At 43.1% G+C, this 52,860-nt stretch overlaps 1 protein-coding gene, 1 long non-coding RNA gene and 5 other non-coding genes across 7 annotated transcripts; 1 reads left to right on the top strand and 6 right to left on the bottom strand.

The window, feature by feature from the left end:
- Positions 1 to 21,223: 21,223 nt before the first annotated feature.
- LOC104663295 (activator of basal transcription 1) lies at positions 21,224 to 25,022 on the bottom strand. The gene is made up of 3 exons (XM_010364427.2): positions 24,748 to 25,022; positions 23,864 to 24,060; positions 21,224 to 23,709 (listed from the first exon to the last, which is right to left on the bottom strand). The coding sequence occupies exons 1-3, from the start codon at positions 24,986 to 24,988 to the stop codon at positions 23,329 to 23,331; spliced, it is 819 nt and encodes a 272-aa protein (XP_010362729.1). The 5' UTR covers positions 24,989 to 25,022; the 3' UTR covers positions 21,224 to 23,328.
- A 1,675-nt stretch (positions 25,023 to 26,697) lies between these two features.
- TRNAY-GUA lies at positions 26,698 to 26,786 on the bottom strand. Its single transcript is given in 2 exon segments — positions 26,698 to 26,733; positions 26,750 to 26,786. It is a non-coding gene; the product is annotated as a tRNA-Tyr (tRNA).
- An 8,910-nt stretch (positions 26,787 to 35,696) lies between these two features.
- TRNAY-GUA lies at positions 35,697 to 35,790 on the bottom strand. The gene is made up of 2 exons: positions 35,754 to 35,790; positions 35,697 to 35,732 (listed from the first exon to the last, which is right to left on the bottom strand). It is a non-coding gene; the product is annotated as a tRNA-Tyr (tRNA).
- Positions 35,791 to 37,177: 1,387 nt separating this feature from the next.
- Positions 37,178 to 37,270, bottom strand: TRNAY-GUA. Its single transcript has 2 exons — positions 37,234 to 37,270; positions 37,178 to 37,213 (listed from the first exon to the last, which is right to left on the bottom strand). It is a non-coding gene; the product is annotated as a tRNA-Tyr (tRNA).
- An 891-nt stretch (positions 37,271 to 38,161) lies between these two features.
- On the bottom strand, positions 38,162 to 43,565 carry LOC104663300. Its single transcript, XR_748122.2, has 2 exons — positions 43,359 to 43,565; positions 38,162 to 40,824 (listed from the first exon to the last, which is right to left on the bottom strand). It is a non-coding gene; the product is annotated as an uncharacterized LOC104663300 (long non-coding RNA).
- Positions 40,917 to 40,989, top strand: TRNAA-AGC. The gene has a single exon. It is a non-coding gene; the product is annotated as a tRNA-Ala (tRNA).
- Positions 43,566 to 43,945: 380 nt separating the features above from the next.
- On the bottom strand, positions 43,946 to 44,036 carry TRNAY-GUA. The gene is given in 2 exon segments: positions 43,946 to 43,981; positions 44,000 to 44,036. It is a non-coding gene; the product is annotated as a tRNA-Tyr (tRNA).
- Between the last annotated feature and the right edge of the window lie 8,824 nt (positions 44,037 to 52,860).

Here is a 52,860-nt window from a genome sequence, read left to right as displayed (position 1 = left end):
TATACATTTATTAAAACCCCTATAATGTACAACACAAAGACTGAACCCTAATGGGAACTATGGGCTTCAGTTAAATAATAATGTATCAATCTTGGCGCATCAGTTGTAATAAATGTATCACACTAATGTAATATATTAATAGAAGAAACTGTGGGGGTGGTGTGGGGGTATATAGAATCTCTCTGTACTTTCTGCACAAGTTTTCTATAAACCTAAAAGTACTTTAAAGAAATTAAGTCTATTGGCAAGGAGTGGTGGCTCACTCCTGTAATCCCAGCATTTTGGGAGGCTGAGGCGGGCAGATCACCTGAGGTTGGGAGTTTGAGACCAACCTGACCAACATGGAGAAACCCCGTCTCTACTGAAAATACAAAATTAGCTGGACGTGGTGGCACATGCCTGTGATCCCAGCTACTGGGGAGGCTGAGGCAGGAGAATCGCTTGAACCCTGGAGGCGGAGGTTGTGTTGAGCCGCGATCACACCATTGCACTCCAGCCTGGTCAACAAGAGCGAAATACCATCTCAAATAAAAAAAATTTAAAAAAAGGGGAAAAATAAAGTCTATTAATTAACATTTTTAAATTTTATTTAAAAAATGAAGTCAAAGTATAATATTTTAATGGTTGCTGAAACAGTTGTGTCCTTAAAAATACTGATTTTCAGATATAAAGAATGATACAATAACTGTCAACAAATTGATTGCAAAAAAGATTTTGTCTCTGGCCTTAAACACCTTCATCATTAAGTGGTATTCATATTATACTCTATGAGAAAAATTAAAGGCTCTGAAGATGTTATGCTTTTCCTATCTGTTTCATCTTTACATATCCACTATTCATCTTTATAATACCCTTAATCTAGTAACACTTCCCCTTATCTGATTTTCCCTTCCTTCCTTCCTTCCTTCTTCCCTTCCCCTTCTTTTCTTTCTTTCCTTCCTTCCTTCTTTCCTTCTTTTCTTTCCTTCCTTCCTTCTTTCCTTCTTTTCTTTCCTTCCTTCCTTCCTTCCCTCCCTCCTTCCTTTCTTCCTTCCTTCTTTCCTTGCCTTCCTTCCTTGCCTGCCTGCCTGCCTGCCTGCCTGCCTCCTGCCTGCCTTCCTTCCTTCCTTCCTTCCTTCCTTCCTTCCTTCCTTCCTTCCTTCCCTCCTTCCTTCCTTCCTTTCTTTCCTCGTTTCTTTTTTATTAAACAAATTCCCTGTCTTTTGCCCAGACTGCAGTGCAGTGGTGCGAATATGGCTCACCATAGCCTCTGCCTCCAGGGTTCAAGTGATCCTCAGCCTCCTGAGTAGCTGGGCCTACAGGCATGCGCCACCACATCTGGCTCAATTTTTTTTTTTTTTTAATTTTTTGTAGAGATGGGGTTTCGCCATGTTGCGCAGACTGGTCTCGAACTCCTAGGCTCAAGCCATCCACCTGCTTCAGCCTCCCAAAGTGCTGGGATTACCGACATGAGGCACTGCTCCAGGCCCACACAATATTTTAACTTATGTTTGTGAACTACCCATTCCCCTTATAGTTCTCTTGGAAACTCCTTTGGGTAACCCTGATTTAATTTTATTTGTTCAAGGTTCATACCTGAAAATAAAAGCTAAAACTATCAAGCAAGCTAAGCCAAAACTGACATATTCATTGGTATTTGAACCTCTTCCAGAAGCTAAATCAGCAAACAGCTAAATCAATGTTTTCAACTGGAGGTGAAGACAGCCAGTACTGGCCAAACCCTATTTTTCTAAAAAAATGAACTTCCCATCTCTTCCTTACTGATTTCTGCAGGTTCCTCTGGGGTGCATTCTGGTTTACCACAGGAAGCTAAATAAACCTAATTTTGTTTAACTGTAAGTGTGCTCCCTGCTGGCCTTTGGTTGGTGAGGTTTTGAATTAAGTGTAATATTCTTTAAGTAAAATTATTAAACTTGTGGAAAAAAAAAACGAAACAGAAGAAAAACATTGAGATCTAGTGCTAAACTAAGAGTTCTTAGACTTGACACCAAAAGTACAATCCATAAAAGTAACAATTGGTAAATTTGCCAGACCTCTTGGTGTAATGATTAGTACTCTGGACTTTGAATCCAGGATCCACTGGGACCTGATCATCTTCATTCCTACAGTTTTGAGGAATGAAGATGATCAGGTCCCAGTGGATCCTGGATTCAGGGCATCAAAACTAAAAATATGTGTATGAGAAACTGGCATAGCCAAGAGGAGCCTAAGGAGATATGACAACTAAATGTGGTACCTTGGATCGGATCCTGGAACATAAAAAGGACATTAGGTAAATAAGGCAATATGAATGCTACATATATTAGTTAATAATAATGTGATAACTAATAATGTAATAGTTCATCGATTGTAACAAATGATTATACTAATATAATATGTTAATAATAGAAGAAATAAGAAGAAGAAACAAAAGGCATCCAAATTGGAAAGGAAAAGGTAAAAAACTATCTCTATTCACAGATAACAGAATCCTCTATGAAGAAAATCTCAAAAAATCCACAAAAGGCTACTCAAGCTACTAAACTAATTTAGCAAAGTTTCAGTTTTCAAGATCAACACACACAAATCAGTTGTGTTAATACAGAACAGCTGTGAATAATCAGAAAGGAGAAATTAACAACCAAGTCCATTTATAATAACATCTAAAATAATTAACTGCTTAGGAATAAATCTAACCAAGAAGCTGAAGGACAAGTATACCGAAAACTACAAAACGTTGCTGAAAAAAATTAAAAACCTAAATAAATGGAAAGACATCCCACATTCATGGATAGGAATACTTAATATTCCACTACTAATACTACCCAAACTGATCTACAGATTTAATGCAATCTCTACTAAATATCCAACAGCCCTTTTCACCTAAATGGAAAAGCAAATTCTCAAGTGCATGTGGAATTGCAAGGAGCCATTAATAGCCAAACCAAGCTTGAAAAATAAGAATAAAATTAGAGGATTCAAACTTCCTGACCTGACTGAAACTTAGTATGCCACTCCAGTAATTAAAACTGGATAATACTGGCATATGAAGATAATAGGTCCATGGAATAGAATAGTGTCCAGAAATAAATCCTCAGATACATGACTCATTTTTGATAGGGTGGCAAGACAATTCAGTGGGGAAAGGAGAGCCTTTTCCGAAATGATGCTAGAGACCCACATATTGTGAACAAAAGTTCTCTGAAAAGAAATTTACAGGAAAATGACTTTTGTCCAGTGAAAAGTTTGCAAACGGGGAGAAGCCTTCAAAAACAAAGGTGTGTTCCAGAGGACAAAGAGAGGGTTTTACAGCAGACGTTCCCGCCGAGGTTCCCAATTAGTCCCTTTATGCAAATTAAAGATTGAAATTTGCTTTAGTTCCCATGGGTTGATGCAGCTGAGTTCTGATTCATCAATACAGCTGAGCTCTGATTGGTTGGTACCGGTGAGCTCTGATTGTTGACTCAGATGAGCTCTGAAAGTTCCTAAGTTAAACAGAGATAGCGTTTTCAAGGAATCTCAGCGTACTGGTGTGATCTCTAGTCAATAAAAGGCCACTTGGCTCTATTTTAAATCTAGGCCCAATTAGCCACTTAAGGTCCATCTTAAAGGTTGGCTCTTTCAGGTTCACATTTGTTCACAATGTGAAAGATTCAGGTTAGACCCTTACTTTGTATCATACACAAAAATTAAACTCAAGAGCTAAAACTATAAAACTTTTAGAAAAAGAATTGGGGGAAATCTTTATGACTTTGGATTTGACAATGATTTCATAAATATGACAGACACCAAAAGTACAGGTAACAAATAAATAAATTGGACTTCACCAAAATTAATAACTTTTGTGTATCACAGTACACTATCATAGAAAGTAAAAGACAACCTACAGAATGGTAGAAGAAATTTGCGAATCATATCTCTGATAAGAGATTAATATCCAAAATGTATAAAGAACTCCTACAACTCAGTAGCAAAAACAACTAATTTTAAAATGGGCAATAGACTTGAATAAACATTCCTCCAAAGAAATGTTAGGCCAGTCTTAGTATCTAATATCTAAGAAGTCTTTGCCTAATGTCAGGTCACAAAATTCTTCTCATGCTTTCTTCTAAAAGTTTTATTTTTTATTTTTTATTTTTATTTTTGTTGAGACGGAGTCTTGCTCTGTCGCCGGGGCTGGAGTGCAGTGGCCGGATCTCAGCTCACTGCAAGCTCCGCCTCCCAGGTTTACGCCATTCTCCTGCCTCAGCCTCCGGAGTAGCTGGGACTACAGGCGCCCGCCACCTCGCCCTGCTAGTTTTTTGTATTTTTAGTAGAGACGGGGTTTCACCGGGTTAGCCAGGATGGTCTCGATCTCCTGACCTCGTGATCCGCCCGTCTCAGCCTCCCAAAGTGCTGGGATTATAGGCTTGAGCCACCGCGCCCGGCTTCTTCTAAAAGTTTTAATAGCTAATTTAGATTTTACATTTAGGTCTATGATCCATATTAAGTGAAATTTTGTATACAGCATGAAATTTTGGTGGAGGCTTCTTGTTTTTACATACGGATGCTGAATTCTTTCAACAGCACTTGTTAAAAATACTTTATGTGAGGTGCAGTGGTTCATGCCTGTGATCCCAACACTTTGGGAGACAAAGGCAGGAGGGTGCTTGAGCTCAGGAGTTTGAAACTAGCCTGGACAACATAATGAGACCCCATCTTTACAAAAAGTAAAAATTAGCCCGGCATGGTGGTGCACATCTGTAAGTCCCAGCTACTTGGGAGGCTGAGGTGGGAGGATCATTTGAGCCCAGGATATGGAGGCTGCAGTGAGTCATGATCATGCCACTGCACTCCAGGCTGAGTGACAGAATGTGACCCTGTCTCAAAAAAACAAACAACAACAACAAAATACTTTATTTTTTCTCTATTGAATTTCCTTTGCACCTTTATCAAAAATCAATTGCCCACATTGACATAACAGTGTATGTTCAAAAAGACCCTTTCAAATTTCACTGAAGATGCTACATTCAGAGTTTCATCCCTGAACTGTTTGTGATCTGTACTGTTTTCCAGTGTCATCTGTTTACCCACTGCTACCTCTTTCACTGTAAACAGCCTGTGATTCAGTTAGTATGTTTTAAAAAAAAAGTAATCTTCAATAAAAATGCATATCTGAATCAGGAATTATGGCTGTAGATTCTGCTAAAAGACAAAGCTGCTAATGAGCAAGTGTCTTCTGAATCTGTGACTTTGTATTTCTTTGCTTGTTGTCTTTTCTATGGCAAAAAGTTATACTTTATTGTTTTTTGGTCCATTTTCTTTTTAAAGAATAGAAAATTCCAGAACCTTTTTGTTGTTGTTTTTTGTTTTGTTTTGTTTGTGGCACTTCACAAGAAACCTATCAAGGATCACGATTCCTTGAAAACCAGGAGAAATAAGGCCAGGTACATGGTCTCTGTTGTTCATCTTTGAACTGAGCATTAAACATCTGCACAACGTGTATAATTTTGAAAGCATCCTTTTTTTTTTTTTTTTTTTTTTTTTTTTTTTGAAACAGTCTTGCTCTGTCACCCAGGCTGTAATGCAGTGGCACAATCATGGCTCACTGCAACCTCCACCTCCCAGGTTCAAGTGATCCTTCTGCCTCAGTCTCTGGAGTAGCTGAGACTACAGGCGCACGCCACCACACCCAGCTAATTTTTGCATTTTTAGTAGAGACAGGGTGTTACCATATTGGCCAGGCTGGTTTCGAACTCCTGACCTCGTGATCCGCCCGCTTTGGGATCCAAAGTGCTGGAATCCCAGCACTTTGGGAGGGCAAGACGGGTGGATCACCTGAGGTTGGGAGTTCGAGACCAGCCTGACCAACATGGAGAAACCCCTGTCTCTACTAAAAATACAAAATTAGCTAGACATGGTGGCACATGCCTGTAATCCCAGCTACTCAGGAGGCTGAGCAGGAGAATCGCTTGAACCTGGGAGGCAGAGGTTGTGGTGAGCCGAGATCACACCATTGCACTCCAGCCTGGGCAACAAGAGTAAAACTCTGTCCCAAAAATAACTGAATAAAAAAATAAATAAAATTATAATTATGTTCACTGTTTTGTTACTGGAAACATATAATACAAGTAGAAAATTCGAAACAATATACCACTATAACATTGCCATTCCTGCCAATCCAGTCCCACACCAGAGTTAATCACTTTATTACAGTTCAGTCTATATCCTTTCAATTGATTTTTATGCCTTTGTAAACACATCTCTCTATATATATCAATAGCTAATTCAAAATATAAATAGATGTATGATTTACATAATATACTGTGTATCAGGAACAAGATACACAACACTCACACACACAGTCTATCTTGTCTGTTTTCCCATCACATGTCTTTATCTGAATTAATTAGACAGTCCAATTTTTTTGGATATTTCCATTGCTTCCATTTTCCACTCTCCACTTTAATAAAGAAGCCCACTGTGAACACACCCCAGATCTGTGCTGAGGTCTTGGTGCCTCATTCAGACGTCCAGCACTGAGGTGTCTTCTGCCAGACCTCCATCAAGCCCGGTGTTGATGGCCTGCTGCTAGATCCTTCCTCACCCCCTGCTGCTCCCTGAGGCCTGTGAGTTGGGAATATCCCTATTAGCTTTAGTGAGAACTCATTTTGTACCCAAAGGTTGAGGAGCCCTTGAGAAAACAATTTTTTATCCTTGGGCAGTATAAAGGTAGGTTTGATGTCCCGTGTAGGATGAGTTGGAGTTTGGAGAGGCTGGAGATGCAGATCCTATGGGAGGTCATTGCCAGAAGCAAGAGCAAAAGCAGTTCCACACCTGATTCTTGAGAAGCACAGGACCAAGATCCCATGATTTGTCTTCAGAATCACCACCTCCCCAGTGAATTCTAAATATAATCTTGTCCTTTCCTGATAACTTCCCTCCCATCCTTGGTGCACAATCTGAAGTTGTCGTAGGTGAGAGAGAGGTGAAGAAAGAGGGACCCCGGAAGATTCACCCACTGAAAAATCTCTAAAGACCTGTGGGTCAAAAACCCTGGAAACTTGAAATTTCCTGAGAGAGAGTTTGCCATTTGGCCCTTTCCTCCCGAGATCGCCAGAGATGGGCAGTTAGCAGGAAAAACCAGAGCCCCCAGAGACTTAGAATGAAGGTGGCACCTTCCGCACCATCTGCCTGCTGTGTCCCAGGCTCCCTGCGACCCTCAGTCCCTGAGGTCTCAAGCTCCAGGAGAGGGGCCGCCGCAGGAACTCAGGGAATGAGAGGGACCGAGGGCGTCTCCCCGCCGGTCCCTTCCTCTCCCGAGGGGCAGTTCCCTGGAAGGCCGCTACCACTCCGCTGTCTGGCGCTCACAGTCAGAATTTCTCGGGTAGTCTCGGAAGGGCCGCGCCCAGCATTTGACCTGAAGAGGGGCGCTCGGAATTCGGGAAAGGGAAGTAGCGCCGCCCGCGAAGTCAGAGAAAGAGTAATGGGAGGCGGTCAGCGCTCCTATGCTTCTTCCCGATCCCTCCCAGCAAATTCTCGGCCTGTGGCCTTCGACCCGCACCAGGGCCCGGAGTGGGTGGAAAGATAAACAGACTCTTCAAGCGGCCTCTTCAAGCCGGGATCAGACAACGCGAGCCCCCTGGACCCAAACTCTGCCTGCCCCAAGGGACCACTGCCCCACAGTTCCGAGACGGCGCGGCGCTCCTGGGCTGGCGCGCTGCGATTCCCGAAGAGCCAATGTCTGTCTCCCGCAGCTGCAGGAAGAGGGACTAGAGCCCTGTCGCCGGGTCCTCAAACTAGAGAGTAAAAACTAAGCACCGATTAAACACACCGCCCGGGGTCACGAAAACACGTCAGGCAGTCTGGATCCTGGCAACACACTGGAAGGGTGAGGTCCCGCGGTCCTCCGCTGGCGAATTAGAAGATTCTTGGACTGGGAACCCGGCTACCCGGAGGCCCGCTGTTCGTTAAGGAACCTTCCCCGGGAACTTGCCTTTAGGGTCCGGACAGAGCGGAGGGAGGGGTCCCGTGTGCCCGGGAACCCAAAGCTGAGATATCCAGCAGTTAAGCAGTAGCGGGAGATGAGGCAGCCGGGTGGGCCTATCAGTCCTGATGCCCGGGCTCATTCCAGAGTTTATTTTCCTTTGGTGTCTCCCAAGCCCTCGCTAAGGCAAGTGATAAATGAGGTGGCTGGACGAGAAACTGGAGGGGTCGGCGGTGGCAGAACTGGGGCTGGGGAAGCTCTCTGGGGCTGTCGCTATACCTCGGTGGTCCCTAGTGCCCATGTGCTGGGCGCTGGCTCGCCAGGTTAGGGAATCAGCTGTCTAGAAGGGCTCCAGGGCCCCGGACGACCCGTGCACATCATTCGCCCCCGACGGCCACCTGTCACCAGAACCCTGCGCTTTGCACGGGGTCTCATTGGCAGCCAACTAAACTCCTTGGAGGCAGTACCCAGCTCGAAAGCCCAGGTCCAGCCACATCACTCACCAAAGGTAGTTATACGCGGAAAAGCCTGATCCCTCGCCGCCACCTTCCTAGGGGACCAGGAGCTTTTGGAGAAGCCCTCCAGACGCCAGCTCTCTCAGACCCTGCAGTGTTCAATACATTGATGTGTTTCGCCCCACTCCTTTCCACAGATTAGCCAGCAGGTCACCCTGAAAGAGTCTGGTGACCATCAAGATTGCTTCCCCTGACCTCATCCAAGTGAGCCAGTTTCCAGTACCAAAGCCCACTTTGAGCTAAGCACCCTTAAAGCTTCCACACCCTTGTGGCACAGAGATCAAACCGAGGCCCTCGGAGAATACAAAAAAATGAAAGTGGAAGACCCAATATTCCCTGAGCCAGGACAGGAAAACAAATCTCCAGGAGACTAGATATTTGGTGTTCAACCGTGATGGCCAATGGAGTCTCCATTTATTTGGTGCCTGAGTCCCTTGAAGACAAACCTGCATTCCCAGAGTTCAGATGACCACTGCAATAAGAAGTCTCATCATCCCTCCAAGAACGCTTTGACCAGTATATTCACAAGTGGTCCCCTCAGCTCCAACAGAAATGACATTGGCAGTTCCTACAGCTCTACTGGAAATTTCAAAGGCAGGGAAGAGAGGAGGTCCCAGTTTGCCATCCCTCCTGATCTGCTCCTGATGTCTACAGTACTCAGTATCTTCTTCCCCTAAAAAAGGCATAGAAGAGCTTGAACACAGGAGGCTGAGGTTGCAGTGAGACGATATCGTGCCACTGTACTCCAGACTGGCGTCAGAGCAAGACTCCCTCTGAAAGAAAAAAAAAAAGGCACAGAAAAACAGGTGTCCACATTTTGCTGTATGGGGATTAAACAATGAGGTTCAGGCTGAAGACACTCCCTCACAGAAGAAAACAAAACAAAACTCAAGGAATACATCAACCACATCTGTTAGTTCTGGGCCCCATGAAGGCAAAACTTTGCTACTGCCTTCTAAGCCATAGGGTGAGCTTATCCTGTCCTCAACTCCCCAACTTCGTTATGCAGTCACTGCAGAAAACTTGGGCAAGAAAGCTGCACTCTGGTAGATCAACAAAGTCATAAAGGAGCAGACTGAGGCCACCAATGACTGTCATTGAGATTGTGCCTGCCACTCAACCCAGTCCTTTCTATCACCCTACCTGCTGCTGGGACTGCTCCATTTCCAACTACCCCTCCATTTGTGAGCACTAATCCAAGCTGGAGAGCTTGAAAGTGATGCAGAATACCCCAGGCCCACTGGCCTTCTTATAATCCACTGGAGGGATAACCTGTGTGGCTGCTTTGCCTCAGGAAACATCCAACTTGCTGACCTCTTTGGTGTCCTGGAACTCAGAGACACTTCCAGGCATCTCTTTAGACTTGAGGCCAACAGTCACTTACTCCTGGTTGACTCCTGCTTCTACCACATTACCCATCACTGACCCCACCAAGCCACCTCTGACCCCTCAGGTTGACAGGTCTGCCAAGCCCCCAACCATACCTGCTCTAAACCAATTCCTGTAAGCATCCCAACCCTTAGTTCTCCTACACATACAGATCCTTTTGGATCTTCTGATCCACCTATATTTAGGCTAGTATAGAAGCCCAATCTAAAAGAAAGAAAGAAGGCCACTTGGGACCTGCCACACAGTCACCTGACAGTGAGGCCAGTGGCTCAGCATTTGGTAGCACAGTCCCATGAGCCTTCCTTTTGGAGAAATGGCAATCCTAAGGCACTGGTGCTCTAGGATAGTTCTGTCTAGCTCAGTCAGGAATTCCATTTCTGAAACATTCATCTTTGAAGCAGGCCCTAGTAGGACCACTGGTGCCGTCAGCCCTTTGGGGTATATTTGGTCCTGAACACCCAGGATCCTTTATTCAGGGCACATGATTTCCCTTCAAAGGAGACAGCACCACAGAGTAAGCCTGGGTTTCAAAACCTCTTCACTTCCACCAAGCGCGGTGGCTCACGCCTGTTAGGAGGCTGAGGCGGGTGGATTACGAGGTCAGGAGATCGAGACCATCCTGGCTAACACAGTGAAACCCCGTCTCTACTAAAGAATACAAAAAATTAGCCGGGCATAGTGGCGAGCACCTATAGTCTCAGCTACTCAGGCGGCTGAGGCAGGAGAATGGCGTGAACCCAGGAGGCGGAGGTTGCAGTGAGCCGAGATTGTGCCACTGCACTCCAGCCTGGGCGACAGAGCAAGACTCCGTCTCAAAAAACAAAAACAAACAAAAAACAAAACAAAACAAAACCTCTTAACTGCTGCCTCAGAGTGTCCTGCTTAGAGTGGGCCTGTTAAACAGCAGAAGTGCCCCTAGGGAGCCAATGCTCCCTGACTAGGGTTCAGTGGGAGAAGAACCCGTCAGAGCATCAGCACCTTCGTTTTCCATCAGTTTGGGATATAAGACAAGAGCTCAGCAACTGCAAGCCCAGAAGCAACAACCTTTGGAAAATTTCCACTTTTCTGCCCATGCTATTGACATTTCTCTTTTTATTTTATTTTTTATCTTTATTTATTTTTATTTTTTGAGACAGCATCCCTCTGCCACTCAGGTTGGAGTGCAGTGGTGCAATCTCAGCTCACTGCAGCCTCTGCCTCCCAGGTTCAAGTGATTCTCCTGCCTCAGTCTCCCAAATAGCTGGGATTACAAGCACCCACCACCACACCCGGCTAATTTTGTATTTTTAGTAGAGAGGAATTTCACCATGTTTGCCAGGCTGGTCTCAACCTCCTGACCTCAAGTGATCCACCCAGCTCAGCTTCCCAAAGTGCTGGGATTACAGGCATGAGCCACCGCACCCGGCCAACATTTCTCTTTTCAATATGTGAGCTCAGATAGGAGTCTTACCTTTCTGCTTTTCCCTGGGAATATGCTTGCCTGAAAAATAAGGAAGATAGTCTTTCTTCATTTGCATCTTGGGGATGGGAAACTGCATTTGCCTTTAATATTTCCCTTCCTTGGTCTGGCTGTAAAGTGTGGTTTTCTTCCTCTGGCTTTTTTTGATGGGGTTTTGCCAGATTGGCCAGGCTGGTCTCAAACTCCTGGCCTCCAGTGATCCGCCCACCTTGGCCTCCCAAAGTGCAGGGATTACAAGTGTGAGCCACCAGGCATGGCCCTCTCTTGCTTCATAGGGAGCCTGTTTGTCCACTTTTCATTAGTTGTTCATACACAGTCCTTGGAGGAGCTCTTTCTAAGAAAATCTTGAATCTAGCTTATCCTTGGGAAACACTGATCATCCCCTGAGAGACACTGTGGATGCTGCTCCTGCTGAATCACTTCCTCCCACCAAGTCTGCACTGTCCCTTAGAAAGATGATGCTCAGGCTGAGCGCGGTGGTTCACCCTGTAATCCCAACACTTTGGGAGGCTGAGGTGGGTGGATCACCTGAGGTCAGGAGTTTGAGACCAGCCTCACCAACATGGAGAAACCCTGTCTCTACTAAAAATGCAAAATTAGCTGGACGTGGTGGCACAAGCCTGTAATCCCAGCTACCCAGGAGGCCAAGGCAGGAGAATCGCTTGAACCCGGGATGTGGAGAGTGAGCCGAGATCGCGCCATTGCACTCCAGCCTGGGCAACAAGAGAGAGACTCCATATCAAAAAATAAAAGAAAAGAAAAGAAAAGAAAAGAAAAATGATGTTCCATCCCCATCCTCTCTCTGCCCATTAAGCCCTAAACACCTAGAGGTTTAAGACTGTTAGCCTGGAAAACATCAGTCAGATTCCTTGCTCCTTGAGAAAGAACCTCTTAGGCAGTTTTCCTACAATGTTGGAGTGGGCTGAATGCCCATTGCTGCTTACAGCTGTCATCTCCCCTTCCTTCCCAATTTGTTTTACTAGGCTAATCTTTGTCTCCCCTGGTTTGCTTATGAAAAGCCTTTCTCTTGTGATTTTGTCTGACATTTGTGTGTATTTGCTCTTTGAGTTGGAGGAGGAATTGACTTGCATGAAAGATGATAAATTAGTTTTACTCTGCCTCCATAATAAATCATCTCAAGCTTGGCAGCTTAAAACATCACCCATTTCTTATTTCATGATACTTTGAGCCAGGAGTCTGGGCACAGAGTGTTCCAACTGCTCAGGACCTCATGAGACCAAAGTCAAGGTGTTGGCTGGGCTGTACTCTTATTTGGAGGCTAGTAAAAAAATTTTGCTTCCAAGATCATTCAGATTGCTTGCATTTTTCAGTTTCTAGTGTTCTTAGAACTAAGGTCCTTGACTCATGGACTCCTTTATCTTAAAGCCAGCAATGGCTTGTCAAGTCTTTTTCTTATTTCAAATATCTGGTTTCTCTTCCTTCTGCATCTTTCTGAATTCAGAGAAAGTTCTCTGCTTATAAGGGTTCATGTGATTAGGCCCACCCAGAAATCCAAGATGATCTTCCTATTATAAGATTCACAACATTAGTTACATTTGCAATGTCTATTTTGCCATGAAATGCAGCATATTCACACGTTACAGGGATTAAGATTTAGATATCTTTGAGGGGGTCATTCTGTCTACCAAAGATGGTATGTTGGTAAGAACTGAACTTTACTGCTTAACATATTCTGGGGCCAAGTTTTCAGGATAAAGAAAGCAGCACCATTTTACGTCTTCAAATACTAATTTCTGAACTGTCAAACCACGCATTGATTTTCATCAGTGAGGACTTAGGAAACAGAGGAAACAGGGAAGGAATAGGGGCATGGCTGACCCTTGCTTCTTTCTTCTCTTGGTTCTTGTCCATCTTTTTGACCTCAGTACAGCCTATGTCACCCCTAGTGTGTGTTAAGAATTCTGAATTAATGAACATGCTTTGGAATAATTGTCTTTTGTTTTGTTTTGTTTTCAGATAGAGTCTTGATTGCCCAGGCTGGAGTGCAGTGGCGCAATCTCGGCTCACTCTGCCTCTAAGGTTCAAGTGATTCTCCTGCCTCAGTCTCCCAAGTAGCTGGGATTACAGGCACGTGCCATCATGCCTGGCTATTTTTTATTGTTTTTTTTTTTTTTTTTTTTTTTTGTAGAGATGGGGTTTCACCATGTTGGCCAGGCTGGTTTTGAACTCCTGACCTCAAGTGATCTGTCTGCCTTGGCCTCCCAAAGTGCTGGGATTACAGGTGTTTGCCACCATGATCGGCCTAATTGTATTTTTAACGCTTAAAGACCTTTCTCCTAACTTAGAATTATCTCCCATGCCCATACTCTCCCAAATAGGACAGGCTTGTTAGCTAGGTGGCAGCTTCCTGGATCATCTCAGCTCTGTAACCAATAAGAATTCTAAGTTTGAATGGGGCATATTTATTTTCACTTTTACCATTTTGATTTTCCAAAAAAACACGAAAAACATCCCAAGAACATTGAGGTTTGTTCTCTGTCCCTGAAGAGCATATATGCTAGTTAATAACAAAATACCATGTCTTCAATATGACTGTAAAAACCTAGAAGTCTGTAATAAAGCATGAATACTAAAATAACTACCCAGAGGTCTATAACTGAGGTGTGCATGATATAATGTAGTCATTTGGAGGACCTGGAGATTCATCCAGTCTGCAAAGAGAAAAACCTATGGGGAAAGACTTGGGCCTGAAAGGGTGGGCAAGATTCGGATAGACATCAAGGAGAAATAAATTAGTCAGCAATTCAAAAACCACGTGAGGCATTTCACCTTGAAGTTCATATAGGGAATTGTTTGCTCAGGTTTTAGAAATCTAAAACACAAAAAGGTAACACAGAGTTGAAAACTGCAGCAAACAGCTCCCACCCACTATGGTGGGGAATAAAGGAAAGGAGTTGGTATCAGAAACTGGAAAGTGAGAAGAGAGATCCCGGCATGGGGGCTTAGCGCTCTGAAGAGAAAGTGCATCCTGGCTGCTGTCAGTACCTCAGGAGCTCCTAGGACTGGGGTCTTGTGGAGCTGAGACTCAGTATCTGAGAAGGAGACACTTCCTAGATGACGCTGGCATCGCTGAAGGTGCAATGAGCCTGGGTCTGCAGGCACTTTTCAAAATCTGGAAAGTGGAACAAACTGTTCTATCACTGCCAGGGTGAAGGGCTGTTGCCCTGTAATAAAGTAACAGAGAACCAACAGGCTCCTGGGGCCCTCTAGTGTCAGAATCTAGCAGGGAACCGCAAGCAAAAGAGAAAATGTTTTGCAGAGCCCAAGCCCCGCATCTCAAAGCCTGGAGTACTTGAGGGTGAATTCAGGGCTGGGACACAATCATGTGATAACTGGCACATATGATAACTGGCATCATTTTTATATTGAATTTGTGTGTTTATGTGAGTTTTTGTACTACAAGTTACCCCACTGCAAGAAGTTTTAAGTGTTATTATTTCCAGACCTATTGCAGAGGTAAAATTATACCTTTACATGTTTGTTGCAAAGTAAATTGAATAGAACTTAGCAAATGATTTAAAATTTCTTATAAAATTCCTTTTTCCCTGTGCTTAAGATCCAAATCTGAACGTCAGAAAACCTGGACTCTAGATCTGCCTCAGTTACTGGAATATGTAGTGCTCATGTGAATATATACTTCTCATTCCCTCACACAGCCCTAAAACCAGCAACACATTGCTTTACCCCATGGTCCTCAATGTTTCTTCCCGTATCCCAAATTATCATGCCAATTTTGACAATATACAGATAATTTTTTTAAAAAAATTAAATTGTATTAGTAAACAAGTTATTTTAACATTTGTCTAAGAATTATAATAAACACAATTTATGACATAGAAAAATGACCTTTGCACTTCCAAATTTCTCCAAATGCTAAACTGCTCATGTCAGACTTCCACTGAAGTTTTTGTTATAGAAGACTAGGTAATAACAATTACTATACGTATACTATCTCTTCTAGGATATAGTGGAAGCACTAAGATTTAAAATTCTAGAGGCTTCCATTTGATCCAATTTTATAACTACTTAACTAAGATTATTTGCATTAAATAACAGATAATTCAGAATTAGTTGACACAAGGGACTGAAGAATTCCTTACTATGGTTTCAGATCTTTGGATTGAGTTTTATTTGAAAGCTCAACTAACCCTAAGTGCGGGTCACATCTACCTTCAGGGTTTTCAAATGGGAGTGGAGGGGAGGAATACAGCAATTAGGAGAGAATAACTTGGCATTGTAAATGGAGAGTGTGTTAGGTCCTGGAAATCACTTAAGAGAACAAGCACTTGGGGAACATCCGTATATACTCTCCAAAGAAGGGCGAGCAAATGGAAGTCTTTGGAATGTGAAATGCCCCTGGAGTTCATGAGAATGTTTGGGACTCTGACTGTGAGATGGCAGAACTATGCTTGAGCCAGCTGTTCTACTTTCAGGTGGTGGAGACAAGTCACTTGTTCTCATCAGATACATCTTTGTAGTATTTCCATTGGACTTCATTTCCATTTAAGGTGTACTGAAACTTCTGAAGTCTTCAGATTCAGCAAGTCTATCAAAGTCAAAAGGCTTTTTGGAGCAAGATCTGGATCAGAATGGAATTGTTCTAGGGAAATCATTTGTCTTTTATCCTAAGTTTCTTCAGGTCCTCACAGGACAACTATGGATCCTAGATTTCTGAGCCCATCTAGCTTAACCTTCCTTTGTGATCTGATATTCCAGGGAAATCTATTGTCCTGGGCCTTTCCAAAGTGGCCCTGTTAGAACAGGAGCATGTGGATCCTCTTCCCAAAAGCCGCATATGATCTTGGCTTCAATATACTTTGTTTGCTGTATGCATTTTATTTTCCTTTATATATAAAATATAAAATAAATATAAAACGCATACAACAAATTTTTCATTTATCTTAAAAAATAGAGATGAGGTCTCACTATGTTGGCCAGGATGGTTCTGAACTCCGGCTTCAAGCAATCCTCCCACCTTAGCCTCCCCAAGTCCTGGGATTACAGGCATGAGCCACCGTGCCTGGCTCATTTTATTTTCTTACGTAGCTAAGTTTTTCTCAGCAAGCAGAGTCGATGACCTCCAGTTATCATAATTTTTCCTCATGGGAACTCATCTGGCTTTGTGAAGAACAAACAGCACTTTCAGGATTTTCTGTAAGATGTTTGGCCCATTTTCTGTAGAAATGCAACTTTCATGTGCATGGCTCAGATCATCATCTATGTTGGGAAGTTTTTCTTCTCCATATTAAGTGGAGCCAACATTGTCCAGATTTTCATTTCATTCTGTTGTCATGCCTCTAACTTGGCTGAAGACTTTAAAAGTCACTTCAAATTGGGTGTTTTCTGTGTGCATAGATTATTTCCAGTTTGTATATATTAATATAATCTGAAAGTGCTTCTTCTATATTTTTTCAGCCAATTCAGCATATTTAATTTCTTTTTCCTTCAACAGGTTTTCAAGAAACACTTAAGGTAGCATGATAAATCAGTTCTTTAATGATTCTTTTGATGAATCATGAAAGAGTGTCCATTTCCTAAAAAAAAAAAAAAAAAAAAAAAGGAAAAAAAGACTGTCCATATTCTAACTTATTATATACAATTCTAATTTACACCATCCATATTATCCTCTCCAAGTATAGCAGCGAGATTTCTCAGCTTTAGCCACTCTTGAGAAACTTGATCTAACATTACTTATCGTAGCATTTCTTGCACATGCACCATTGAATCCTTAGCCAAGAGACCCATTGGTATGGAATATAATGATCCATAGAAAAGGGCATTCTACATTGAGCCTCCTACCCAAATCTCTGAAAATGGCCAACACATAATTCATGGTTGTAAAATAGATTAGGAGGTTTGTCTGTTCCTAAATAATAGGCATTTACATCCTTCCTAACTGGTATCTTCATCCAATCCCAGGGAGCACCTCCTCTCAAAACTCCTCATAATTGTTGTTGAAAGATCTATCCAGTCTCTTTTGTCTGTTTCAGCCTAGATTCTCAGAGAGACATCTTTTAAAGACAAAGATGGACGTATCAAAACTCTAACAAGCCATTCCAAAACATCATAAACAAAGAGGCCACCCTAACTTGCCTGTTTAATATTGCAAACCACATACCTCCCACTCCCTGGTCCCCTTACCCTGCTTGACTTTTTCTTTGCTCCATAGAACTTATTATCTTCAAATATATACAATTTACTTTTTTGTGTTTATTATGTGTTTCTCCCCAGCTTGAAAAATCCACCCTAGTCTCTGCTGCATACTGTTGATGTATTCAAATGCCTAGAACTGTGCCTAGCTTTTAGCAGACACTCAACAACTATTAGTTGGGAGACTAAATGAATAGAGGACATCCAAGAATCAACAGTTCCAAGTTGAGGAAATCATCCTAATGTAATCTGACTCCTGGGCTTAAATGTCACTGAAAGGACTAGAAAGACAAATAGGGTAGTGAATATCACCACATTCACCCATCCCCTACCCATCATCACACTTCCAAGGTCAACCCACATATGCTTAAGAAAATGAGAAAAACAGGCACAAATTTAGAAAATCACAATATTCAGAATAAAACCCAGAAGAAAATTATTAGAAGGTATACATATTGGAGAATTAGAGGAAGGCAGAAAGAAAAAGAGGAAGCAGGAAGACAGGCAGAAAAGAAATGAAACGAAATCTGTCACCAACTTACTCTTTAAAAAACAAATACAAGGTATGATCGCAATTGCAGGCTCACAGTTTGTGTGGCCAAGCACTAATGTACAGCAGTTTCTGGTTTCGTGTCCTGGGGTTTGGCCCCTTAAATTACTGTCCTGTCCCTTAATATTTGTATCAGATTTTCCATTAAATGGTTTTCCCCTTTGATCTTGCTGGTGTCTTTCTCATTTAATATATTTTCTTCCATGCAACAGTCTTCCAGTGGCTTCTCTCTCAACTGAACTATCAGTGAAAACTTCCTTATTGAACCGAAAATAAATTGAGTCTGATGTCTTTCCTTTGATTCTACTCATACTTATTTTGAAAAACGCACCTGTCCAGCGTCCTGCTCTCCACCCAATTAACACTTTGATGTTCCTCTCTAAGAATAAGATCTGTATTATTACAAACCTCTGTGTTTTGTTGTTGCTGTTGTTGTTTTCTGAGATGGAGTCTTGCTCTGTCACCCAGGCTGGAGTACAGTGGTGTGATCTCAGCTCACTGCAACCTCTGCTTCCCGGGTTCAAGCAATTCGCCTGCCTCAGCCTCCCGAGTAGCTGGGGTTACAGGTGCCCACCACCATGCCCGGCTAATTTTTGCATTTTTAGTAGAGACAGGTTTCACCATGTTGGCCAGGCTGGTCTGGAATTCCTGACCTCATGATCCACCCGCCTCAGACTCCCACAGTGCTGGGATTACAGCGTGAGCCACCGCGCCAAGCCTATAAACCTCTGTTTTTAAAATACATTAACATGAGAACAATGAAAGTCAAAAAATGGGAAAACATTTTTCCAATACACGGAGAAGAAGCCTCGATTCTAATGTATTGTTTACACTGAAAAAAAGTAAAATAACCTTGTTGGAATGGAGATCTTCTACCACATTCATTTCTGTGGCACAATTGGTTAGCGCGTTCAGCTGTTAACTGTAGGGTTGGTGGTTTGAACCTCTGGTGCTGGAATTTCGTGAGAAATAGCATTTTCTTACTTCAGGGATTGTGTCTGGCAAATTAAATGAAAATCCAACCATTATTCTTCCCCTGGTGTTCCTTGGGTATCTTCATTTCCTTGCTTCTTGATTAAATTTACCAAGCTCCTTCTAAATGCCAGTAGATATGAAAGAAATCCCATTGTTCTGAACCACTTATTTTGTTTCCAAACTCCATCTCTCTCAATGTGCTAGTCCATCCAGTAGAGTCCCCACAGCAAAAAGCAGCAGAAGTCACTTGGCCAAGGTCTTGCAGAGCTCGCCCTCTACACTGAGCTGGTGTTGCCTCTACCTGAATCAGTTCCTTGGGTCAGGCTTTGGACGTCACAATAGACCACGAATGAAAGGGGTGGAGACCTCTAGCTAGGATATCTACAGGTTTCCTGTGACTGATATTTTCATAAATTACCAGACTCTCTGTTTTTTTCTTGCTAACAAAATGAATACCAAAGATGGTCTCTCTTAGACTCCGCAATTTTGCTTCTGACAATTTTTACACAATAGCTATATTTGTACAACTAAAATTGACTCATGTCAGCATTATTCTTTTAAACACTTAAAAGAAAAAAATATTAGAAGAAGCTGCACATCCATCCATAAAGTCCTGATTAAATAATCAATGATAATTGACACAATGGAATTGGAGGCAAAGGTGAAAAACAAAAAGAAGTTCTCTGAATTCATTTACAGCCACTGTGCTGGGGGACCTCATTGGAGTGTGCTAACCCTGATAGCCCAGGTCAGCCACAGACTGGCCACTACAATAATTGCTGAAGGTGGCTGGACACACACCACGCAGCTACAAAAGACATTGCCAGGTTTCCGATGGTCTCTCCCCTCAGCCCGCCTTCGTGTCTCCAGTTAACAAGGGGTGCGAAAAAAGTGTGGTTTCAATGGCCCTGGTGACAGAAGATTGATTTTTAATCTCGACTCACTGAAACCTCTGCTTCCCGGGTTCAAGCAGCGATTCTCCTGCCTTAGCCTCCCATGCAGCTGGGATTACAGGCGCCCACCATTACACCCGGCTAATTTTTGTATTTTTAATAGAGACAGCATTTCACCATGTTGCCCACGCTGGTCTCGAACTCCTGACCTCAAGTGATCCACCCGGCTCGGCCTTCCAAAGTGTTGGGATTACAGGCGTGAGCCACTACACCCAGTCAATTTTCATTTTCCTTAATATTCTGTCAGGTATTGATTTCAAGATGGGCGCTGAGCGCTGTGGCTGTAATCTCAGCACTTTGGGAGGCCAAGGTGGGTGGATCACTTGAGAACAGGAGTTCGAGAGTAGCCTGGGCAACACAGTGAGACCTCATCTCTAGAAAAAATATTTAAAAATTAGCTGGGCATGATGGTGCATGCCTGTGGTCCCAGCTACTCAGGAAACTGAGGTGGGAGGATCGCTTGAGCCCAGAAGATGGAGGCTGCAGAGCCAGGATCGTGCCACTACACTCCAACCTGGGTGACAAAGTGAGACCTTGTCTCAAAAAATAAAAGGGGGGTGGGTGGGGAACAGCAGATCTAATATTGGATCTTAAGCAATTCGCTAAAATTCATATAAAGCCTCCTGGGGAGCTGAGCGTGTCCCTAGACTTCCACCAAAGGATTTTCCCCCTCATAATTCTACTGGGAGATAACAAGACAAATTTCAGGGAGAAAGGTTTTATGAGGAATCACAAGAAAAGTAATTTGAGAGTAGCTCTAAGTATGACTTTTGAACGTTTTTAGGGGAGGGCATGGTGGCTTATGCCTGTAATCCCAGCACTTTGGGAGGCCGAGGAGGGAGGATCGCTTGAGCCCAGGAGCTCAAGAGCAGCCTGAGCAACATAGAGAGACCCTGCTTCTGAAAAAAAGAAAAAAAAAAAAAAAAAAGGCAGTTTTTAGGCACCCAGACATACCCTATTAAAGCCCTCTTATTCTACCAGAAGTCCCACCTCAACTTATTTGGAAAGAAATCAGCCCACTCCATTGCCGACAGGAGTGAAACTAAGTTGAATCAGAGTATACACTGCAACCACAGAATCATGACTGAGAATTATTACTCAGTTTGCTACTCTTGGTCTTAGATAAAATAAGTCCACTCATATTTGCAGGTACACTTCATTCTCTAGTTTATGACGTGCATTTCTCATGAGTTTCATGTAATAACCATTCACCATATGCACACTGGGAAAAGGTGGGGAACAAAGGATAAAATATTAAGAGGCAAATTGAGTCATATCTCTGAGTTCAGTTTTAATGGGGGATAATATATATAGTTGTGGATTAAATGAGTTACTTCATATAAAAAACAAAGTGCTGTTTAAAAAGAAAGAAAATTGTGGATGTAAAAAAATTATTTTCCTACCCTCAATAGGCTTAAAGTCAAGGTGAAAGTCCCTAGGATATTTTATTCAACCCACTTATTCTCATTCCTCACTCCACCTGTGACTTAATCAGCTTGCCTGGCCGCAGGTGTGAGCTCTTTGTACCGAACTATTTTGGAGATGAAGCCTGAAATACCAACCCTTGAACATACTGTTATCTAATGCTGTCTGTCCACCCTGGGAATGCAATTTCTTTCTTCATTCAAGAAAGTCTTAAATAAAACCCCAGTATGTCTACTGTACTTTCTAAGCTGTTAGCAACTGGAAGGAAAGTTTCTTCTTCACCTTGGTATCTCTTTATCTAGCAGAAGTAGCAATGGGCACTTGGAATTCTGAATAAATGAATATGCCAGCCTGTCAAATTCGGATTCTGGATTTTTCTGTTTCACTTGAAGACATCAATGACCTGAGGAAACAATTCACATGAAACAAACCCACAAGAAATAAAAACAGAAATAAGATGAAAGTTTCTAAGTGGAAACGTAGTTTGTGTGCCAAGTATAAGAGGTATGTGGGTTGTGAGAAATGTTATACCAAGCTTTACTGTATGGTCCTTTTTACTGTACCCAGTAAAGTGCACCTATCAGGATCATAATGTGGTTAGGATATTTTATAGCCAAAGTAGACAAATCCACTCTACCCCATAAAACACAGATCATCACATTGACGGACAAAAAACAAAAACAAACAGCACAAGGAAAATACTAATTATAATCATCTACCACTTCCTGAAACAGCCTGGAAAATGATCAGAATTTTTGTCTACATGAGACTGTGTAGACTGTTTATTGTGACACCTAGGTTTTCAGTTCCTTTTAGTAGCTTACACTGATTCTTTGAAGCCTACAGGGCTGCTTTGCCGCAGCCCCACCATATATAAGTGCACCTGAGGTGCACTGGTTCTCTCCTAGGCTTTGCCCACCTTTACAATGGTTCCAACTCAACACTCCACCCAGGAAGCATTGTTTGCAATTGTGGGAGCACTCCAGACTCTTTCAAACTTCTCCTTTATTATTCTTACAGTTATTTTGTAGGAGTGACCTGGAAAACTTGGTGAGGGCTGACTCACCACTGAAGACTGTGATCATCAATCAGGTACCCCTTGAGAGGGCTCCATGACATGCCATAGGCCCCATTCCACCCCATATATGCAGCTACCACGATGCCTATTCTTACACTAGTGGCCTGTAAAACTCTTTATACTAAGATGTGTTATTACCTATTGTCACTGTTTCCTCAAACAATGGCTTAGAAAATGCTGACTTAAGATAACTAATTGATAAACTGGGCTAAGATATTAGACATAAATTAAATAGAAAAAAAATCCAGGTTAAACAGTAAGGTGGGTGGCGGGGGCGGGGGGGGGGCTCTAAGATCAGGAGATGAAGGTGAACACAAGATGAAAGCTGGAACTTGTCCAATGACCCTCCCCAACAAAAATAAAAAGGCACATAAAAATATTTTTATTTTCTATAAATACATAAGGAAATGTATTTCTTCCCAACTCAGTCCACGTCATTAACTGTCAATTTTTTCTACATAAAAAAGATGCTAATACCACCCTCACCTGTGACTGCTAAATAGAGAAAGATTGCTGGGACTAGGCATTATCCCCCTAGTTGGAAATAAAGGCCCTTCCTGGGGGAAGGAAGTGGGATTTTTAGGGGACTCTATAGACGTAGGCAGCCAAGAGTCAAACAAAACAAGTATATGCAATAGTCATAATCATGCTAGTATGACAGTATGAATTAGGTGACTCAGCCAGGCATACACAGGAGTTCAGAGTGGGGATAGTGGAAGCCCTCAAAACTTGCACATTTGGGCCCTTAACAGAGACACTTGGTCTGAGAAACACAGTAAAATGTTTGCCTGGATAGTCAGGATCATTCTAGTATGAGGTAGACAGGAAGCAGAGCAGGGCCAGGAGCTGGAAGGGGCCACCCTGGCCCTCAGGAGTCCCTGACAAGGGAAGGTCCCTCCATGCTCTCTGAGGGTGGCGGGGCTCCAAAGATCCTGGCCAGGAGCCCTTTGTTGGAGCGGGCCTTGTCCTGGGCAGTCGCCAGGCGAGCCCGTTCACGGCCCCCTGGCCGTGCTGCTTTCCGGGCCCTCAGTTCCTGCTCAGTAGAACGTTGGGCAAATGTCCAGGAGCCATCTGGGCGAGCAGGATCCCCATCGGCCGCAAGAAAGCGTTGTCCCCGTTCCACACTTTGAAGATAGAAGTCGGTCTCACGCTTGGCCTGAGCAATCTCCGCTCTCAGGCGCTGCCTGCGCACCTGGCGCTCAAAGGCAAGGTGCTCGCTCAGGTGGGACCAGGTGAAACGGTGCAAGTACTGTGGGGAGAAAATAAGAAAAGATCAGGATAGTGCAGATTAGGGAGAAAGATGAGAGAGGGGGACAAGACCAATGAGAAGCCATGGGTATACTTGGGCCAGAGCCGGGGAGAAGGGAGGGTGAGAGGTGTGGCAGAAAGATCTATCTCCTCACCTTGAGGTTCCAAAGATCATAACGGAAGGGGCTGCGCCTGCGGGCACCCATAGGCGTGTTGTGTAGACTGGCCGCCACGCGCTTGGCTATGCGCTTGTCACGGAACTCCACCCATCCCTCGGTGTAGTCCTTGCTATAGGACCGCTTTTTTCCTCCCGCAGCTGCTGCTGCTTTCTTCTTACGTCTCACGAACTGGTCTGAGCGCCAAAGACAAAAAGACCCGTCCGGGACTATGCAGCACTCACTCAAAACCACTTCCCACTGCCCGCATCGTTCTTCACATCTGCCAGCGGGAGTCCCACCTGAGAGTTTTTGCCCAGGAGGGAGAGAACTGTAAATTGCACCCTTTCCTCCAGCTAACTCAATTCTTTCCTTAATTGTCCACTCCCTAATCTAGCCGGCTCTGAACGCTATTTAAAACCCGCGCAAGTCCCAAACCTCGATGTAAAATTGAGGGTGGAAAGAGGAAGGGCGGTTGATCAAACAGTTTCTTGACCTAGGCAGCGATGCTAAAGGGGTATGTTCAGCTTTGTAGAAAAGCTAACGAGGCTTTTACTCAGTTGTACTCATGTAACAAACCAGTAAACAGATCCGGAAAGAGAGGTGAGCAGGGCCGGGATAAGAACACGAATAGTAACAATCCGAGAACTAAAGAACCACCAGACGCCCTGCGCTACCCACTCTCCCCAAATCCCCTCCGCCCACCCACCCCAGCATCCTCACAGACTGATTCACCAGCCAGGAGCCGAGCACCGCACTCCTCACCCCCCAAATCCAACAACTCGTGCCTCAGTCTCGCGCAGCGAAGCAACAGGACATCCATGCTTGCACCCCGCCAGCGAGCGACAACCTCCTCCTTTCACCGTCAGGGTCTGCATACTTACCTTCAGCCTGAAAGAAGACGCGTCCGACCTCGCCATAGGCGCTGAGAAGGTTACGGACGTGCAGGGGACGGAAGCGCGGCGGGATATGGCCCAGGTACACAATACCTGGTACTACCCGCTTATTGCCGCCACAGGCCGCTTCTTCGGATTTCTCCTGCTCCTCCTCCGCGTCTACTGTCTGTTCTGTCTCTTCCAGCGGCTCGTGCTCCATTGCGGCCTTCTCCGATTCCTCTGCCTCCATGTCGACTGACACGAGTGGCGCGACGGCCGTAAAGTGCCTTGCCTACTGACGCAAAACGTGTGCGACGGCCTGAGAGGGGGCAGGGCCAAGGCGGTGATGACAAATGAAAGGATATGATTGGCGATGCAGTCGGGTCCGCGTAAGGCCGAGAGGAGAGGGCGGAAGTGGGGTGTCAGGTCGAAAGCCAGATTCAGAGCGTGGAAGCAGGATGGGAAGCTTGGGTTAGGTTCACAGATTCCCTGTCACATCTCCAACTCAGGACACGCAGAACCAGAAAAGGCAGACCCCCAGATATAACCTACCCTATAGAACGCCGCTAAAGGCGGGTTGATGCCGGGTTTTTAGGGAATTTTGCAGAGCAGTTTTAGGGAAGTTTCTCTGTGTTCTAGCGATCAAAATAGCATTTTATTCAAGGGCCCTGGGTGCGATTCCAGCAGAGGAATGACTCACCTTTTAAAGGTTATAAATTTCATTTAAAAGATTTGAGTTTTGAAGTTTTAATTATTTCTGGAAATTTACCTTGGAATTTTGAATATTTTAAAATTTAATTTTGAAAACAGTTTAATTTTGGAAATTTAATTAGATTTAATTTTTGAAAATTTGAATTGCGAACTTTCAGTTTAATATTTTACATTTGATTTTGTGAATGTCTGAAAATTTAAATATGTGACAATTATTTGAATAATTTGTTTGGCATCTATTACACATGTGTATTGATACATTATCCATATGCATACTTATGTTGCAAATACTTGTCAGAGGCGCACACGCCTCCAATTCTGGCGACCCCCCCGGCGGCGCGCTTAGTTCTGCCCTCCCTGGGTCTGTCCTCACAGATTCCCCATCAGATCACAAACCAGTTTTCCTTCTATGACCTACGTAACCACAGAACGGACAGGGCCCCGGCGGTGCTGCTCCTACCAGGCGACCTGCGAACCATCCCTAAGCCAAGCCCATAGCCGTTTTCCCCGCACGGGCTCGAGTCCTCAAGTCTCTTACCGTCGCCCGAGGGCGCGACCAGCAGGGGGCGCCGTCCACATCCTTAAGGCGTTTCAGTTCTTGAGATCCGCGCCAGCGACAAGCTGACTGCAAAGGATATTGCCGGGAACCGAGTACAAATAATCCGATTAGCTTTCTGGAAGCAGCCCGGGGCGAGTTTGAGGACCATCAATATAAATCCGCCCTTGCTGCGGCCTGACAAAATTTCCCATCTCGCTCCAAGAGCGCAGAGTAGCCCAGCGAATGGAAGCAGGGAGTAAATGTGTCCACTATTAAAATCAGAGATGACAGTTTTTGCCAGTCCCCAAGTATATTTCTAAAGTAACAGGGCCAGCACTCTTTCATGGAGTGTCTAAAAGTCTAATAATAGATTCTTCGAATTCAAACACGCCTGTGTTCATTAATTTTATTGAAGAGAACTTTCTGTCAAGTGTACACTAAGAGAACTTTCTGTCAAGTGTACACTGTCCCTTTTTTGAAGAGGAGCGGGATATCAAAATCCCATTCCCCACATTCCTCATGATCCCTCCTCAACTTGGTGAAAATTGAGTCTCACTCGACTGTCCGTGAAGCAACCTTTGTTAGCAATTTTCAAGGTGGATTATTTTCCTTCTCTGAGCGTCTTACAAATTCATGTATAAGCAAGCTGCACACTGCGTTCTCCAAGTTTCTTTATTTCAGGCCCAGAAGAGACCCTTTTAAAAGGGAACTCCTCCGAGCCGGACTCGAACCAGCGACCTAAGGATGACTATATTCAAACCCCTACAGTCCTCTGCACTACCAGCTGAGCTATCGAAGGATGTTGTTGCATATTATTCGGATACTTCAGAATTTACCTATTGCTTTTGACTGTCCTGTATTCTTGTTCATTTTGAAAATATAGGGAAACGTGAGGAAAGTTTCGAGGATATTAGAAATGTTCCAAAATGTTCTAAAATGTTCTCATCTGAGTAGGGATAGTGACTATACAAGTGTATGAACAATTCCCTTGAACATTTAAAATTTCACATAGGTCCAAAAAAAAACAGAAAAAAAAAAAAAAAACAACCCATGAATATTCCGTGTACTGCTCTCTTAGATAGAGTAGATAGGACCATTGCCCTTATTGCATGTGTTGTCCAGCCGTCCTGTCCGCTTAGCACCTCCTCTCTTAGGAAGTGAATAATAAAGACAAGTTTATCTTAGACAACTGGGTTGAAGAGGGGGGACCTACCACCTTGAAGCGGAGTTACTGCACAGCTCATTTTGGAAACATTGAGATTCTCCTTTCTGAAGGGCAAGGAAAATTGCAGAATTTGTATAATTTGTAATTTGTGTTCAAGACACAAAACATGAGATGAGGATTGCGTTGTGTGTGTACCTATGTTTAGGAATTGAGTGGCTCATATGATATTGCACAATTGTAATGGGACAATGGGACAAACAAATGAAACACAACGCTTCTCCCTCCCCCCACAATTTAAACAAGAAATATAACATTCTATTTACAGGTGTCAACCTAAATAACAAAGAGAAGCTCTCTGAAAGAAAATGATGTTTATTTGGGAATAGAGCATTGCAATGAAAATACGAGTGCCATAGGAAACTATGTATATTCAGGGAGGTAAAGGAAGAAAAAGGTGTTTTTGAGTTGGAGTCTGGCTCTGTCGCCCAGGCTGGAGTGCAATGATCTTGGCTCACTGCAACCTCTGCCTTCCGGGTTCAAGCAATTCTCCTGCTTCAATCTCCCGAGTACCTAGAATTACAGATGCCCGCCACCACACCCGGCTAATTTTTGTATTTTTAGTAGAGACGGGATTTCACCATGTTGGCCAGGCTGGTCTCAAACTCCTGACCTCATGATCCACCCACCTTGGCCTCCCAAAGTGCTGGGATTACAGGCGTGAGCCACCGAGCCCAGCGACAAAGATTTTTAAGGGAAAAAATGAGAGGGATTATATAACTGTGTTGAAGTAATTATCGTGTGCTACAAAGATGGATAGTAGAGAGGAAGCTAGTCCAAGGTTGGACAGGCAGTTGTGAGGCAGATGTCCTTATAGAGGTATTTTTTGTGTAGGATTGTGATGGCCTGTGCAAGGTTATGGTTTTTGCAGTCTTTTGTGATAGTTTTTGTTATCAAGCATGGCCTTTTCCAGCTCTATTAATCAGCGTTTTTAGTTTGTTTGTGTGTTTGTGCATTTTAACAATAGTGACTCCATCTTGATTCTGACAGTTTTCACACAGGTATGCTGTCATGCTTAGCTAATAAATGCCTATAATGGTATTCAGCTTCCCGGTGCCTAAGACAGAAATGAACACCAATGGGAAAAATGGGAAGGCATCTGGAGAGACTTTTCTTTTTTATAAAATTATTAAAAGTATATGGAAATTATAAATTGTGAAATTTATGGAAAGGAGTTCTGGTGAATTTATCTATAAAAGATCCTCACTTATTAAAGTTCTCCATAATTGTAATCTTGACAAAAATATGCTTTTTTTTCCAAAAGATCCTCTCCAGCATTTCCCATGGGAAATATCTGCAGCAACATAACTAATATGTAATTCAGTTATTCAATTCATTGCCATGAGAAACTAAGAATATACAGTCTGGTAAATTCCTTTTCAATAATGTAGCCTAGCAGGGGAAAATACGAGAAGCCAGAGAAGAGAAATGAGCAGATTCTGTATGAGATGGTCTCTGCCCATATGAAGTGTACTTACCTGAGCCTTGGACACCAGATGTAAAAGCAGTTGACCAACCCTGCCATTTCACCACCAAACCCCAGGATCTCAGTTCACGTGCTTTCTTGAATAAAAGCTTCACTAATTTTCACAGGGGGCAGCAAACATACTGAAAAAAATGCTCAGTATGTTTCTCATCAGTTACTGCTATGCTCACAAGCTCCCAGAGCCTCATGCCTGCCAGTGACATGGTACTATAGAGTTGATTTTGATCGGGAAGAACTCCAATTGCTAATCTCATCAATTATTTTCTTTACCTATAAACTAATCCTAGCATGAGAATCTCACCTCAGGGCTGTTAAAGTTGGAATTTCATTTGCCTGAAATGCTCTTTCCCCTGATAATCCCCAAGATTTGCCTCCTGGGAATACAAGTACAAGTAATTAGGACCTTTCCACACTAGATATCTGTATCACTTTGTAGGAAGACTTCCTTCTTCCTCTTCTTACAGAATCTGGTGTCAGAACGACCATTCTATTCCCTCTTGCAGACACAAGTTCAAAATGGGTTTATGGATAAATCTAACTCTCTGAAATAATTCTTGGAGATGTATCATCATCAATTGATTACAGTCTCACCCTGTACCTTCTCTATTGTTTTAGTACCTTTTCAACTTATGAATTGAGTCCTACCTAGATGGTTTTAACTTCTCTTGAAGCTTACAGACCACTATAATATTCCTATGGAATAAAAAGGAACAAACTATTGGTAAATGTAATAACAGGGATGAAAGTCATCTGCATTATGCTGAATTTAAAAGGCCAGATACAAAAGGCTACATACTATGGTATTCCTATGAACTTCTTGCAAGTGCAAAACTATAGGGACAGAAAATATCCATAGTTGCTGCTGGGGTAGAAGATAGGGGAAGAAATTAAGTATAAAAGAAACATGGTGATTCAGTAAGGCCAAAATAGAAAAAGAAGAAGAGGAAGAAGGAGAAGGAGGAGGAGGGGAGAGGAGGAGAAGGAGAAGGAGGAGGAGAGGAGAAGGACAAAAGAGAAGGAGGAGGAAGAGGAGGAGGAGGAGAAGAAAGAAGGAAGAAAGAAGAAGAAGAAACAACATGGGAGGCTAGGTCTGGTGTCATGCCTATAATGGCTTGAACCCAGGAGTTCCAACCTGCAGTAAGCTATGATGGAAGAACTGCACTCCAGCCTAGGCAACAGAGCATGACCCTGTCTAGAGAGAAACTTACATGATTATGATTAATTGATTTTTGACAGAAGTGCCAAGGTAATTCTATAAGAAAAAGATAATCTTTGCAAAATGATTCTGCAAAAACTGAATATCCATATGCAAATAAATGAACTTAGACCCTTATATCACACAATGTACAAACATTAATTCAAAATTAATCAAAGACTTAAATGCAGGGACTAGAACACAAAACCTCTAGAAGAAAATGTAGAAGAAACTCTTTGTGACTTTAGGTTAAGCAAAAAGATTTTAAATGGGACACAAAAGCATAAACCGTAAAGGAAAAAATAAGTTGAATTTCATCACAGTTTAACAAAAAATCTGCTCCTTAAAATATACTGTTAAGAAAAGACAGTCAGGCCAGGCATGGTAGCTCATGCCTGTAATCCCAGCCCTCGGGAAGGCTGAGGCCGGCGGATCACTTGAGTCCAGGAGTTCAAGATCAGCCTGGGCAACACAGTGAAATCCCGTATCTACCAAAAGAGAAAAAAAAAAAAAAGTCAAGTCACAGATTAGAAAAAGATACTTGGAAAACACTTCCCTGATGAAGGACTTGTAACCAGAACATATAACATACTCTTGCAACTCAATAATAAGACCAGACAATACATTTTTTTAAATGGACAAATCATTTGGACAGATATTTTACAAAAGAAGCTGTACTGATGGCCAATAAGCATAAAAAGATATTCAACATCACTATTCATTAGGGGGATGCAAATTAAAGCCACAATGAGATACTTTACACACCTAAGAGAATGGCTAAAGTTAAAAAAAAAAAAAAAAAAAGGTGAGAAATTAACAGTGCCAAGTGCTGATGATGATGTGAAATAACTGAAATTCTCATATATTGCTGGTGGGAGGAAAAACTGTTCCACCTTGAAAAACACTGTCAGTTTTTAAAAATGAAATTATACATATATTTGCCATAACACTATATGAATATTTATAGTAGCTTTATGCATAACCGCCAAAACTGTCTGGGCTGGAGATATAATAATGTGAGTTATCCGCACAGAAACAGGTTTAAGTTCATGACCCTGGAGGAGACTCTCAAAGAATTGGGTGTAAATAGATAACAGAAGAGGACTAAAAACTAAAGCCTGGGGAGAAAAACAATGTTAAGGAGTCAGGGAGAAGAGGAAGAACCAGTAAAGAAGACTAGGAAGAAGCTATCAATGAGGAAGGAGTAACTCAAAGAGAGTGTGATGCCCCAGAAGCCAAATGAAGAAAATATACCAAGAAGAATTGAGCATCCCAATCTAATGCTGCTACTGATGAACCATGTAAGAGAAGGCAGAGAATTGATCATTAGATTAGCAACAGTGAGGTCCACGGGAACTTTGAAAAGAGCCATTTATGTAGAGATGAGAGACAAATTGGAGTAAGTTTAACACAGAGGACAGGATGGATGCAGTGGCTCAAGCCTGTAATCCCAGCACTTTGGGAGGCCAAGTCGGGAGGTTCGCTTGAGACCAGGAGTTGGAGACCAGCCTGGGCAAAATGGAGAGACCCCATCTCTACAAAAATTAGCCACAGGTGTGGTGGCACGCACCTGTAGTCCTGGCTACTCGGGAGGTTGAAGTGGGAGAACAGCTTAAGCTGAGGAGGTTGAGGCTGCAGTGAGCCTGTATCATGCCACTGCAGTGCAGCCTGAGTAACAGAGCCAGACCCTGTCTCAAAAAAAAAAAAAAAAAAAAAAAACAGGAAAAAAATAAAGAAAAGAAAAGACTGAGTGCAAAGATAAGAAAGACCGAGGACCATTCTTTCAAGATGTGTGAAGCAGTAGCTGCCAGAGGATAAACAATAAAGAAAGGTTTTTTTTTTATTTTTATTTATTTATTTTTTATTATTGTACTTTAAGTTCTAGGGTACATGTGCATAACTTGCAGGTTTGTTACGAACAATAGATATTGGGGCCTATTTAAGGGTGGAGGGTGGGAGGAGGGTGAGCATTGAAAAATTACCTGTGGATATTATCATGCTGATTACCTGGGTGACAAAATTACCTGTGACATGCAGTTTACTTGTGTAACAAATGTGCACTTGTACCCCTTGAACCTAAAAATAAAAGTTGGAAAGAAAAAAAAAAAGAAAGGTTTGTTTCCAGATCAGGGAGGCCGGGCGCGGTGGCTCACACCTGTAATCCCAGCACTTTGGGAGGCCAAGGCGGGTAGCTCACAAGATCAGGAGATCGAGACCATCCTGGCTAACACGGTGAAACCCCGTCTCTATCAAAAAATACAAAAAAATAGCCGGGCGTGGAGGTGGGCGCCTGTACTGTAGTCCCAGCTCCTCGGGAGCCTGAGGCAGGAGAATGGCGTGAAGCGGGGAGATGGGGCTTGCAGTGAGCGGATATTGCGCCGCTGCACTCCAGCCTGGGCGACAGAGCGAGACTCCGCCTCAAAAAAAAAAAAAAAAAAAAAAAAAAAAAAGGAAAAGATCAGGGAGAAGTTTATTTCACTATCAACCGATAGAGTCAAGAAACGTTAATTTCAAGATCAGTTAATTTCGGCCAGTTGCGGTGTAATTCCAGTACTTTGCGACGCTGAAGCAGGCAGATCACCAGAGGTCAGGAGTACAAGGCCAGCCTGTCCAACATGGTGAAACGCAGTGTCCACTAAAAATACAAACTAAATTTAGCCAGGTGTGGCTAAAGAGTCAAGAAAGGTTAATTTCAACATCAGTTAATTTCGGCCATTCACAGTGTAATTCCAACATTTTGGAACGCTGAGGCAGGCAGATCACCAGAGGTCAGAAGTTCAAGACCAGCCTGTCCAATATGATGAAACCCAGTATCTACTAAAAATACAAAAAAAAAAAAAAAAAAAAAAAAAAAAAAAGCCAGGTGTGGTGGCAGGTGCCTGTAATCCCAGCTCCTCTGGAGGCTGAGGCAGGAGAATTGCCTGAACCTAGGAGGCAGAGGTTGCAGTGAGCTGAGATGGCACCACTGCACTCCAGCCTGGGTGACAAAGCGAGACTCCATCTCTAAATAAATAAATAAAATAAAATCATATGAAATAAAAGAGTCCAAATAGCCAAAGCAATACTAAGCAAAAAGAACAAAGCCAGAGGAATCACACTACTCATCTTCAAACTATACTGCAAAGCTACAGGTAACCAAAACAGCATCGTACTGGTACAAAAACAGACACATAAACCTATGGAACAGGATAGAGAACCCAGACATAAAGTCACACAACTATAACCATCTGATCTTTGACAAAGCTGACAAAATAACAAGCAATGGAGAATGGACTGTGTTCAATAAATGGTGCTGGAATAACTGGCTAACCATGTGCAGAAGATTGAAACTGGACCCATACCTTTCACCATATACAAAAATTAACTCAAGATTTAAATGTAAGACCTCAAACTATAAAAATCCTAGAAGAAAACCTATGAAATACCATTCTGGACATCAGCCTTGGCAAGTAATTTATGACTAAGTCTCCAAAAGCATTTGCAACAAAAACCAAAATTGTTAAGGGGAATGTAATTGAACTTCTGCCCAACAAAAGAAACTATCAAGGGGCCTGGTTCACTCGCTCATACCTGTAATCCCAACACTTTGGGAAGTGGAAGCGTGTGGATTACTTGAGGCTAGGAGTTGGAAACCAGCCTGGCCAGTATGGCGAAATCCCATCTCTACTAAAAATACAAAAATCAGCCAGGCATGGTGGCATACACCTGTAGTCCCAGCTACTCAGGAGGCAGAGGCATGAGAATCACTTGAACCTGGAAGGCCAAAATTGTGGTGTGCCGAGATCGCACCACTGCACTCCAGCCTGGGCTACAGAGTGAGACTCTTGTGTCAAAACAAACAAAACAAAACAAACAAACAAAAAAACCGTCAACAGAGTAAATAGACATTCTACAGAATGAAGAAAATATTCACAAATTATGCATCCGACATAGCTCTAATGCTAAGGATTCATATGGAACTTAAATAATTCCATGAGCAAAAAACAAATAACTCCAATAAAAAATGGGGAAGAGACATGAACAGACACTTTTCAAAAGAAGACATACATGCAGCCAACAAATATATGAAAAATGTTCAACATCACTAATTAGAGAAACAGAAATCAAACCTCAATGAGATACCATTTCACATCAGTCAGAATGGCTGTTATTAAAACATCAAAAATAATGGATGTATGGCAAGGTGGCAGAGAAAAGGGAATGCTTACATTTCCACTGTTAGTGGGAATGTAAATTAATTCAGCTACTGGGCAAAGCAGTTTGGAAATTTCCCAAATAACTTAGAACTACCATTTGACTCATCAATTCTACTACTGAGTATATACACAAAGGAAAATAAATCATTCTACCAAAAAGACACATGCATAAGTATGTCTGTTGCAGCACTATTCACAATAGCAAAGACATGGAATCAACCTACATACCCACTAAGGGTGGAATAAAGAAAACGTGATACATATACACCATGGAATACTACACAGCCATGAAAAAGTACAAAATCACGTCCTTTGCAGCAACATGGGTGCAGCTGGAGGCCACTATTGTAAGTGGATTAACTCAGGAACAGAAAACCAAATACCTCACGTTCTCTCATAAGTAGGGAGCTAAACACTGAGTACACATGGACACAAAGGTGAGAACAATAGACCCTGGGAACTACTAGAGGCAGGAGGATGGAAGGAGGATGAGGGTTGAAAAACTATCGGGTACTATGATTACTACCTTGGTGATGGGGACGTTCGTACACCAAAACCGAGCGACACGCAATTTAGTCACGTAACAAATCTGCCTATGTAGCCCCTGAACCGAACATTTAAAAATAAAAAAGTTCTCAAATTTTTTTCTTCATTTTTCTGTGCCTAAAGAATAAAAAAGTATTGGCCAGGCGCAGTGGCTCATTCCTGTAATCCCAGCACTGTGGGAGGCCGAGGCGGACGGATCGCTTGAATCCAGCAGTTCGAGACTAGTTTGGCCGGCAAAGCGAGACTCTCCCACCACACCCCTCGTCTCTCCAAAAATAGCTGAGGGTGGTGACTCGAGCCTGTAGTCCCAGCTACTCGGGAGTCTGAGGTGGGAGGATCATTTGAGCCCAGGAAGTCCAGTGAGCCCTTCAGCCTGGGCGACAGAGCGAGATTGTCTAAAACAACAACAACAACAACGACAACAACAACAACAACCCCCACACACAGAGAAAAAGAAAGAGAGAAGAAGAAAAGTAACAAGATAGCGGAGGACCCCAAAAGTCTTCGTATATTCTAACCTCCAGTAAAAAGTGAAATGAAAACCTTGGGGCCAGGGTGCTCCTGGCATTCCCCACACCTCCCACGCGCCTTCTTAACTGAACTCCATTGCGGGCGTTGGCTGTGGTTTGCTGGTGGAACGTCAACTCGGGTCGGGGATGGGGAGGGGAATAAAAACTGCATTTGATGATCAGTAGCGGGAAATAAGAATGGCATCAAGAAACCAAGAGCCAGGAGGAGACTCAGGGAGGGAGTGGAGGTGAAGAGTGTTGCGAGGTACAAATTTCACAAGGAAAAAGTGAAGCCTCAGACTTTCTGGAAACACTGCTTTTCATCTACGCAGGCGCCCTTCGGTGAAGCTACCACGTTTCTGGTTTATTCCTAAAAGATTTTACGCATGTAACCAAAAATTGTCTACTCGCGCATGGTTGAGCCTAAGGGGCCGTCTGATTCATTTTTTTTTCTAGATCTTTGTTTTCGTAAAACATTTTTTTTTCTAGATCTTTATTTATTTTCGTAAAGATCATATATGTCTGGAATCATTCATCCGTAGGTCAAAACTACCGTCCTTCGAGCCGGATTCGAACCAGCGACCTAAGGATATCTTGGTTTAAGGAACCTACCTACAGTCCTCCGCTCTACCAACTGAGCTATCGAAGGACACATAACTTATTGTTCTCTAGACACGTAGTTCTGCGCTCTCTAAAAGCCCCAAAATAATGTGCATCCTGGAAGTTTCTAGGTTTTCAAGTCTAGGAGACTTGGTTTTAATTATATTAATATTAATTTTTTAAACTTCCATCGGCTTTAAAGCAGTATTCTCAGTCACCGGAATTATTCTGTGTAATGATCTAGGTAATTGGCTTCATGGTTATAAATATGTAAAAGGCATTGGGTTTTATATTGAAAACATTAGGATATTTATGTATAGCTCAAACCAAAACCCTTACTGGAATTCCCCGTCCTCCTCCCCTAGATATACACAATCTCCCAGATTACGCCCTCTGTTCTGCTGTTTTGTCTGATTAACTCCTCCTTTCTCTCTTAAAAGTGTCTGGATTTGCTTGATAAATGCTATGGTTGCCCTAAATACAGACAACTGGGTTGATGAGGATCCCAGGGTTGTGAACAAAGCATTCCGGTATCCTTGCAGTTCTCCTTTCTGAAAGTCGAATGATAGATTGTGTATATTCATAACTGTAGTGTTGAAACGTTGAAGTGTCGTCTGTGCGTGTTTGTGTAAATTTGAGTGTATATTACATAATCATGGCGGAGCAGTTAAAATGAAGCAAAAACTCTTGAAAACTTTACGTGGAAATATAAATATTCCTTTTTCAAAGCAAATTGTCCAACATAGAGAGAGGTTCTGTGTAGATTGTTGTCTGCTCAGCTTCCTTATACCTAAGGCAGAAATGGGGAATATGTTAAAACTATCTCGCAAGAAAAGGCTTTAAAAGGAAAAATCCCAAGTTTTTTTTCAAATGGCAACTGCCAGTGCCTCTTGTCAGACATATTAATAGCATACAGTTGATATTGAACTCCGTAATTAAGTCCCTTGCATGAGTAACTAAGAAAATAGTAGATGCTAACTTTCAATGTTTCTAACCTAATAGAGAGCTAGCAGCTAGAGAGGAGTGATCCTAGGATGTGGACAGTCTCTCTTGACATTATTGTGTATCCTATCTGTACCTTGGACACCACGTGGAAAAGCTACAGAGATGCCAATAAGAAGTGAAATTTCGAGACGGGGCTGCTACAAAGTTGTTGTCTCTGTTGGGGTTACTGGGGTGACACCTAGAGAAACAGGAAGGCCCCAGAAAGAAAACAAGTTCACTTTCTCACCTCCAGCCTTGGAGTCTGTAGCCTCCCTTTTGGCAAGGCTTATCCATAGGGTCAAGTGGTAAAACTGCAATGTGATTAAGAGTCTTACTTCCTGTATCACAAAGGGGATTAAAGAAAGGATTAAAAGAGCAGCTATAATACGTTTTCCCGTCTAGAGTCTTACTTTCGTTAAGTTCGTTAGTTAGCCCGTAGTTCAAAACTGACGTCCTCCGAGCCGGATTCGAACCAGCGACCTAAGGATCCCTCGATGTTTAAGTGAGCCTACAGTCCTCCGCTCTACCAACTGAGCTATCGAAGGACACGTAGCTTTTTGTTTTCTAGAATTCCTAAATACGTGTCCTGAAAGTTTCTGGGTCTTCAAGTCTTGTTGCATTAAGGAGACTCAGTTTTAATTATATTGATACTCATTTTTTAAACTACAATCGGTTTTAACGCAGTTTTTTCAGAACACTGGAAGTATTCGGTATAATGAATCCATTTGTTCTGCGTATCAAAATACCTGAGACTGGGTAATTTATAAAGAGTAGAGGCCAGGTGCTCTGGTTCGCAACTGTAATCCTAGCACTTTAGGAGGCCATGGTGGGTGGATCACTTGAGGTCACAAGTTCAAAACCAGCCTGGCCAACACGGTGAAAACCCATCTCTACTAAAAATACAAAAATTAGCTGGGTATGGTGGTTCACACCTATAGTCCCAGCTACTGGGCAGGCTAAGGCAGGAGACACCGGGAGGCAGAGGCTGCAGTGAGCCAAGGTTGCACCACTGCACTCCAGCCTGGGTGACAGAGTGAGATTCCATCTCAAATAAATAAATAAATAAATAAATAAATAAAGTAGAAATGTATTGCTCACGGTTCTGGAGGCTGGGAAGTCCAAGATCAAGGGACCAGCAGATTCAGTGTCTGGTGAGACCTGCTTTCTGCTTCCAAGATAGCACCTATGTTTGTGTCCTCACATGGCAGAAGAAATGGAGGGCAAAAGGAAGAAACATTGTGTTCTCATATGGCAGAAGAAAGAGAAGGCCCCCCACAAAAAAGAAATGGCATAGATCTGATGGCCAAATGGCTTCCTAAAGTCCCCACGTCTTAACACTATCATATTGGGTCTTAGATTTCAGTATAATGAATTTTGGAAGGACACAGACATTCAAACTCTAGCAGGCTGCTGTGACAAAAATACCACAGACTGGGTGGCTTAAAACAACAGAAATTTATTTTCTCACAGTTCTGGAGACTGGGAAGTCCAAGATTAAGTTGCTAACTGATTTGGTTCTTGGTAAGGGCTCACTTCCTGTCTTGCAGACGGACATCTTATTGCTGTGTCTTCACATGGTTTGAGTACTCTGTCTCCTCTTATAAGGAAACTAATCTTAGGGATCAAGGCCCATCCCTATGACCTTATTTAAACTTAACTACTTCCTTACTCCAACTAAGTCACTTTAAGGGTTCAGGATTCAACACAGAATTTTAAGGAAACACAATTCAGTCCATAGCAGTGGGTTTGGAGTTGAGAGTCAATAGTTTAACTACTGCTAACAACTGTTAAAACTTCCATGTGAACTTTAAGATATTCTTTTATTTTTCTTTTTTTTTTTTTTTGAGAAAGCGGCTCAGTCCGTCACTCTGTCGTGCAGGCTGGAGTGCAGAGGCATGATCACAGTTCTGCAACTTCACCCTCCTCAGATGATCCTCCCACCTCAGCTTCCCTAGTAGCTGGGACTACTACAGGCACATGCTACCAAGCCCAGCTAATTTTTGTACTTTTTGTAGAGATGGGGTTTCTTGACCTTAATTTACTTCTGTGGAAGCTAAGAAGTTGTAAAATTTGATACCTAATCCAATGTTGCTGGAAACCAGAACTCCCAATTCAAAAGCCCTAGGCAAACCAATTGCTCCCAGTTTGCAGTCATGCCAACACACAACCCATGGATCTGAACTATGGGATTGGGCTAATTTTCTTTCACCTCATTTCCACACCTGCACTGCTAATAGAGTCATAGAAAATAAACAGAAAAGAGTAAGGGGAGGCCAAACTGACTGGATAAATTCTGTCCAGGGTGGAAGGAGAAAGCACCTAGGTGGTGTGAGCCTCAAAGCAAGGCTGACTTTGAGCCAAGTTCCGAGATGAATGGTGGGTTTCTACACACACTTAGAACATCTGGTTTTTTGTTTGTTTATTGAGAGGGTCTCGCTCTGTCACCCAGGCTGGAGGGCAGTGGTGCAATCTCTGCTCACTGCAACCTCTGCCTCTCAGGTTCAAGCAATTCTCCTGCATCAGCCTCCCAAGTAGCCAAGATTACAGGTACCCACCATGGCCCACAGCTGATTTTTGTATTTTTAGTAGAGACAGAGTTTCGCCATGTTGGTCTCAGGCTGGTCTCGAACTCCTGACCTCAAATGATCCAGCCACCTCCCAAAGAGCTGGGATTACAGGAGTGAGCCACTGCGCCTGGCAATATCTGAGTTTTTAACTCTCTTGTCTAAAATGGTGGGGGCAGGAAATTGGGAGGTCTTCTTTCCACAGAGTTATCCACTTTGTCAGCCATGATTGCAATGAAAAAGCAAAAGAGAAGAGCAAGTACTAAAGGTTGTCTTAAGGTCTTTAAAAGACCTGTTATGTCCTGAGCAGCACAGTCACTTTCTTACATAAGATATTTTGTCTTCTCCATTTTCAATTTTTAGCATCTTGCCCCAATTTCATTGAGACTAGAAAATAAAAAAAATAAGTTTCTAATGATGGAATTTCTGGAAAAGAAGCAGTTGAAGGTGCAGATGTTGGGTGACAGCTTTCGTATGGCTTTTCTGAGAGTGATGGGCCTCTAGCAATGCCCAACGGATCCTCCTTTTCCCAACTAGCTTCTGCTGAACAGTACCTAGCACCTAGCACCTGGCACAGTACCTGGTACTCAGTAGGCCCAGAAGAAAAAGTGGCAACTAAAGCATTTGTCTTTGTGCACTCTGCCTCTAAGTCTGCAGCCATAAGTATACTCGCTTCTCTTGCTAATATTTACCTTAGAAAAATAATTTGTACACCCCTTGATCGAAATCAGGACTACAGAAACTAGAATAGAGAAATCAAATGGGACGCACGCCCCCTCGTGGCCACAGGTCCTCCGGCGGTGACAAAGCCAGACAAAAAGTGGATTTTTTTTTCTTTTTCTTTTTGAGAGGGAGTCTTACTACTCTGTCGCCCAGGCTGGAATGCAGTGGTGCGAACTCAGCTTATTGCAAGCTCTTCCTCCTGGGTTCAAGCGATTCTACTGCTTCAGCCTCCCGAGCAGCTGGGATTACAGGCGTGCGCCACCATGCCCGGCTAGTTTTTTGTGTTTTTAGTGGAGACGGGGGGGGTTTCACCATATTGGCAGGCTGGTCACGAACTCCTAATCTCAAGTGATCCACCCGCCTCGGCCTCCCAAAGTGCTGGGATTACAGGCGTGAACCACCGCTCCCGACTTTAAGGGACATTTGTAGATCTATAAAGACGCTGGATAATCTGTTTCTGGAACCAGATGAATAGATGACAATTTTAGGGGTGCGGAGAGTGGTAGAAACTATTGGTTAGGCCAAGGCCGAACCTCATTGCTTGAAAAACTTGATTTTCCCTTCTGGCTGCATCCTCAATTTGCTTCCAGTTTCCGGTTTCCGTAGATGTGATTCCAGTGTTAAACTCTTCCCGGATCCCCAAGACAGCTGTTTCTAAGGACTCTGACTCCCTGGTTCACCTGCACTCCGTGGTCTCCTCCCGACGGGATCCGACATGGTAAAACAGATTATAGATGGCGCTGAGGGGCAGAAGTCATGCTGAGGCTCTTTAGTTACCATTGATATACAGTTCTTCATTTTTTTCCTATTGGCTAACGACGAAAGTCAATTGAAATAGCAGCGAGTCCTGAATTACTTCCAGATATCAAAGAGGGTAAAGGATGTAAATGCTACTTTTCCACGAGGGGAATTAGCTCAAATGGTAGAGCGCTCGCTTAGCATGCGAGAGGTAGCGGGATCGATGCCCGCATTCTCCAGTTTTATGTAGTTTCCTCTCCCACCTTACCCTTTGGCCTTTACTCCTATCTTTCCATGAATGTCTTGCTGACTCATAAACAGCTAACAACACACTCCCATATCATAATGGGGGTGGTCTTTCCTTCAAGCTCAAGATTCCCTCACCACCTAGTCCTCAGACTGTTCTATCGTAGACAGAGCTGGGTTCTTTGGAATTTCTCTCACGGTTTTCAGTTCTGAACGTTGGTCTCTGCCAGGTGCATTGGCAAATCTAATATGCACTTCGATCATTTATGTATTACATTTTTATCAGAGCAGACTGAGGACATATTACAAATTTTTTTCTTTTCTTTTTCTTTTCCTTTTTTTTTTTTTTTTGAGACAGACTTGACATATTACAAATTTTTTTCTTTCCTTTTTCTTTTCCTTTTTTTTTTTTTTTTTTTTTTTTTTTGAGACGGACTTACTCTGTCGCCCAGTCTGGAGTGCAGTGGCACGATCTCGGCTCACTGCAACCTCCGCTTCCCGGGTTCAAGCGATTCTTGTGCCTCAGCCTCCGGAGTAGCTGGGATTACAGCTGTGAGCCACCACACCCGGAATATTTTTAGTAGACACGGGGTTTCACCATATTGGCCAGGCTGGTCTTGAACTCCTAACCTCTAGTGATCCACCCGCCTCGGCCTCCCACAGGGCTGGGATTACAGGAGTGGGCCACCGCGCCTGGCCCTGTATTACAAATTTTAAGAGATTTTTAAAATTACATTTTTATTCTTAGAATCGATTTCCTACATGTCCGACCTATTGAGGACCACCTCGAGTTGTTACAACTGTAACAAATGCACTCCCATTATCTCAATAAAATGGATGGGCGGGGCGTGGTGGCTCACATCTGTAATCCCAGCACTTTGGGAGGCCGAGACCAGCCTGGCAACATGGTGAAACCCCGTCCTTTACTAAAAATACAAAAATTAGCCGGGCTTGGTGGTGCATGAATCCCAACAAAAATTAGCCAGGCGTGGTGGCGCATGTCCTGTAATCCCAGCTACTCGGGAGGCTGACCCAGGAGAATGGCTTGAAACCGGAAGGCAGAGGTTGCGGTGAGCCGAGATCGCGCCACTGCACTCCAGCCTGGGCGACAGAGCGAGACTCCGTCTCAAAAAAAATAAACAAAATAAAATGAGGGAGAGCCAAAGATATGTAGGTATGTTTGAAGGTTTTTGTTTTGTTTTGTTTTGTTTTGACATTCACTCTTCCTCTTCTGAAGTAATCTTGCTATAACTTGCCGGAGGGTGGGGGTGGGGGGTCTTCTGATGTTACTGGTGCTGGCATATGGGAGGAGAATTGTAACAGAGAATCTATCTGGACCGAAATCTATTGTGCCTTGGCAAGAAGCTTAGTTCAGGACTATTTAATAAATGTCGCATTCAAGGCCCAAACATTACCTTTCAAAATACCTATTTTTTGTTTTGTTTTGTTTTCTGGCTGGGTGCGGTGGCTCGCGCCTGTAATTCCAGCACTTTGGGAGGACGAGGCAGGTGGATCACCTGAGGTCAGGAGTTCCAGACCAGCCTGGCCAACATGGTGAAATCCCGTTTCTACTAAAAACACAAAAATTAGCCCGGCGTGGTGGCGGACGCCTGTAATCCTAGCTACTCGGGAGACTGAGGCGGGAGAATCTCTTGAACCCGGAAGGCGGAGCTTGCAGTGAACTGAGATGGAGCCACTGCACTCCAGGCTGGGCGACAGAGCGAGACTCCTTCTCAAAAAACAAACAAAAGGCCATTTTTCTTTTGCCCCCAACCAGCTTTCAAAAAGCAAGTTCATGGGGAGCTATCAGTTTAGATCCATCTCTAGCCCTTAATAGGAGTGGCTTCCAATGCGTTTTGGGCAGGGCTCTCCACCCACCACCCTAATTCAATAAGCCTGGGCTTCTGTGTTTTTTATTAGTTTTCCAGGTGGTTCTGATACATATCCAAGTTTGAGAATCATTTTCATAAAAAATAAAAGTTTGGAAACATGGGAAGGCACATACAAGAAATTGCCAGGCACAAAATCCTCAGAAAACGCTTCCTTACTTTGATCTAGACAAAGATATTTGTCATTAAGAACTCTTCCATAGGTACCTGGGATCACATTTTGAGACACAAAAGGGTACAATGGGATTAATATATTGTAATTAGATTGACACAAAATTAGCAAATATGTACCACTGTTATGCCAGATCTCTACTTCGTGAGCTAATTTCCTATATGGGTAGGAAATCCTGTCCATTTTTTCCTGTATGTATTATTTTCTCCTAAAATAATTCGCTTCTACCAGTGTTTTTCAAAACTTGCAGTACATAAAAGTCACCTGGTGAGCTTTTGAAACTACAATACCTGAATCTTACCTCCAAAGAAACCCAAGCATAGATGCGTTGTAAAATCTCTCCAGGTGATTCTAGTATCTACCACATAGTCTCAGCTAGGGTCGAAAGCCACCACCTTGACAATTAAAAGGAGAAGGGCGAATAGACTCCCTGAATGTCATCCTGGCTTCAGATGTGTAGGGTTCAGACGCTAGTGGTTCAGCACGTAACTCTCAAGGATTCAGAACTTTGAACACCAGGGGACGCGCGTGCCCCACCAATTACCAGTTGCTCCGAGTAATTCCCACCAGCCACCCCTTTCCCCAGGCTGTGGATCCGGGGTTAAGGGGTGGAGAGGCCTCTGTGGATCTCTAGCCCAGTGGACCAGTGTCTGATTCACTTCCTCAGTGCCCAGGACTTCTAAGAGAGTTGGATTATATGAATTATAGGGATGAAGTCTTGATGGCGCGTGTTAAAAATTATTACGGAGAATAATAAAACATTAAAGAGATTCATTGCACATCCAGAATAGTTTTATAATAGATTCTCATCGAGGATATGTATAAGTGAAATACTCATTTCTGAGAATGATTCTTAAAATTTATACGCCAGAAAAAAAACCTATGAATTCCTTCGAGCCGGATTCGAACCAGCGACCTAAGGATGTCTAAGGAAATATCCAACTACAGTCCTCCGCTCTACCAACTGAGCTATCGAAGGATTCACGTAACTTTCACTCTCTGCTGGGGATGCCATCTCTGCTCGAGGTTGGGCAATCGTGGCCGTTTGCCGTCCTATTTACCTATGTTGTTGATACTCTTTTTGACATCCAGTACCCCTTCGGAATTGATTGATATTCAGAGGCCCTTTTCTCTGAAACAGGGAGAAAACAGGAGCACCACTCTCACTGGTTTACAAAAAGAAACATAAAATGTTAAGGAGGCACAAGGAACTGATAAGAATTTAGCAATGACCATCTTCTGTTGTGATGAATGCATTATATAACCAATTTTAATCTCTACCTAAAAATAGAATTTGAAACACTTTAACACTGCAATTTTAATGAGATTTTATTGAGATAATTGACAGGAGGAGGAGAAGGAAGAGCAGGCTAAATAATGCAACTTCGAACGCACACTAATTTTTTTTTTTTTTTTTTTTTTTTTTTTTTTTTTTTTTTTTTTTTTTTTTGTTGAGTCTCGCTCTGTCGCCCGGACTGGAGTGCAGTGGCGCGATATCAGCTCACTGCAACCTCCACTTCCCAGGTTCAAGCGATTCTCCCGTTCTCCCGCCTCAGTCTCCGAACAGCTGGGATTACAAGCGCAAGCCACCACGCCTGGCTAATTTTTGTATTTTTAGTAGAGATTTGATTTTGCCATGTTGGCCAGTCTGGTCTCGAACTCTTGGCCTCAAGTGATCCATCTGCTTTGGCCTCCCAAAGTCCTAGCATCATAGGCGTGAGCCCACAGCAGCTGGCCATCACATTAATTCTTAACTCAGCAAAAACCTATCCATGGGGGTGCTAAAATGATACATTTTTAAATGATCAACTTTAACACAAGGTAATATCATTTCAAATATTAGTTTTGCAAAGTATAAAGTTCTTGTCTAGTTTTCTATGACTCTGAAGCTCAGAATAGCTATTATCCTCCCTCATTAACGAAGAAATCCACTTGTGGAATCTGGCATCGGAAATCTCTTTCATTATGGCCTGGCGTGTTGACTCACCTCTGTAATCCCAGGACTTTGGCAGGCCGAGATGGGGAGATCACTCGAGGTCAGGAGTTCGAGACCAACCTGGCCAAAATGGTGAAACTCACGTCTCTGTTAAAACTACAAAAATCAGCTGGGCATGGTGGTGGGCTCCTGTAATCCCAGCTACTCGGGAGGCTGAGGCAGGGGTATCGCTGGAACCCAGGAAGCTGAGGTTGCAGTGAGCAGAAATGTTGCCATTGCACTCCAGCTGCTGGACAGAGCAAGACTCCCTCTCAAAAAAACAAACCAAAAAAAAAAAAAAAAAAAAAAAAGAAAGAAAGAAAGAAAGAAAAAGGAAAAGAAATCTGTTTCATTCTTTTTCATGTTCCATTAAAGATAATTACCTCGTCATGTAATACAACATGCACAGGGCAATGATCCTTCTTGTGCAGGTAGTCCATTGAGCCCAATGTTCACTCCTTTATGGCACACAGATTTATTTTTTCTTTTCTGAACAAGAATTGAAAGCACATTTAACTTGGCCATTAATCTCCTCAAGTCCATGAAACATTCATTTGAGTGGGGCGAGTCTGGATGAATTAAACGTAATGTTTTATCTCCTCTCCAACCTCAATTGACTGAATAAGTTATCCTATTTCATAGATGTATTTACTGCATTTGGTCAAAATACACTTTTCAAACGGTTAAATGCATGATTATTATATGAATATGAAATAAACACTTGCCAAAGGTTTAATTCACTAATGAGGGAATCATCAAGATGGTAAAACCGATTCAAAGAATTTATTGATAGTCACTGAAAGAAGCAATGCTGTAAATTAACATTGCTAAGTGAGATAGAGAACTAGAAACTGCCCCATAGGGCAATACAACTGTTACTGTTTCTACAGGACGGAAAATAACTAAATATCAGACGAAGTTCATTTGCATCATCACAGTTGTCTATAGGTTAACGACGGTCCCTTACAAAGCTGAAAAAATACCCTAATCAATAAATAGTAAACTAGTCCAGGCTTGGTGGCTCAGGCCTGTAATCCCAGTAGTTTGGGAGCCTGAGGCAGGTAAGTCGCTTGAGACCAGCAGTTCGAGATCAGCCATGGCCAACATGGTGATAATCCTGTTTCTACAAAAAATACAAAAATTAGCCGGGAGTAGTGGTCGGGCGCCTGTAGGCCCAGCTACTGGGACTGGCTGAAGAGGGAGGATCCCATGAGCCCAGGAGTTTGAGGCCACAGTAAGCTATGATTGTTTCACTGCACACTGCAGCCTGAGCGACAGAGCCAGACCCTGTCTCAAAAATAAATAGTAAGCCAAAACAATGCTACATACTCGTGGAGCAGGTAATTTCTCTAATGGAGCAATTTTGCCCTCACAAGGGTCATCTGACAATGTAAGAAGACATTTTTAATTGTTGTGACTGAGGAACATAGTAGGTAAATAGCTGTGACTGAGGAATATAGTAGGTAAAGAACAGGAATGCTAGTAAACATCCTGTAATGCATAGAACAGCCCCCACAACAAAGAATTATAGTACCTAGTCCAAAATGTCAATAGCGCTCTATTGCAACTCTGCTCTAGAGAATGAAAATAAGATAATCCTGGGCCTGCAGTTTTCTAATTGGCTCCCCTTGTCCAGATTGGTCCTCTCAGTTCTGTTCTCCACACAAAATGCCAGCAAGTTCTCACTGAGAGGTGTCTGAGGTCCATAAGATTGGCACCATTAAAAGAAGTTCAGGGCGAGCGCGGCGGCTCACGTCTGTAATCCCCAGCACTTTGGAAGGCCGAGGCGGGTGGATCACCCGAGGTCAGGAGTTCAAGACCAGCCTGGCTAATATGGCGAGACCCTGTCTCTACTAAAAATACAAAAATTAGCTGGGCATGTTGGCGGGCGCCTGTAATCCCATCTACTCAGGAGGCTGAGGCAGGAGAATCGCTTAAACCAGGGAGACGGGGGTTGCGGTGAGCCGAGATCCTGCCATTGCACTCCAGCCTGGGCAACAAGAGCGAAATTCCATCTCGGAAAAAAAAAAAAAAAAAAAAAAAAAAAAAAAGTTCCTCCTTCCTGCCACTCTCCCAACAAACCCTTTATTGTGAAAGAAAATAATTGGGTTTCCCCTAAAATAGATTCACAAGAAGGAGCGTGAACACTCATATTAAAAGTCTGACCTACTAACAGAACCACCCAGTGTAAGATAAATGTGATTTATGAAGTCTTCCAAGCACAAGTCCTTCCTGCCTTTGCTTGTGGACTGGGGCTCATACTTGTGTGTAATCCTACATCCGCCCTGAGGCAGGATCCACTCCTTCATTTCTCCAGCGCCAAATTACAGAAAATTCAGACAGAGAAGACAGGCCTGAAGGAAACTTGAGGGACAGAGGAAAGTGATGGGAACAAACGTTAGATTTGAGGGATTATGAGACGGGCATGACAAATTGTATTCTTGTAGGTTAGGAATTATGAGTATCCTATGTATGGCTAAAATTATCTTCTATGTGTTCATTTTCAAAACAAAATATAACCCAATGTGAAAACGGGAAGCTGGAAAGGTTTTGCTTTCCTTTGCTCTCCTTCATAAATAGTATTCTTAGATGCAGGTGGGAGATGAGTCTCCAGTCCCACCTGCCCCTTCCAGCCCCCCACCTCACTCCCGCTGTAGTGCAAGAGAAGAGAGTATCAGTAGCGCCAGAGGCCAGGGCCCAGGGTGGGTGCCCTGGCGTCCGGTTTCATTGACTTGCTAATTGGAAGACTGCAAAGCCTTTCGCACAGGGAAAGGTGAAGAGGGAGTGGCGAGGGGGGCACCCGCGTTGACGAATAGACACACAAAGAAAAAGAAAGCTTCGCAAAGGGTATCTCTGCTCCCGGGTGGTCATTCTGAGCTAAGGGGCTGGGGGCCCGTCGCCCTCTTCCACTTTCTCAGCTTTTTCACCCGCTTTCACTCTATCCGACACGCTTTCTTTCCACTTGTGTTTGGTAGCGGAGCTGATTTTCCGAATGGTAGCCATCCGGAGCTAGCGGCTAGCAAGAGGACAGCAAGCGGACGGCGAGCGCGTTCCGTTGGAGGTTAGGAAAACCAGCGAAATAAAGGTAACCGGAAACTTGCAGTCCTGGACCAACGTCGGGAGCAACGGGTCGCGTGATGGGGAGGAGATCACGTGGTGGCAAGGGTGTGGCCTATTTGTGTTGCCAGGTGCGCAGGCGCAGTTGCCGCCAAGGCTGCAGAACTCCGCGGGTGACATGAAAGGTTGTAGAGTGGCGCTCTGTGCATCTGCGTATTTATAGATCAAATAAGTGTCATTAAAAAAAAATGCGGGCCAGGCGCGGTGGCTCACGCCTGTAATCCCAGCACTTTGGGAGGCCCAGGCGAGCGGATCACCAGGTCAGGAGATCGAGACCATCCTGGCTAACACGGTGAAACCCCCCTCTCTACTAAAAATACAAAAAATTAGCCGGGCGTGGTGGCGGGCGCCTGTAGTCCCAGCTACTCGGGAGGCTGAGCTACTCGAGAGGCTGAGACAGGAGAATGGCGTGAACCCAGGAGGCGGGGCTTGCAGTGAGCCAAGATCGCGCCGCTGCATTCCAGCCTGGGCGACAGAGCGAGACTCCGTCTCAAAAAATATATAAATACACACATATATACATACATACAGCCCATGTTGCAAAGTAACATAAGGTTAATTCGCAGTTTTCCATTCATTCATTCGGTAAATGTTTACTGCGTACCTGCTGCGGGCTGGTGGAAGAGGCCCTGGGTTCTTTGCGAGCGCGTGGTCCCTTGAGGGTGAGGAAATCGGACCACCGACCCCCACGTGTAGGGGAGGACGTGGTGCAGCAGCGCCAGATAAAGCCGGAGGAACCCCAAGTGGAGGCCGCTTGGTTCCTTCGGGAGTGAGTGAAGAACCAATTTCTGTTGCATGTGTTTCAACAGTAACTGAACTAATTGTGTACATAGACCCTTTTGAACACAATTTAAAAGTAAATAATGAATTTTGGTAGTAAAAGTTACAGCAACATGACGGGCTATTTACTCGTATGTGTGATGTAATGGAAAGAACACAGACAGGCGTTTTAGCCACTTCAATGTCCCACAAGTAGTATGACTTCCCTAACTTCCTCATGCCTTATGCAAAATGGAGATGATGATAATGAAGATAATACAGATCCTAAGGGGGTAGTTGTGAATATCAAAATGAAACAGAATTCATTTCTCAGAGTGTGCTGTCTACTGCCTTACTCCCACAGGCTCAAACAGGGGAACCCACAGAGGGTACTTGGAAAGCCTTTTAGCTGGGCCTTATCTTTGGTTAAATTAGAGTATAAAGAATTCAAGAATAACACCATAGGAAGCATATGAGTAATAACGTAATCATTAAAACAAGTCCCAAACAGTACCACAAAAAAAGCTAAGTACACAAGAATTTAGACTATGTAAGAGATCAGATTTGGTTGAGATTAATTAAGGAAAGCCTCGGAGATGGAGTTATAGTCCTTACAGAGGATTTTTTTTTTCTTTTTTTGAGACAGGGTCTCACTGTGTTGTTAATGCTGGGGTGCAGTGGTCCAGGCTGGTGTGCAGTGGTGGGATCAGAGCTCATTGAAGTATTGAACTCCTAGGCTCAAGGGATCCTCTCCCCTCAGCCTCCTGAGCAGCTAGGATTAAGGCACATATCATCATGCCCAGCTAATGGGCTGTTTTATTTTGTTTTTGTATTTTTGTAGAGACTCAGTATGTCGAATCGTAGGTCTCACTATGTTGCCCTTGCTTAGATAGGAATTTTGAAGGAAGTGATTGATCAGAAGCACTTTTATTTTTTCCCCAAGAAGGAGTCTTGCTCAGTCACCGAGGCTGGAGTGAGTCACCGCACCCTGCCCAGAATCACTTTTGACAAAAGTTAGTAGTGACATTTTGAATAGATTCCTGACAAAAGTTAAGTAGAGACATTTTGAATCCATCCCAGGATTATGTATGTGTGAGCAAGATCTAAATGTTACTTGATTTTTTTATTTGTGTATTTTACATTGATCTTGGTAGTCAAAGGAGTGAACATTTCAGCTGTTGTAATTTTGAGAATAAAAGTACTAAAAGGAAGCAATATGTGCAGTGGCCCAGTCTTGGCTCACTGCAACCTCCGCCTCCCAAGTTCAAACGATTCTTCTGCCTCAGCCTCCCTAGTAGCTGGGATTACAAGCGCCCGCCACCGTGCCCAGCTAATTTTTGTATTTTGGGTAGAGACAGGGTTTCACCATGTTGGCCAGGCTGGTCTCGAAATCCTGACCTCGTGATCAACCCACCTCAGCCTCCCAAACTGCTGGGATTATAGGCGTGAACCACTGTGTCTGGCCAGAATCACTTTAAAAAAAAAAAAAAAAGAAAATGGAGATGTGGTCTCACTATGTGGCCCAAGCTGGTCTTGAACTCCTGGGCTCAAGCAATCTTCCCAGCTTGGCCTCCCAAAGTGTTGGGATTACTGGCGTGAGTCACCGCACCCTGCCCAGAATCACTTTTGACAAAAGTTAGTAGTGACATTTTGAATAGATTCCTGACAAAAGTTAAGTAGAGACATTTTGAATCCATCCCAGGATTATGTATGTGTGAGCAAGATCTAAAAGTTACTTGATTTTTTTATTTGTGTATTTTACATTGATCTTGGTAGTCAAAGGAGTGAACATTTCAGCTGTTGTAATTTTGAGAATAAAAGTACTAAAAGGAAGCAATATGTACACAGCAGTGACCTGTATATTCACAGACATGTATTGATCACTGACTATTCCAGGTCCTATGCTAAGTGCTGGGAACACACAGAAACAAGACAGCCTCTGTCCTCAAAATCTGTCAAAATTTAAAAGCTCAAAGAGTAAGTCATGAGTCAGTTATGGAAATAAAGGTTTTTGGCTTTGAAGGTCTGATTCAGAATGCTTGGAATTTGAGTTTGTAGAACCTTTCTGGTTGGTGATTTATACCATACTATAATAAAAGTGTATTTTGCTTATGTAAACATATGTCTTTTGGAAAAAATCCTGGAACTCTCTGAACTCTAGACGCAAGCAATTATGAAAATTAGGAAATATGTGCTGGGACACAGACAGATACTAAAAATGATTACACAAGGCAAAGCTAAATTAATCATACTTGCCAACAACTTCCCTGCTTTAAGATAAATTTCTCCCCTGGTATGCTATATAGATTGATTGCAAATATCTAACATGAAGAATGCCATAAGATGGTTAAAACATGCCTTATACATACCAGCAGACATCAGTATTTTTACAAGCTTTTCAGAGTAAAATTTTATCATTTTTTTCCCTTGAGTTTTTTTTTTAAATTGATTCATAACTTCTCCTTCCCCCATGACTTTTGGTTAAAGGTATTCTATGCTAGAAGTGTAAGATTTTTAAAAAGTAAAAACCAAAAGAGCTAGAAAAGTAGGAAAAGTGAATGGTAAAGTCCGTAAACTTTTACTAGACTTTAGATAACTGTCAGGAAAACATCTAACATTTCAAAGTACCTGATATGTTTAGGCATTACTTATGTAGCCTTCACTAACTGAGGTCTGTCTTGTGTTCAGTTAGCCTTCGAGCACATAATATAGGGCCTTGATTGACTGTGGCAGGGTTTTAATAAATGATAACAGTTATTAATGCCTAATAAAGAAATTTTTGGCTCGGTGCAGTGGCTCATGCCTGTAATCCCAACACTTTGGGAAGCCGAAGCCAGCGGATCACCTGAGGTCAGGAGTTCGAGACCAGCTTGGCCAACATGATGAAACGTTGTCTCTGCTAAAAAATACAAAAATTAGCCGGGCATGGTGTTGTGTGCCCATAATTCCAGCTGCTCAGGAGTCTGAGGCAGGAGAATCGCTTTAACCCGGGAGGTGAAGGTTGCAGTTGAGCCGATCGCATCACTGCCCTCCAGTCTGGGCAACAGAGGGAGACTCCATCTCAAAAAAAAAAAAAAAAAAAAAAAAAAAAAAAAAAAAAAATTTAACCCTGGGGAATATGGCAAAACCCCGTCTCTACAAAAAATACAAAAATTAACTGGGCATGGTGGCACGTGCCTACAGTTCCAGCTACTCAGGAGGCTGAGATGGGAGATCACTAGAGCCTGGTGTTAATGGTGGAGGTTGTCCAGGTTCTTGGCGTCTTGAACAAAGAATTGGACAAAACGCACAAACAGAGCAAGGAAAGAATGAAGGGTTTTATTGAAAATGAAAGTACACTCCACAGTGTGGGAGTGGGGCTGAGCATAGGCGCTCAAAGGCCCCGTTACAGAGTTTTTGTGAGTTTAAATACCGTCTACTTGGGGTACACCCTATGTAAATGAAGAGGATGAAGTAAAGTTACAAAGTCATTTACTCCGTGTATGCCCTAGGGAGAGGATATTTCCTGTTATAGCTGAAGTGTGAGTTGGCTGTATGTTCCCTGCCTCCAGATCCTATCTTCCTGCCTCACTGGGAAGTCGAGGCTGCGGTGAGCCGAGATCGCGCCACTGTACTCCAGCCTGGGCAACAGAGGGAGACTCTGTGGCATAAAAAAACAAATAGGAAGAAAGCTGAGTGAGATAGCCTATTTTCTGATTATCCCCAATTCTCTCTGCTACCTTACCTTTCATACTGTCCTCCAAAATAATGTAGTGACGTTTTCTTGGAAAGACTTATTACAACATGGCTGTTTCAGACCTATCTCCACTCCTGGTCTTGCCTCACAGAGTAACCCTAATGAGATAGGGCAGGATATCCCTCCACTCCCTGTCAAGATCTTGTCCTGTACTTGTCTAATAGGTGTCAATGAGAGGTATCCCTTTTCTGACCACTTTATCTTTTTTTTTGAGAC

This window comes from Rhinopithecus roxellana, chromosome 4, assembly GCF_007565055.1.
Source record: "Rhinopithecus roxellana isolate Shanxi Qingling chromosome 4, ASM756505v1, whole genome shotgun sequence".
In the NCBI taxonomy this organism is placed as follows: Eukaryota; Metazoa; Chordata; class Mammalia; order Primates; family Cercopithecidae; genus Rhinopithecus; species Rhinopithecus roxellana.
Note: the sequence above shows the minus strand (reverse complement) of the source record. Positions and strands in the feature narration are given on the sequence as shown.

Excerpts from the sequence above, each read along its gene's own strand:
- LOC104663295 (XM_010364427.2), bottom strand. The coding sequence starts at position 24,988 with ATGGAGGCAGAGGAATCGGAGAAGGCCGCAATGGAGCACGAGCCGCTG. Across the intron at positions 24,061-24,747 it reads CGTCTTCTTTCAGGCTGAAG|ACCAGTTCGTGAGACGTAAG; the intron begins GTAAGTATGCAG and ends TTTGGCGCTCAG. Across the intron at positions 23,710-23,863 it reads ATGATCTTTGGAACCTCAAG|TACTTGCACCGTTTCACCTG; the intron begins GTGAGGAGATAG and ends TTCTCCCCACAG.